The 72,089-nt window shown below is 37.9% G+C and overlaps 1 protein-coding gene and 1 pseudogene across 1 annotated transcript; one reads left to right on the top strand and one right to left on the bottom strand.

Annotated features, from left to right (window-relative positions):
* Window positions 1-45,786: 45,786 nt before the first annotated feature.
* On the bottom strand, window positions 45,787-48,082 carry LOC113358991 (annotated as a pseudogene).
* A 621-nt stretch (window positions 48,083-48,703) lies between these two features.
* Window positions 48,704-54,570, top strand: LOC113355280 (protein DETOXIFICATION 35-like). Its single transcript, XM_026598107.1, has 7 exons — window positions 48,704-49,319; window positions 52,350-52,975; window positions 53,124-53,180; window positions 53,277-53,515; window positions 53,665-53,783; window positions 53,896-53,982; window positions 54,157-54,570. Exons 1-7 carry the CDS (start codon window positions 48,996-48,998, stop codon window positions 54,205-54,207), a joined length of 1,503 nt encoding a protein of 500 aa, XP_026453892.1. The 5' UTR covers window positions 48,704-48,995; the 3' UTR covers window positions 54,208-54,570.
* The last annotated feature ends 17,519 nt before the right edge of the window (window positions 54,571-72,089 follow it).

The following is a 72,089-nucleotide window of genomic DNA, read 5'->3' as shown; positions in this document are numbered from 1 at the left end:
CAAAATCTGATCTAAATATGCCTGAATTCGTGATGTAGATCTATCGAAGTTTTGCTCACTGAGTCTGAAAGCTTTTGTGGTGGAGTCTAAATTCATGGGAGTACAAAATTCTTTATGTTCAAATTGTGGTGATTGGTACATGTGTGCATGGTCATTAGGGTTTATAAAAGATTGATCGCAACCCTCAAAGGATTGATTATGGTCCCAATGACTACCATTCTCACAATTTATGGGCATTTCATACCTTGGATTTTCTCTAGATTGCCTAAAATTATGCAAAATATGACAATTCTCAACAGGGTGGTCTAAACTACCACATGCAGGACATGCATAGATTTTAGGTTGCCTAAGAAAATTAGATGTGACAGATTCCTCATGTGATTGCATTTCTAAAGCTGCGATCCGAGCTTCTAATTGATCCACAAGAGATGATTGTGTGAGTGAGGCACTAGCAAAATGTTCATTTTCACGTTGTGGCAAACGATGCATGTGCGAATAGTCATTAGGGTTCATGTATTGAGGCTCGGGACTTTGAAAATGTCCATAATAATTCCTATGACTATTGACATCATGGTCTATGGGAGGTTCATAACGTGAAGTATGTCCACACGCAAGTTCTCTAAGGGATTTGTTGTATTCCCCAACTGTAGACCAAGATCTAGACATGATTGGGCTCAAAAGCTAAGTAACTATATTACAAAGCCCAAAATTTGGTTTTTAATGGGTTTGGATTTTTGGGAAAAATTTGGTTTTTATGGGAATGAAAAACATTTGGTTTTTGATGGGAAACATTTGGTTTTTATGGGGATAAGCCCACTGTTTTGGTTGTGCTTTGGTGAGGCAATGGGTTTGGGGAACTGTTGTGAAACAGAGCCCAACTTTCGGCCTAGAGTTTGGGTACACGGCCCACTAACGACTTCAGCAAGCCCAGAAACTAATGAAGCCCAGCTGAGTTGGTAGGTTCAGTTAACCTTGTTTAGGTTGTTTGTTGGGTTTTTGAAACCCAAAATTTTGATAGGGACAATCCCACAGTTAATGCTCAAATACAAACCCAAAAGTTAACTTAAATTACAAGCCCAACAAAAAAAATGGAAAAAATTATTACAAGCCCACAAATTAAAAATGGAAGCCCACAGGTTGGGTTCTCTTAATGGGTTTAGGCTTACCTTTGAAGCACAGCCCAACTGCTCAGTTTGGTTGCAAAAGCCCAGTTGGGCTTTAGATCATCCTAAGCTTTGGCTTTTCTGAGGCCCAGTTGGGTATTTCAGTTGCAAAGCCCAGTTGGGCTTTGTTCTTTTTCAGCTGCTTGGAATCAGCCCAGTTGGGCTTTGGATCATAGCAACAGCAGGACCAGCAGGGGGTAGCAGCAGCTTGCCTTTGCACAGCAGCAACAGCTGAGGCACAGCAGCAGGATCAGGAGCAGAGCAGAGGAGAAGCAGCTCAGCTATTTGGACTTCACAGCAGCACATCAGCACCAGAGGTTTGTTCTCAGCCTCACAGCAAGGTCACAGCAACAACAGCAGAAAACAAGCAGCAGCAAACAAGCACTTGCACACCAACAGCAGCAAACAAGCACTTGCAGCAGTGCAAGGTAGTGAAGCAAAAACAAGACAGAAAACAGGAAACAAGCAGAAAACAAGCAAACTAAGGTAGAACAAAGAAAAAACCAAAATTCAAAAAAGAAACAACAACAGCGCCGCTAACCGAGTCCTCGGCAGCGGCGCCAAAAACTTGGTGAGGTTTTGAAAGAAACCTACAAACTGACCTGCAAGTGCACAGGGTCAGTTGTAGCTAGTGATGGGAAGAAAGGGTTTGTCCACAGGGACTTGGAGGGTGCTATTGAAGTTTTCTAAGCTAAAATGGAGCTGAATGGAGGCAGTAAACAGTAGCATGCAAGGGCCTTTGAATCCACTACTTGATCCTAAGCTAAGGCAGTGCCTAATCAAATCATTGTTCTTGTTTCATTTCAGGGAAGATCATAATGGATGATTTTCTTGGCTAATCTTTACTCACTTGCCCCTAGCATCAGCTGTCTTCTTACAACACAGCTGATCACAGGCTTGTTGTTCAAGAAGCTATCTATCACCCTAAGACAGTTAAACACAGTCCTTCAAATGGACTGAATTCTTAGCTACCATCATTCTTTCACCCCTAGAATCAGTTGTCTTCTTACAGCACAACTGATCACAGATGCATTCACTCAAGTAGATATTATCAGTCCTATTAAATTTAAGCACTACAAGAACAGTTAACATGATCATGGATTATCCTAGCATACAATTCAAGAGCTTCATCTAAGCCTTAGCATATGAAGTTAGAACATATTGAAACTAATTAACAACTGGAATTGAAGTTGAACTAAAACATTGAACTGAAATTAAAATTGGAATTAAACTGAAATTAACAGGACATTAAAATTAAACATACACTAACCCAAATTTGGGGGAATCTTGGCTAGCCCAAGAACACCTTCTACACATAATACATATCCCCTATTTATACCCAGGACACCCAATTAGGGTTTACAAACCAAATCCCTAAATTTCCCCCAAAAACAGTAAAACTAGGGTTTTAAATTCATCTCACCAATCATGATGAAAGTTGTTTCTGACTTCGACCCACGTTGCTACATCTCCTTCTAGCCTTCCTGCACGCTTCGAATTCGTCTATAGACTCACTTATTTTACTGATTTCTCACCTAGGGTTTCAGAGAAAGGAATGGTGAGAAATCAGTGAAATAAGGGGCTAGAGAGAGGGGGAAAAAGGGAGGGGAGGTGATGGTGGTAGATATGGCGACGTTTGGTGGCTGTGGCAGGTATGGAAGTAGCAGGTGGAGGTGATGGTGGCGGTATGGGTGTTTCTGCAGAGGGTATGGAGGAGGAGAGGTCGATGGAAGAAGGGGAAGGGGATGTTTGGCGATGGGTATAGGGTTCGATGGCTAAGGTGTTGAGCGGGTGTATCAAGATGGGTGTACCGCGAGCTGAAACCGCTGGATATGGAGATGGTAGGTGGATCGGACGGCTAAGAAAGAAGCAGCTTTTATCGACCGTAGGATGTAAAATACAACGAAGTCTACGGTGCGAGATTAGGTTAGGTGTTGTAGTGTTGAGCGGAATCATCGGGATTTGATGCACAGGCATAGGAGCGACCGTAGGATGCTGAAATGCTTCGATCTGACGGCTGAAATCCGAGACGGGCTTGGATATAAAAAATGGGTTTGGGTGAGGATTTTGGGCCTTGGGTATGCCAAGCCCATATCTTCTTTAAGAACAATTCTTCCTTCTTGAGCCCATTCCTAGCTTTTTGGTCTTCCGCACATCACTCTTCGCGGCTTCCTTGCGTAATTCCTCCTGGCTTTTCACTACTTTTCTGCTCTTTTTGCTCCGCAACTCATCCAATCTTTATTTATTACCTAAAAATGCAAAATTAAGTAAGAAAAATATTTATTCTTGAAAACAATGAAAATACAAAATATGGGATAAAATGTAGAATTAATGCACAAAAGATGAGTTAAATGCCAAGAAAAATATATAGAAATATGCACTTTTTAGCACTCATCAAGCACATCATATGTCATTTCGGAGTACCGACGGCCATCGTCTCAGATAATGGAAAACAGCTCCAGGGAGAAAACATCGACCTACTATTTAACACCTACAACATCATAAAAAGCAAGGCTACCCCCATATACGCTCAAAGTAATAGGCAGGCCGAGATCACAAACAAAACTATCGCCGACAATATGAAGAAAAAATTAGATGGAGAATACGGTGATTGGTGCGAAGAACTCTACAATGTTTTATGGGCCTATCGAACCACTCGAAGGGAAGCAACGGGGGCTATCACCTTTCATGATGACCTATGGAACCGAAGCGATACTACCAACTGAAGCAATGATACCCACCACAAGAACTGAAGCCTGGAGGCGAAACATATATGCAGATCTAATATTGGCCAAGATCGATGACTTGGAGGAAACAAGGGAGATGGCGTTGCAAAAAATGAAGAATTACCAAAGGAGATTACAACGAGAATACAACAAACGAGTTCGACCAAGAGAGTTTCAACCGGGGCAGTTAGTGTTGAAATATCTAGCCGATTGGGAACGTGACAAAAATGGCGGTAAACTAGCGGCAAGGTGGGGAGGACCATACACAATCGTGTCTAAAGCTGGCGATGGAGCTTATCAATTACTCAAACCATATGGAAAACCCGAGTTAAAACCGTGAAACGCTCAACATCTGAAACTATATTACCCATGAGGGGTTCGAGGGAAACAGGTAAACATACTTGTCATTCATTTCTTTAAAACCGCGAGGGGTAGGAAATATGACATGAGCGACCAATGGTCATTCGTACTCGGGGCAAAGCCAGTGAGGAAGTGCCGAAGTGACTTACACTCGAATGGTCATTCGTACTCGGGGAAAAGCCAGTGAGGAAGTGCCTAGGTGACTTACACTCGAATGGTCATTCGTACTCGGGACAAAGCCAGTGTGGAAGTGCCGAGGTGACTTACAGTCGACTGGCTATTCGATACTCGGGGCAGTGGCAGTGTGCAAGTGCCGAGGTATCCTAAGGGTACTGGTGGTTGGAAGCCAGATACCAAAGGTTGTTAAGATGCGATTTCTTCTCATCTAGGTAACCTACTTACATCTGAAAGGTTACCCCCATCGCAGGTGGTCGTGACCACTTGCCCGAGTTGGTTGGTCGATAACCACTCGGGATTATCAGGCCTAGAACTAGGACGACTAAAACCCTTCCACTGAATCTAAAAGATAGTAATGAGATACCTCGGATGGGACATGGCATCGGTCCCGATGACCCTCCTTGTTGAGTGTGTTCGACAGAAAAGGCACTAATACTAAGGCATGTGATATCAAATGCATATACGGAGCACAAACAACAAGATAGCAACCCTAAAATTAAACAGCGTCAACACAACGATAAAGGCGAAAATTGTCAAGGAAAAGAAAAAAGAAAAACAAGCTTGGCGACGCAGCACCACGTTCAAAGAAGTTGTTCAAAGAATCATGGGTCAAGTGTTCAAACGAATTACAACCCGCGACAAAGGGAAAATTAGTGGCGCAGCACTACAAAAGACATGATCAACTCTGGGGTGGAACAACACCGGCTCCCCCTTTCTCTGAGCAACCTTGCAGCGCTTTTGCTCGATGTAGTCGTTCACACTGGCCTTGATCTCCTCAGCAAGCTCGCTCTGATGAGCATTTCTCTCGTCCACAATCTGCTGAGAAAGCTGCTCGGACCTCGCCTCGGTGACATGGAGCTTAACCTTCACCTCACCTTCGGCCTTCTTCCACTGCTCCACCTCTTGCCCGAGATTTTGCACATCTCGCTCCAGATCCTTGACACGACCCTGCTCGGCTGCAACAAAACATCATAAGTATATTAAACACGGAACATAGCAGAATACAGAGTAAAAACAACAAACTAACTAGGTCTTAAGGTCGCCCCAACATGCACTCCAGAGACCTGACAGAATTAGAATACAGATTCTAACGACTCCACGGACTTGGACAACTCGTCCTCGGCCTTAGAAAGCTTCAAGGTTAACTCATTATAGTATTGTTCATTGAAGTCATTCGAAGGGCAATATTTCTTGTGATCACTCCAATCGACCCTCTGACGGTTATAGGACACTTGTAGCATCGATAACTGGGCTTGGGTCCACTCTAGGTCACTGGACAACTTATCGAAACCCTTGGTCCTTTCAAGAAGATCTCGGTTGGACTGCTCGGCCACAACTTTTTCCCTCAACATTAGTCGCCGATCTTCATGAAGATCTCGATTTTGAAGCCTAAGGGAACCATTTTGACTCTCCAGATATTGGCTAGTAACGTTTTATCACCAGCAAGTCTTTGAAAGAGGCCCAAGCGGGCCCGTAAGTTATCTATCTCTTCGGAGACATACTCAAACAGGCGATATCTGTCCAATTCCTCTTGAAGTTGCTAGATCTCGGCCTCTTGTCGGCCTATCCTCCCATCCTTATTGAAAATTCGTTGTCGAATATTCTCCACAAGATCTTTCTCGATATCCCATTTTCTCTTCATAAGCCTATACTCCGAAGAAGCGTCTAGATCTATACTAGATATTTCGGCTAGAAGAATAATAATTGACTCAGGACATCAGTACGAAGAACTCAATCAACACAACTATTGCAAACAATATAGCTTGCGCATCGGCGAGTTTGATCTCCAGATCGTGAGATCGTTCCTTCTCCTGCTGAAAAGCAGCCTCCAACTTCCTAATCTCCTGTCAACGGAGAGCAGCCTCCAACCTCGACCGATTCAACGCCTACAAATTCCATCCCAAGACGAGATTAGTGGGGCCCGATAAGAGCCAAAGGAAAAGTGCACACAAATCACTTACCAAATTATCAAATACCGGCGCGATATCATGATACAGGGGCACGTCAGCAATCATCTGCTCATCAGTATAGGAGCCGAACTCCTCAGAGTGCAATGCGCCAAGTGAATCAAAAATAGGACCCGATATGGTAAAGGACGTCTGAACACCCGAGGGAGACCCAACATCCTTCTGTGGCAACTTTTGGAGTGATGTTTGGGTCGGCCCCTGATCACCAGACTGCACGACAGGAGTCACAACAGCAGTCTCCACATAAACCTCCGCTTCCTTCTGGCCACCAACATCCTCATCAAACAGCTGATCGTCCCCGAATATATCGTCCTCATCATCTTGATCAGGGATATCGATCACAACGTCCGAGATTTTCAACACCACGCCCTTTGCCACCACCTTCCACTGAGAAGGATTACGCCTTGGAACCAAACTTTCACTACCACGAGTATCGGACCCTCCAACATCTTCATCCTCGCGTCGAGGGAATTTCTGCACAAGGTTCAGCGTCATAACATGTGAAGGCAAAAAACAGGGGCAAGTACATGTACTTAGAATAAAAGCTATATGTTTGTTATCTTCCCATGATCCTCCTCGACCCTTGTGCCAGCACTCCTCTTCTTGGAAATAGAAGCCGATTTGGTAGACTCGCCCTGAGGCTTAACCTACGACAAGAAAGTAATCAGTACCCCAAGCCGATACAGCAGGAATCAAAGAAAGTGGAAAGAAAGCAACATACCTTATCATCGTTAATCACCTAGAATGGATAAGGCTCTACAGGAAATTGAGGAGGAGGAAAGCTACCATGCAAAATTTGGCCGCGAACAAGAAGTGGAACTCGGTCCCATTATGAGTCATTGGTGTGGCGAGCACGCTTGTTGGAACCTTTACCAAGGGTATCAACATCTAGCATCAATCTGTCAACACCCTCGGGCATAGATTTTTGACGGTGAGGGCTAGCAACAAAACCAGCAAGGTCGCCATTGGTAGCTGCCCCGCTCCGGAATTCACGATAAAATTGGCAGAAGTGTAATCGGGAGCGTCTACAGGCTTATAGGTCGACCAATCGGCCGTAGATCCATGACCCTCGCCTCGGTCTCTCCACTTATTCATCAGACGGAAAGTGTTGCCGTTCCACTGAGTCAAGGACCGATACAGACGAAGCTGCGACAATACCTCATAATAGAAAGGGATGGCAGGGTTGTATAGAGGAAAGCGAAGGCCAAGTTCCAACTGCCCACGAGTGACGATGACCGCCTCAGACTACTGCTCATGCTTATCGACATCGGTCTTCTTCAACACACCCGTTTGGACCGAGACTAGAGTCACTTCATAGTTTTGAAGACCGAATTCTTCCTTCAACTGTTCAATAAACTCATCATCAGACAAGTCTTTGGAGACTCTCTTATTAGCCCTACATGAAAAAGAGGGAGAATTATCAGGAAAAAGGCAATTTATAGCACGATAATCGTGATGGGAAGGACTCTCAAGCCAAAATAAGGAATCAAGAGAACAAACATCGCCCTCGGAGAAGGTATCACTCACGTACCTTTTTTTCAGTCATTGACGGAGAAGAAGTAGCCATGACAGAAAGTGAACGGAGAGATATGAACTTTGATGGAGAGAGAAGTAAAAAGAAGAACCAACCATGACTATCGCAAACCTCACCAACAGAAACAGCGAAGATGAAGACTGAGAAGATAAAAGGGCCACCGGAGTTAATGACGTCGGCAAGGAATGAAGGTGAAGAAGAAGAAAGAACAACGCTTGGTTTCTCTGAAAATGGTGAATAGAGGAAAGAGAACATAAAGGGAGATATTTATAGGATGAAGTGTCTTGACCGACAGCAGCGGTTACAAGTCATAAAGGGATGTTTAGTGGGGAACTGCATGGAGGAATTCTCGGCATGCTCAAGGACGTGGGAAGATGGAACGATTTTCTTTCCCTCCTGCCAAGCACACGAGCGAAAGAAGGGGCATAAATGTAGGTGTAGATAATCCACAGGGCTAGGTGGCAAGATCTTAAGATATGATACACCGAAGAGGAAAGAGCGGCGAAGCACAAGATAGAACCAAATAGCGCAAAGAGCGAGGTGTCACGCAGGTCGGACGTGATGGCCCTATAGTTTCCGGATGGGACGTGACCCTTATCCTCTGACAAGTCGGACGGACGATCAGAAAGCACTCGGTCATACAAAGGGAGCTGGTCAAACAATGGGACGATAAGAAAGAAGCGACATCGTGTTAACCAGACGATCAGGACTCGGCCTCGGGTGAAGAACTATCAAAGACCAAGACTCTATCGGCCATACCAGAAAGATGGGCAAGCACCAACACAGGCCCGATAGGGAACATCTAAACTGATATAATGTGACCAACATTGTAATTCTGTTGTATGTCGACCTTGGCCTATAAATACAAGGGCTGGTCGAGAGAGAGAGGGAGGTGGAAAGAGAGGAAAACAAGACACTACATTTGAGAGTTTGAGAGTTACACCATTTAAGAAGTAGAGAACACCTTGTAATCAAAGAAAAGAAATAATAACATTCATCGTTTCACCCCGTGGACGTAGGTAATCATACCGAACAACATATATCTTTGTGTCTATGTTTGTTGAACATCTTTACTTAGTTTTAATTCAGCTTCTATACTATTGGATGTAGTGTGTGGTTTTATGCCCCTACATTATTTAAGGTGGATAAAGAAGAGGTCGAACCAAAACTTATAAGGAAAAAAATGAAAAATAGATTTGGATGGCAATTCTGGAAATTATAATCACATGGTTGTGTATTTATAGGTTCAGGTCGAAACATATTGATGTGGTTTTGTGCAAGAGAGTTTAATATTGAGGGTGCTTAGACTGTGATAACTTGAAGTTTTCAATTTTTCAAGGAATTCAATTTTGTAGCGCTGTGTATGTGAATGCTCCTGCTATGTTTGAATTCTGGATGTAAGACTCTAGAACTTCAAAAAAAATGCAATACAACATAATTTAAACTATTTTTTATTAATTATGAAGTATATATTTGATTCACATAAGAACCAAATACATCAAGATACGCAAATGCATCACAGTGAAGCAACAAATTAATACCATTAAGTTGTGTCTTTTCTTAATAAGAAAACATCTTTTTAAATGGAAACCTGGATTTTTCTTCAGGATTACCGTTTCCGTAGTAGCCACCATCTTGACGAATGCTCCACCGACAATCATCGTAACAATGTTTCTTCCAATCTCTTAGTGCTTTGTAAGCAACAAACCCCATTATGTTGTCCTTTCTTCCACTAGGATCGTACCAAATTGAATCGCACAAAAATTTAGTTGAGAGGCGAAAATTGACATTAAATGTCCATTTGAAATTTTGTTTGTAATATAGCGTATGCTCACCCAAATCATCTTCACTTGATCTACAATGAATTTTTAATGAAATGTTTGGACCTAAATCATTTTCCACAGTGACAGTCTTTTTGTACCAAATAGTAGTAATACGATCGACACTGACCGTCTTTTTGTGCCGAATAGTAGTAACACCATCGACTGACTGTGCCCAAAATGATAAAGCAAGAAGAGTAAAGAAGATGCAAGAAGCAGATACTAAAGATGACGACGACATCATGGTTTGAACCGGAAGCACTACCCTTGAAAAAAGCCAAGTATAACGTTAATAGTTACTGCATTCTTTGATGGTGTTTCATAGTATATATATAGTATAAAAGAGGCGTTACATACTATAAAATATAAATTACATATGGCAACATATTTCTTAATTCGAATCTGAATCATGTCAAATTGACTGTAATAAATTTGTGTTGTAGTGATAATGTGTCTAACCACTTCCTAATGTGTCATAGTGCATGCATATATCTCCTTCATGCTTGATACCTGTTATCATTTCTCTTCCACTAACTACACATTTAATGGGAATAGATACCCTCTCTTACTTTCCTACATGTATTTAATGAGAAACTAAATGAACAAGAAGTATGTCCGATTCTCTTTCTCGCTTGTCTCCTTTATGCTTTATTCTTTTGTCTCCTCTATGCAAGAAACTTAAATACGTTATCCACAGTTTGTTCTTTGTTTCCATTTGAGCATTAATTCTTCGGAAACAAAAGTTGTTGGTTCTACCATTAATACCAAGTAGGATTTTCGAAAAGAAGGTATTCTTCAAGCTCGCTTTCTATATTTCCCTTAAAATAAAATACTCATAATAACAATTATTTTGATTTGCATGCATGTTTGTTCTTCTTCTTCTTCTTCTGATTTAAATGCATGTTTGCCCTTCTTCTTCATCATATGATAATTGTTGATAATAGTACTCTATCCTATTTCCTTAGACTGAGTCTTATGGAGATGCCCAAGGTCTTCCCAAAAGAAAAAACCGTCACCTAAATTTCCTCTTCCGCAAGCCTTCCCTAGTGTGCGGGAATCCCAGCGGGAAGACTCCGGTTACGGATAATGGTTAACCGTTCTAAAAAACTGAAAAACGGAATACCATTAACCCTTCTAAACCCAAAAACCGAGGAACGATTGTCCGTCCCATTGTAACGTCTAGTCGTTATCCGTTTTAGGGTTTCTTAGAACGGCTAACAGATACCCGTTCCTTGACCTTTTTTCGTTTACACTCCATCTACACTCATTTTCAGTTTTAGTGTTGTTTAACCAAATATTGTTACACTCTCTTTACACTAGATTGGTAGACACTCCCGAGGTTTCTTGTCGCACATTTTTTTTATTACTGTTGGATCTACTTGTCTTAGGTGCATTGTGCTCACCATAACTTAAATTGTCAATTTTTTAAAATGGGTTGTAGTATACACATTGAGTCGATAAGTCATATTTAGATGGAAATATGTAAATATAAGTTATAAAGATGTGTAAACAAATTCATTTTATTCGGATACTTAACCTAAGTAGTACATTAAATCAAAATTGCTGGAAATTTGAAAAAGCGGGGGTCTAACACCACCACCCAATATTTCGCTTAACAATCTGTATGGACAAACTCGAATATACTTTTAAGAGAATCAGCAAGACTCAATCAATTAAAAGTATATCAACAAGTTTATATCTCTCTTCTTGATTTGATTTACTCAACCAAGAACTGCGAGTTCTAATCAAATACAAGTAATAATTTGGATGGTACCAAAGACCAATATCCACCGTTAGATGAAAACCTGATTTAGATTCAAGCTAATATTTCTTAACCATTAGATCGAAAACTTATCTTGTTATACACAAATGAAATGCACGCTTCTAGGTTTGTTAACCGTACCCAAACATGTATATTGTTGGTTCAACAATAGTCAACCAAAAGGTTAGCCATATGAGCATTTCATATCAACCATGTTATTCTTCACCATAACTAGTTCAAATGACTCAATTGAACTAGTTAGAGAGTTGTTTAATTGCAAGGAAATCTTATGTAACTACACAAGACACAATTGAAGCAAAGATGATTTGATTCACTCGAATCGGTTCATGAACTTTTATAGCCACGGTTTGCAAATAGCATTCCTTAGTCTTTTTGAGTTTAAGTTCAGAAATCATCTTCAGATATATAACCTTCTCAAGTTCGCACACTAGGTTCGCGGACTTAAGCAACCAGGCAGAGTTTACAAACTCCAGCAGAAAATCTCGGCAAAATACCTTCCGCCGGTTCGTGGACTGGTACTCACGCAACTATTTTGTCAACTCCAGCAGAATTTCTCAGGATGAGAAGTTCGGCAGTTCGCGGACTTGGCACTTGCCATTCTTCCGGTTCTCTTGATCAACAAAGTTCGAAAACTTTGGTTCAAGGAATATGACTTATACATAAATGTGTTTCCACAATAATGTTTATGTCCACCATTGGTTATGTAATCCAAACTCTCATTCCAGTCATTGAAACATTCTTAGAGGACGTTATATAGTTGTTGCACCATTTCTCGTCAAAGAAATTTTCAAAGTGATTAAAACATATCATGACTTTCGTCACTAGGTAAAGATAAACTTGGTCGAAGCGAAAAGCTTACCAACACATATTTTGAGATATAGATAGGCGAGGTATACTCGGCTCGAAATACCAAATGTGTATAATCATAGTCTATATATATAGCATACGACTTTTTGTCTCAAAGAGTAGGATAAAGAATAGATATACTTTTGAGTGACAGATAAGTTCAAGTCTCCACATACCTTTTTGTCGAGAAGTTCCACCGGTTCCTTGAGTAGATCTTCGTCTTGTATGATGAATCGCCATGGAGTCCTTGAGCTCAACTACACTTACTATCCTAGTCCGAGACTTAGCTATAGTAGACTAGAAATCAAGACTTATAGTTTTGATCACTAACATTGACAAACATGCTTGAGATAGCAACGCATGCGAGTTCGACCGAGCAATGCTCTAACAATCTCCCCCTTTGTCAATTTTACTGATATTTGTGGTCTATCGTGGTCATCAGTACGGTCGAGTTTTCTTATCACCAGTTGTCGGTTTCTTCATATCACTCATTAATTTATTACACTATTGGGGATTCTGTAATTGGGTTGACGTGTCAATTGTTTTCTTTCGACATATCACCTCACATCATTTATTTAAATCCACATCTATTCCTGATTTTATTTGTCATTCATTTATATGCATCACCATCGAGTATTCTAGTCAAGTGCAACATGAACATTGTCATAATGTATTTGGTTTTTTTGAATACTCGATTTGTTTTGTCGTAATATATTTGGACGACTACCACTAGTACAGAAATGGCCTTTAGCCACGCCAGATATAAATTTCCCTTTCACGCCTTTTTGGTTTTAGCGAGTCTATAAGGTATACTTCTACCCTATAGACACGGCATGTTCAATGGGCGTGTTAATATAAGTGCTTTCAGCCACGCCAGGGCTAGTAGCGTGTCAAAATATCAACCGTTTAGTCACGTTAACTTTAAATTTTTGATTGAGAGTGTTTATAGACCAGTTTATGGCCACATTAGGTAGTTGTGGCGTGTCCAAAAGGTTAGTCACGCCATTTAAGGTGTAGTTTTAAAGTTGGTTCATTAGACACGCCAGTATATGCGTGTCCATAGTGTACGATAGATTGACACGCCAGTATATGCATGTCCATAGTGTACGATTTATAGACACGCCAGTATATGCGTGTCCATAGTGTACGATTTATAGACACGCCAAATTCAAAGTGTGGCCAAAAAGTTCCTTTTTTGGACACACTAGTATATGTGTGTCCATAGTGTGCGTTCTATAGACACGTCGGTTTTATAGCGTGGCTAAAAAGTTCGTTTTGAAAAAATTAATAAAAAGCTTTTGTCCATATTCGAACGCATGACCTCGAAGGAGTTAGGTAACGTATCAATCCACCAAGCTGCCCATCTTTAGATGTTTAAAATTAGTGTTTTGAAAAAACTAAACTGGTTCAACTACTCCACATTTTAATAAACACACCAAATTCAAAGTGTGGCCAAAAAGTTCCTTTTTTGGACACACTATTATATGTGTGTCCATAGTGTGCGTTCTATAGACACGCCGGTTTTATAGCGTGGCTAAAAAGTTCGTTTTGAAAAAATTAATAAAAAGCTTTTGCCCATATTCGAACGCATGACCTCGAAGGAGTTAGGTAACGTATCAATCCACCAAGCTGCCCATCTTTAGATGTTTAAAATTAGTGTTTTGGAAAACTAAATTGCAAAATCATTGCAATTTAGACACGAAATCTTAATTCTTCTCTTCTCTTTGGTTCGATGGCTCATTTAAATCACCAATATCATTGCAATTGCAACTGTATTCACCTCACTAATCATACACAGTTCACTCTCATCGCAAGAATCACAAGAAGCTCTGGCATCACTATCAACATCACTAGCATTACAAGAATCACAAGAGTCACAAGCATTACTAGCATCACTTACAACACAGGAAACGAAAATTACACCCAAATCACTAGTTACTCTAACTTGGAAGATGGTCACTCCCCTTCCATGGATATCTCTCACCACAATTTCAGTATCAAAGTTCAATTTACTGAAGTTGTCTTATTTGATCTTAGAAAAAAAATTTCTTTCAATTGCAAGGAACCAAAGAAGTTTTTCCCCCTGTAATTTAAGATCTTGAAAATCAAAACTCAATCTAATTATGATTATGCCTATTCTCTACGTACCAATGTTGATCTTCTGAAGATACCCCATCTAGACCGATGCTGTAACTTTGATCCTAAGGCTGTGGATTAAAGGCTGACTATAACTACTCTCTACATTAAATCCTTTCCTTCTCTCTGAGACTTTCCATGCATCTGATCAAATGGGGTAAATACGTGGAAAATTTCACTCTAATCTCTGGTATGAATCTCTCCATAACCATGTCTCAGCTCTTTGAAGGTAAGTCACTTCTCAACTCTAGTACTATATTGCATCCCCTAAATCATATTATAAGAATTCCCCCCTTCAGGAGAAGATATTATACTTATGTTACCTATCTCATTCATGCTAAGTTTAACATTTCTACCTACTGTTCTTATTTTAAATCCTTTCTAATCTACTATGGAAAGAAGTGCACAATTTTATCTATTAACCTTAACAACATGTTCAATTGCTTCAAGAAAAAAACCATAAAACCAACTTTAACTTCACATACCACAATATTGTCTCAAAATTTAGGTAATTACCATAATCAGTTTAAAACCTGCATTTCTATAATTGTTGATTTAAGTCTTTATTATAATCCTCACTTCACTCAGAGGCATGCCTTAAAACCTACCTGGCTAGATATCTTTAGCATCTCCAGATGCATTTTCAGATGCACTTGCAGCTTTCTTTGCAGGTCTGGTTGCAACAGCTCTAGGTACTCGGGAAAAAGCTCTAGAACTAACCCCAACGGGCAAAGGATCACTTACTGGTACTTCATGGGGCTGAGTAATCTCTCCAAGGCCTTCTCTGGCTATCCCTGCAACATCTTCAACCATTTTTCGAATCTCAAGATCAAGCATGAACAAATTAGAAAAGCTGACAACACCAACATGGAGAGGGAGGGAATCATTCTCATGTATCTGCGCTTTGGCATATTCAGGAATTGGTGTGGAGAAAAAACCCTGTCGTGCACCGCCGCGGAAAATGGTGGGCCCGGGAAAGCGTATAAAATTGAGCGAAATGAAACGGGCCTACAGTAATACCGCAAGTGCACGGTCGTCGGTTGTAGCTCGTGCAAGTACGGGTCGATCCACAGAGACTGGGTGTGTTTTGGAGTTTTCTAGCTATTTTGGGCTCTAGTTGGCTATTGGGCTTTAGGTTACCTTTGGGTTATAAGCTTGTTTGACAATGAAGTGAACTGAGCTTGGGATCAGTTGGTCTTGAAGTGCACTAGGCTTGACCTTTGAAGTGCAATGGAATGGACTCAATTGACTTGGTCTTGGGCTTTTGAGTTTAGGCTTTTGGATTAAGCCCGCAGTTGACTGAATTGGGCTTCTAGATTAATCCAAGACTGAACTGGGCTTTGAGCCTTTGGTTTCAATGACCTGAACTTGGGCTCAGTGTTGAAGTGAGATTTGGAGCAGCAGCAGACAAGGCTGGGCTGGAGAAGAAGCAGCAGCAGCAGTGGTGGCTTCAGCAGCAGCAGAAGCAGTGCACAGCAGCAGCACAACAACAGCAAGTAGTAGGAGCAAATAGCAAACAAAATGAAGGACAAGTGAAAGTAAAACAGTGGCAGTGAAGGAATGAGGAAAAGTGACAGTGCACTGAAACTAAACAAGAACAATGGAAGTAAACCAAGGCCTAATCCAAGGGCAGGGGAGATGGTGAAGGTGAAATGGTGAAGGTGAGCCTAGGCATACTACTAGAGTGGGAAGAGAACCAGCTTGCTCACAGTCACTAGTGAGCACTAGTTTCTCCCCACTGCTCAATCAACACAATGCTCTAAGGCTTCTAGCCTAACATTGACACACAACAGTTATAAAAACAGCTATAAAAACAGTGATAAGAAGCCACAAAAACAGATAGATAACAGAGAAGAGCAGGAAAAAATGCTAGGCAGTGGCTGTTTTTGGTTAAATCCTTGCCCCTAATGGAGCTAGGTGGAGGTTCTAGCCTGCCTATGTTCCAGGGCATACATAAATGGAATAGAAGGAGAAGAAGCTTGCTAATGAGCACTAAATTCCTCCATTTCTCAATCAGCTCAATTTACAAGAATTCTAACCTAAACTTCCACCACTAACAGTGAACATACTTAACATGAACAGTGGCACTAAAACATGAATCACAAAACAGGCACAATACTAACAAACATGAACTGAAACAGTGAACATTAAACAAAGCATTTGAACACAATTAATGAATTGAAACACTAAAAGTAAACTAACATAGATTAACAAATTAAATTAAACTAACACAGACTAAAATTTAATTTCGAATTGAAAATGCAAATTAAGCTAACTTAAACTAAAACTGAATTGAAACATGCAATGATATAAATTAAACAACACACATAAATTGAAAGTAAAATTGAAATTTAAAACTGAAATTAGAAACAAGAACCCTAAATTGATTTGGAATTTGAAATTAGAAATTAGAAGTGAACCTAACCCAAATTGGGTGGTTACTTGGCTAGTCCAAGAACACCTTTCATCCTCTACACCATGAGCTATTTATACTTCAAAAGCCCCAATAATTTACAAACCCTAAAATTAAAATTAGGTATTTTCAATTCCGAAATTGCTCACCAAATCCGCTGAATTGGTGGTGACCCATGCCTCTTCTCTTCTCTCTCGATCCTTCTCTGCCCTCAATTTCAATCTATAGCCTCATTTATTTCATCAACTCTTCACGCCTAGGGTTCCAGCGAGAAAGAGGGGTGATGGGCTGATGTAATAGATGGCTAGAGAGTAGGGGGATGTATAGGTGATTGAGACAGAGGAGTTGGTGGTAGAAATGGTGGTGACAGGAGCGATGGATGATGGAAGTAGCAGGTGGAGGTGATGGTGGTGGAATGGGTGTTTCTGCAGAGGAATGGGGGAGAAGAAGATGGAGTCGATGGAGAAGAGATTAGGTGCTGTTTGGTTTAGGGTATAGGGTTCGAGTATTAGTGTGTTAGGCGGGTGTATCAAGATGGGTGTACCGCGATCTGAAGCCGCTGGATATGGAGATGGTAGGTGGATCGGACGGATAAGGAAGAAGCAGCTTGTAGCGACCGTAGGATGTAAAATACAACGAAGTCTACGGTGCGAGATTAGGTTAGGTGTTGTAGTGTTGATCGGAATCATCGGGATTTGATGAACATGCCTAGAAGCGATCGTTGGATTCAACTACAATCTAATCTGAAGGCTTGGAATTTAGGCGCTGTGGTGTTTGGCAGAGACTTCAGATTTTGATGATCTATGAATGAGCGACCGTAGGATGATGAGTTGGATCCAATCTGACGGCTGAGAATGGAGGCGGGTATGGATATAGAAAATGGGTTTGGGTAAGGGTTTTGGGCCTTGGGTATGCCAAGCCCATATCTTCTTCAAGAACAATTCTTCCTTCTTGAGCCCATTCCTAGCTTTTTGGACGTGCGCTCCATTCTTTGCGGCTTCCTTGCGTAATTTCTTCCGGCTTTTCACCACTCTTCAGCTCTTTTCCGCTCCGCAAGTTATCCAGACTTTATTTATTACCTAAAAATGCAAAATTAAGTAAGAAAAATATTTATTCTTGAAAACAATGAAAATACAGAATATGGGATAAAATGTAGAATTACTGCACAAAAGATGAGTTAAATGCCAACAAAAAGGGATAAATATATACAATATTTGGCACTCATCAGAAAACCCGCTGATCCCTCACCAGAACAATTCCTTCATTTATAACAAACCTGCCTCGATCAGGATGCAGTGCAAACAAAACCCAGCCATCCTTCACACCAACGAGTTCCCCATTCTCCAGACGACCTCGCTCTCCATGGTGTTGCTGCACACCTTCCCCTTCCACTGCATGTCTTTTACCACCACTTACAAAACTCTCATTTGCAATATTTCCTCCAGAATAGCCATGCTTCCTACAATTACAAGTTCTGGGAGCAGATCCACTCACTTCTGCAGCCTCATTCTTGAATTTTTATGCAACATCACACAAGTTATATTCAAAATCAATACCCATATTCACAATCATCTATTTAAAAATACAATAAATACCAAATTCCTCTGGAATTGCAAAATCACTTACCTGTTGCTTGGGCTGAATCAATTTGGCTCTCTTTGGTTCTCCTTGAACTCCTTCATTGGATCATTTTTCTCCCTCCATATATTTCACTAGTAATCAAAGGTCGTTTTTTTCCTTGGGATGCTACTCGACATAAAAAACTAAAAAGGTTGCTTGGTTCTTCTATGGGAAAATTGACTGAGAAACTGAAAGAACTTCTTCTCTCTATAGTTTTGTTCGTTCTGGGAAGAGCAACAGTCTCCAAATCACAGCCGTCAATCATCCGAGATGGCGCTGCGATCTATACTCCTAGAGATTGGACTTGCACGATGACACAATTTGTAAAGCCTACTGGTTACTCTCCTTGTGCTAGAAAAAACAACTTCATCTCATTGGCTCATGCCCAGCGGAAACAAACACTTAGTGCTCATAAATTTACCACATATGTGGGCCGGACCCTGTATAAAAATCAATGAATATTACCCGTGAATCTCGACCCGCATGAAGTCTCTACTCAGCATGGGTGGAATTTTTTTCACCATCCTACTCAGAGGCCTCTTCACAGCATACCCACTCAAATGAAAGCTGATCCTAAAAGACTATTTTAGGCCCAATTCTAAAAGAAAATCTATGTGCAAGCCTAATACTATTACTACTAATCCTAATATGACAAAATATTAATTCAACAATCAGTATAGCCAAATCCAAACTCATCCAACATTGCTAAAACCCATCTGCATACAAACCCCACCATGATTTAAGAATTAATTTTTTTCAACAATCCATACATTCATTCTCTAGTTAACAGGAAATTCCAAACTGCTGACTTAAATTTGTACCAAATTCAGTACCATGATGATCATCATTACCAAAATAGTATAACCCAAAACCAAAAACAAAGGCTAAGAGTATATAATTTACACTAACCAGTTCCTTGAACAAAAACCAAAAAATGTTCCATCCTAATCATTCATCTATTATCAAACACAAACAACTACATTATATCACCTGGATCGCTTAGTCCTTGGAAATGGTTGCTCAGATGCAGTCATTTGAGAAGCAGGGACTGCTTTTGGTGCTGGTGCTTTCCTTGCATTTCTACCCTTAATGTCGTCCCGATAGTAATCATCCCTGGATGTCTTTTGCAGGTCAAGTTTATCTACCTTCGGCAATTTATACTCATTCCGACAAATAACTGCCGTACTGAATTCCTCGTCGACTTTATCACCAGCATATTTCCAGCTTTGGGTAGGTGCACCTAACACAATAGAATTTTTTTTATTTTCCTGTTCTGACACATAAAATACCTGCTTAGCTTGGGAGGATACAATGAAAGGATCATCTTGGAGTCCCAACTTATCAAGCTCAACCAAAATGTAGCCAAATTTGTCTTTTGAGACCCCTGCTTTGGTAACCCATTTACACCTGAAAAGTGGCATTTTCAGCGTATGATATGTCAGCACCCATATATCTTGTAAAACACCATAATAACCCGCCAGATTAAGGGTAATCCCCGCTTTTCTAATGTGCGTGTCAGTTGCCTGTACGTAAACCCCGTTATTCTGGTTAACGGAACCATCATGAGATTTTGTGCGAAACAGGTATCCATGGATGTGATATGATTCATATGTCTCTACTTGTGCATTCAGTGGGATTGATAGCCACCTTAAGTCCTGATTGAAGTTTTCCCTAGAGTCCGCGCACTCACTCTCAACCTGAAATACATTATAAGGATTAGCCTCCGTCTCAACGCAAAAGTTACATAGCAAGATTGACATTTTCTGTAAACTATTACCACTTTTTGTAACCATTTGGCGAACTCTTCACGATGTTTTTGATCTAGATGTTTATCATTCATACCAAGATATTTCTCCTTCAAAAAATTCTGGTGTCGGCTAGACAGTGCAATGATTAATGTTATTATCTTTACAGAAATTCGGACACAGAATCAAAAACTAAATAAAAAATGAGGTTATTTGGTTAGATCTAGTTATACTTACTCAATGTAAGGATCAACTTCAGGCGAATTCCGCAACACATAGAAATGCGCTTTATCAAACAAATCCTTATCAACACGAAGAAACTTAGGATTTGACATTGGTTTTCCCCTGAAAGAATAAGAATCTTCGCCAGTGTTAGACGTGTTGAGTTTGTCTGGTGGAATTCCGACTGTATCATTCATGCTTTGTTGGTGCTCATTGATAACCTCAATTGTCTCTTCCGCAAGGTTCCCTTCAGAAATGCTTCCTCCAGGTCTGTTTCTGTTTTGCACATGCCCTTTAATGACCTTCATGCACCTTTCAAAAGGATACATCCATCGAAAGAATACAGGACCACAAATTTGCACTTCCCTGGTAAGATGCACAGTTAAATGAACCATGATGTCAAAAAAGGATGGAGGAAAGTATTTCTCGAGCAAGCACAACGTCACAACGAGATCCGACTGCAATTTTTCTAGCTCTGCCACCTTGATTTCTTTGCTAGATGTTGCGCTGAAAAAGAAACAAAACCTGATAATAGCATATCTTGTTGGCTGCGGCATAATTGATTTAATCGCAATGGGCAAAAAATGCTGCATTAGCATGTGATAATTATGTGATTTTAGTCGGATAAGCTTTCGATCTTTTCGATTCACCAGGGTTGAAAAGTTTGAACAATACCCTTGTGGAACCTTTATCTCGGATAATGTTGCACAGAACTTATCCTTTTCCTCCGGGCTTAATGAGTGACATGATGCCTTTAGTATATATCCCCCTTTGCCATTTTCCCGAGGTTGCAACTTGTCTCTAAAACCCATGTCCTTCAGGTCCATTCGAGCAGCAAGGTGGTCTTTCGACTTAAATTCATTGTTCAACAATGTTCCAACGATACTCTCGCGTACATTCTTTTCGACGTGCATGAAATCTATGCAATGGTGGACAACATGATACCGCCAGTAGGGGAGGAGCCGGAACCATATATTAAACTTTTTCCAGTAGGGCCTGTCGGTCTCCTTCTCCTTCCCCTTCCCTTTTTTTTGGGTCGATGGTCTTTTCGATTCTCTTCATCTTTCCACCGCTTCCAGGGTTATCCTGCACGAATTCCACCACAATGTTTCCATCCCTTTCCCCATTTATTCTTTATAGACTTTACCTCATTGTATATTTCTGTCGGGGTCATAAGTTCCGGAGCCTTTTCATTTTCTTCTTTTCCGTTGAACCCCTTCTGACTTCTGAATGGATGATTGTATGGTAGGTCTCTTCTATGCCCGGTATAAACCTCTTTTTTACAATATTTTAGCCTGACATAGTAATTATTTCTCCCACACACCTTACATGCGTCTCGTCCCTGGTAGGGGCAACCACACAGTGTACCGAGAGCCGGGTAATCATTTATTGTCCATAAAACAACCGCACGTATAGTAAACATCTCCTGTTTTAGCGCATCAAAACATTCGACTCCCTCAAAAAATTCCTTGAGATCCTCGAAAAACGGTTCTAACATAACATCAATGTCCTTACAAGGCCCCCCATCGATAATTAATGACAGCATGGTGAACTTTCTCTTCATACACAACTCTGGCGGAAGGTTGTAAATCACTGTCAGAATTGGCTAACACACTGTGCTGTTTTTGCATGCCTTTGTTTACGTCAACCCCGTCAGCCGAAATTCCTAGCCGCAGATTTTGAGTTCATCACGAAATACGGTAGATCTTTCGTCTATATTTTTCCATGCTGGTGAGTCCGTCGGATGCTTTAAAACACCCTCTTCTTTGTTTCTGGATTCGTGCCACAATAAATATTCGACAATTCTCTTTGATTGAAACAGCCGTTTCAGTCTTGGGATAATTAGGAAATACCACAAGATTTTTGCCGGATTTTTTTCATGCACCTCTTTGGTGGTGTCGTCAACTTTCCATCTTGATTCCCCACAAGTGGGACACTTGATGTGATCCTTGTAATTCTTCCTATAGAGAATGCAGTCATTGATGCATACATGTATCTTTACGTAACCTGAACCCAAATCTCTCATCACCTTCTTAGCTTCATATGTACTTTTCATCATCTCATTTCCTGGAGGGAGTATGGATTGTAAAAGTGGTAGAAGTTCATTAAAGAAATTGTCGGAATCTCCGTGATTGCTATTCAAGTTAAAAAGTTCACACATTGCAGATATCTTTTTAAAATCCGCACATCCTTCGTATAGAGGTTTCCCAGCATCATTGAGTATCTGTTGCATCTTCTCAGATTCCCTTAAAATTTATCTCCTAATAAAGCACTATCCATTTCTATAGTCTCTGCAGCATCTGCTGGTTCATCGGAGGGCGGACCGTCGCTCCCATTACCATCCAGAAGTGTTCACCATAATGACTCATCTCCTTCTCCGTGCTTAGTCCATAAGGCATAATTTTGAATGAATCCAGAAGAATATAAGTGAAACTTAACTGTACTTTCCTTGTGCACGTAGAGGTTGATACATTTCACACATGGACATAGAAACTTAACTTTGCCCTTGTCGTATGGTTTTTGTTTCCCATTCACAATATCCTGTTGGTATGTATGCGTAGCAAACTTTATAAATGCATCGACTCCGTCTTGATAACGCCATTGGGTTCTATCCGTATACATCCAAGATTTATCCATTACTTTAGGATCCATTATGAATTCTCAGATACCTGGACGGAGAAAAAACTTGTCAACACCTTGTGAAAATGTTATTGTGGTCCGAATAAAACTACGAATAATAAAACTTGTCACAAAGAGTAATCACAAATCACAATGTGAGTTCAATTATCATATATGAATCATACAAATAATCAGAGGTTATCTACCTACATACAGTTGCATGTGAAGACAATATTTACCCTACTATGACCATTAGAGTTACAATCTCAGTTAACAAAGCAGTAATGAAAAGAATTACTTACATGGTCGATCCGATTAATCCGCAAAGCAAAACTGACAGGGGAATATATGGTTTATCCAGGAGATGAATCAGATAATCAAAGTAAACAACTTGTTTTGTTTTCAAGGGGGAGGTTAGAAGATTTAAGAGCAGAAACATGAAATGATTTAAAACGAGAGAGATAAACACGGAGGGTAAATGGAGATTTGGAAATATCTTTGCTAATAAATAATTTGGCAAAATATTTAAGTGTGTATCGTAAATAATTTGGTAAAATAGGAAGGTAAAGATCCTTCAATTTTCATGCTGCAAGTTCTATGTTTATAATTTTCTCAGTCAAATCTTGCTATCCTGCTGCATAATTTTCTGCTTTGACGGCTCTAAAAGACCGGAGTTAGATGCGATGCAATTAATATTCATTGCATACTGAAGATTTTTTTTGTTCGTACCCAAATTCAGAAAATAAATGAAAATGAATCAAAAAAATAAAAATGATAGGTAAAAAGCGGAGTACGTGTTGCTGCAGTTGTTATAACGGTACTAAAGTAAAACACTATCTTTGTATAAAGTGGAGTACGTGTTGGTGCAGTTGAAAAAAAATCGTAAGAACTGGAAGAAGCTATGACCCCAATTAGAATTAAGTGAACTAAAACACACTACTATATTTGTGTGTTCTGTCCAATTAGAATTAATATCTAAAACCAAAGGTTGATTCATCCAATTAACATAATAGGTTTGACCATCGATGGATTTTATTAAAGTTTGACAATCTGATTCAAAGACAACATGATTAAAGTTTGTGCTAGAGTAATAGCTGCCAGCATAGCCTTAAATTCTAGCTCATCAGCTTCAACTTCTATCTTCATTCCTCCATTGAAGCACTGTCCTTGCACCCGAATGCAGCTACCTGCACAATTCCTCACTATTAGCCCTATTCCACCTTGTAATGAATCTGACTTAAAAGAAGAATCAAAATTTGTAAACATTATCAGGAGGTTTCCATCTTAGCGGCTGCACAACCCCATTAGTAGAAGAAACAAGATTAGTTCCAGGAGGCACAAGTTTATTAATGCCATCTATTGACATTGTCCTATTTGGAGTTATGTTCTGAAAAATCTTTGAACATCAAATAGTCCAAAATGATGTTTCAAAAAAAAAAAAAGTCCAAACCGAAACCATTAGCAATTTATTAATCTCATGTCTAGTAATTCCTGCACCAAAGGTAATATTATTTCCTACAGAAAACCAAGAGAGAATCTAGCTCCTAAATGAACAATGTTGTACCATAATATTACTAACATTGATATTTAAGACCAAACAAATAGATCTAGCATAACCACATTCAAGGAATAGGTGATTACTGGATTCCACAGGATGATTATACAAACTACAATGCAATTCAATATCATTTCCATATCTAGCTAGTTTATCTCTTGTTGGGACTATATCTTTTAAACACTTCCAAACAAATAATTTAACTTCTACAAAGCTTTCCATACCTGTAGAGAAACAGAAATAGTACCTGCAAAAGTATTAGATGCACTAGACAACACATTATGAACACTCTTAACAGAGAATTGGCCTTTTCTATCTGGAAGCCAAATACGAGTATGTAGTCCAATTCACCCACCATTGAGTTCTGGTGGTACTCCGTAGCTGGTGATACTCCGAAAATATGAATACTATGAAGTAAACGATTTCATCAAATGTGAATGCTTCCCCCTTTTCCTCTAAGTAGCTCGCTTTAACGGTTTCGTGCTACAAAAACAACACACAAACTTATTTGGTTACATATAAATTGAAAAAACTATTGTGCCGAATAAACCATAAAGATATGTACAAGTTGTAGAGGGGACAAGCTCAGGTGGCTTGCGTGCCAGATCCGGTGTTTGATTTTAAAAAACCCAGCTACCGCGTCTATGATGATGTTGTTCCTATCCTTGATTTGTTGAACACTTCTTCTTTTCAGGTTCCCATAATCTTGGATAAATTTTTTATGTATCTTCGCCCAAAGGGTCTCGGTCGCGGAGCGATCTAGAACTCGACTTTCGGCTGCCCATGCTTTGGTGATTGCCAAATATTCCGCGGAGTCAAACGATGCCATTTGTTGTATGTGGAGGTAGGGAATGAGTAGGTTTTCTAATAGGCTACAAGTGGAGTGCACGTGTGTTGCTTGTCGAACGCCGAGTTTCAAATACGCCTTCTTCTTTGTTAAACCAATTGCTTAGCATGATAGAACACCGTTGCGAAGTGAACGCCGACCTAATCTACAATGTAACTTTTACTCCTTACATCAACAAAAGCTAATTCCTAAATCCATTAACATCCACTAGTAACAAAAATTAACTCAACCTAAACCAAATTCCATAATTTCCGTCACAAAAATCACACAAAACATCAATTGTTTCAACCAATTAATACTAAGATATGAAAGACCTAAATTGGTTTATGATCATAAAAATATGAAAGACCTGAACAAAACAAAAGAAACCATGACAATAAAAAAACTCTTAAAATTCTTACTAAGATATAAAATCACATCCAACATCATAAAAAACTCTTAAAATTGACAGAACCCTAGGTTTACATAATACAGTAGAAAACGATTTTAGTTTTGGGAAAGGTATATACCTGAAACCCTAGCAATAGTAATTTCAAATGAATAAAAACATCCCCAATTCATGAAATTAAACAAGTAAGTTTGAATTTAATCTGATAAGAGAAGGAAAGAATCCCTTACCTAGGGTTTCTCTATTTTTCCTTTTCCAGTCTTTTTCCCGCGCAAGTAAGAGAAGGAAATATTTTTTTTTCTTATTTCGTTAAAGCACTTTAATTAACCAAAATGCCATTTTACCTAGGTTTATCACGTCATTATGACATTGTGGGTTAGAATAGGTGCCAATTAGACTAGGGTACGTGTTCGATTAAATCTTTCTCTTGGGAATAGCCGTGACCCTACAAGAATATAGTTTATTCCTGAGAGAGAATAAACAGGGAAACCAAAGGGATTAATAGGGAAACCAAAGGATCAGAGAGCAAAAAAATTCAGAGAGAGAATTTGTAGAGGGAGATTACTGTTTTCTGAATTTTTCTCAATCAAATCAATCAAATCAAATCAATCAAAATGGCTGGTGATGATGATCAACGCAGACGAAAGGGTAAAGGCCCCAGAATGAAGAGCAACTATTGAAAGAGTTATAAGAGAAAGAAAGACGTGAAAGGCTACAACCACTATGCAGATGATTGGGCAGATGACCAAGGATGATCTGGAGAAGGTACACAAGAGAGTAAATGACTTGTTATATGATATTGAAGTCCCGCCACTCTGGGAAGAGATGCATGTTGCAGTGGATGTAATCAAAGCATAAGAGAAACCAGTTGAAAAACCGGTACATATTTTGCAAAACAAGCGTCGTTATGATCTTTTCAAAGATGAAGAAGAGGATGAGCAGTTCTGGGAAGTGCATGCTAAAAAGATGAGGTTGGATGAAAGGGCAGTAATGAAGAAAGAAAATGACAGTGATGCTTCCGAAGATGAAGAGCCTGCTGCTTTTTTTGGGTATCGAAGTGATACAGAATCTGCTCTAAGAGTGAAGGTTGAGGATTTTCGCGAATATGAGAGATTTGGGATTAATGATGCAGTGTCGGCCCAAAAGACTGATTCCGAAGCGGACGATGCAGATGAAGACGAGGAGGAAGAGTGGTTTGATGAGGAGAAAGAGGGGTATGGCGAGGAAGAAGAGGGGTCTGATTATGAGGAAGAGGGATCTAATGAGGAGGAAGATGAATCTGATGATTCTGATTCCGAGTGATGGGTATGACAATGAGTAAGACTTATCGACATTTGAATTCTTCTGTAGAGAGATGGTGGATTTTTGGGTAAGTGCTCGAATGGAAATGATGACATAATGTTAAGAAATAGCTATTATCAAAGTACAGAGAAGAATTCGAATGGAGAGGGGTCTAATGCAAATGGTAAGTCACTGAATCATGTTTTCTTATTTGGTTCTGGCAACGGAGACTGAAAATGCAGGGGAATGTTATGTTTATTTTGCTTTTTTTCTTTTTCTTTTTGATATTTAGATTTTTTGTGGGTAAGATGGTGAAATACTTGTAAATGGGTATGTTTAAGTTTATGAACATGTAAATGTTGCTCAACACTGAATGAACAGAACGGTTGTAACTTTTTTAAATGCAATATGATGAAGTCAGCTTATTTATATTGTCCAACGATTATGCATCGATAATGTTGGAGATGCAGGGTGTATTCTAGAAACTAAAACTACAATCAAAGAACTGGATCATGTACAAGACTAAGATGTATTGAAAACAAATGCATACTGACAACAAGTCACTTTTAGTGTTTTTCTATCCAGTCTAATTCACTTGATAAAGAGGCATATACAAACCTAGTATTAATCTACAACCTGGCAAAGGGACAAATTACGAACATCCATATATGTTTGATCTTTATATCTTCTGTCAAATACATGACTAAAAATAATTGGCTTGTGTTGGTTGCGTCGTATTCGACTTGCACATAATTGACATGAACACTACTTGGTGGAGCCTTATGCACACCTAATTTAATTCTATAATCTGACAGTGAATACAAATCACGGTGACTCCTGAGATGCTGCTTCTAAAAACAGAATACAAGCTTTATTCACCAATGCTGACATCATACAACCAAATACTATGTATGAGTTTAAGATCACCTGTCAACTGACATATAAAACTACTCGGTGGAGTATTAAATCATGCAATTGAGATGTTCATAATCACCAATACATTCTCAAAACATGATACAATTCACAACAACATAATAAACATAAAATCTAAAAGATAGAGATGTTCATAATCACCATCAGAAACTGTACCATTCAAAATCAGTAGTGTGTAACCTCCAATTTGTAAAATTATTAAACCCCCAAATGAATGAATGAGAAATACCTTAGATGAAGATGACCAAGATTTTCATTTCCAAAATTATGAATCACTATCAATACTTCTATGGGAGATCGATTAAACTTAAATCTAGGCCTGAGTCGATCTTTCACAGAAGAATCAATTCATTCATTATTGTTGATGAAGTTTTCTGCAGATGAATCTCCAAGAAACCCCCAAATGAATCTTACATGAAGATAACCCAGATTTGCATTTCCAAGATTATGAATCAATGTCTATACTTCTGTGAGAGATCGATTGAACTTAAATCTATCCTTAAATCGATGTTTCACAGAAGAGTTGATCGATTCTTTCCTGTGTATAAGCTAACTTCCTTATACAAAGCTATCCCACAACAACATGTATCTGAAAATCACTGAGAAAAAAAGAAAAAAAAAATTAACTAGGACTACAGGAGAATATAACAATGTAATCATGGGCCACCAAAAAAGCATTAAAAATCATCTAGTGTATCTTTACCTTGTAAGGTCCCCTTAATTGAAGTAGAAACCTATGATATCATGGAAGTTGGTTTCCTCCTTGTATGCCCATCATACTAAGCCTCACACTCACGCACCCTATATCCAAATTTATGGCAGCCTTGGTTAATACTTTCACCTGCAAGGAATCCAGAACATGAAATAGATATAATGAAGACACTTCCATATTTGAATGTTATTCCAATTCCATAAGATAAACAAAGGGTGATACCAATTTCTGTTGAAGCATATTGTAACGAAGCAGAAATAGATAATGTGCAGGGTAACTAGGGTAGACAATTATAACTAAGAAGATTGGTCCATTAAATATGATGATTCCAAGTTTGATATAACTAAGAAGATTGGTCCATTGAAATGAAGAAGTGACTCTAATATACATAGGACTACCCTTATTTAGTGCCCGTAAAGTGCTTCTATCCTAGAGAAAGGTTGTCACTGAAGTGCATGATCCTGATACATTAATCTATATTTCTCAATCCATCTCATTCTTGTACCTTGCTAAGAGTTCAGATCACCTTTCGGAGTTCTCTGTTTGAAAATGATTTTAAGAGAAAAAAAAATGCACTAAGTAAGAAATCGAGACCCGCCTTAATTTATAATCCTAAACAAATATCATCAATTCAACACGTTTAGACTAAACAAGTGCAACCATTCGTCTAAACCATCAACTTTCTTTGATGAAAAAAGAGAAAAGAAAAATTAATGAGAAATCAACAATAATGGACCACAGTTCATATCATTATAGCAAAGAAGGTTTACCGGAATGGTGATCACTATCCTTTGGTATTAACTCATGAATCAACACCAGCAGAACACACGAAGTGCCTTTGTAGATGAAGTGAACCCGCACATGTAAAAAGCATTCACCAAACAATTACTTATCGTTTTTAAAGGAAACCAATACAATTCAAAATTTTCAATAAAAATCACTTAGTGAGAAATGAGAGCCTAATAACTATGCGAGAAATTAGTTGATGCCCCAGTTTTGGGTCATCCTTCCACAAAAACCTGAACAACTTTGGGTTTACACATGAAAGTAGAAACCTGCAAAATGAAAATACAACCCCCGGAAAATGTAAAAGTTATACCAAATTATCATATGCGACCCATTGATCTTACCTCAAATTGTTCTTCAATCAGATTTTTTTTACCCAACTCTGAAGTTTGCAATCTTCGATTAAAAAAAATTAATTGGGATCTCCTAAAAAAATGGTTGATGATTCTATGCAAAGTAATCATCGTGGAATTAATTCAATGAATTTACCCATTCGATTAGATAACATAGGACGAACTTGGTGATGGTGGTGGTGGTTCGTTCAATTCACCCAACTTTGAATTTAGGGTTACAGGTTAGAGAAGATCGAATATTCAATCAACCAAATCCAAACTCTGTACTCTAAGTCGAAATTGAGTGACGGAGATTTTAGGGTGTGAAATTGATGAAGATGAAACTGGATTTTGACGAAAAAGAAAAGATTCGAGAGAGATTTCTGCTGCTGTTCGTTTGGGAGAAAGAATAGATTATGTCTCAGGCACTGTTGACATAGTGTTGGTAGTTTCCCATGCTAGCTGCAGTTCAAGATATGTCCCATATGTTAACTAATTAAAATTAAATAAATATACACAATTGTGCAGGACCTATTATGTTTGACCATTTTTTGATTTTAATTGTTGGTCAGAGACTTGAGATATGGCATGATACATGAGCCAAACTATGTTGCAGTTCAAGATATGGCCCATCTTTTCTGATTAATCAAATCAACATATTACAGTACACCAGCGTCACATAATGTCTGTCAACAGGTGCTGGCTCTTCCGGATATGCAAACGCGCAAACCCTGGTAAACCGTGCATGATCAACAAGTGCTGGTGTCTATGAATTTTACAAAAAATCAATTATGATTGTAATAATAATGTAGTAGGAAAAATTGCGTCTGAGATTCAATAAGGAAGGACTATTTTGTTAAATAAGGAAGGAAAACTTTTAATTTAACAAGTGTACTATCTCATTGACATGAATGCTTAACATGTCAGGATATTTAGACATTTTTTTAGGGTTTCAACAAGATTATAGGCGTCTAATTAGAACTGACAATCTGTAGTCTAATCCTAGAATCCTAATGCAATATTTTTCTGTTGGGTCTCGCAAAATCCGCAAAATCGCACTTTCCAGTTTCCATATATCACCTTGATTTTCGTTTGTTATGTTCATGGTAAACATAATCCACCCATACTAGATATTTATAGAAAAATAATATATTTAGCTAGATTTGGATCCTAGAAATAAGAAATTAGATACCTCGTTCATAAGTAAAAGAACGAAGGAATTGAGAGGATGAGTTCTAATGAGAAATGTGTTGTTCCTGCCAATGGTCTTATTGATAATGATCCTCCTCCTCCGAAGGGATTTGCTTCATGGGATGACTTTGTGGAAAGCGTTGGTGATATACTAGAAGAGTATGTCGATGAAGAACGGGAATTAGTTCATATTAAGAAAATGATCCATGTTGAATATGATCCTCCTCCTAAGGGTTTTGTTTCTTAGGATGCCTTTGAGAAAAGCTATGGTGAACATTTGGATAATGATTATAATGAATAAGAACACGGGAAGCCACCAAGACGAGCAAATTTATGGCTGAGCACTCGACATAGACTAAATTCAAGTTTTTACATTATTTTTAGAATGCTAATTTTGTTCGTGTAAGCAAAATTATGTAGCGGTCAAATGCCTACTATTCAATTGTGCTCTCAATTCTGATTTTTTTTTTTTGGTTAAGTTTGTCAGATTTGGCATTGTAATTTATGAAAAATTTGGCTATATTTTTCAACTATGATACAAGACTGAATACATATTCATGATCCTATCACTTTAACAGCAAAGCCACAACAAAATTATGGTTAACCCTAACTATTCAGATCCAAATCTCTAAGCCAAGCCCCCTTAAACACATTACTAGTTCGTTCTGTTTTATCAAAAGATTGATACTCCAACAGATGAACAATGGGCAAAAATTAAACAACATATGCACTTGGAATCTAAACAAAATATTGCATCCGTAAATATTAAACATTCACAAAAAATAAACTTACAAGCAACTTTACAAACATACTAATTAAACATCCAAAAAGAAAATAAAATAAAATAAGACACACTAATAATAAAAATAAATAATATATATATATATATAAGTAAACAAAATATGATGGATCAAGATGTGATTCAATACCATTCTTGCATAGAAGAACCATGAAAACAAAGGACTAGATCAGTTAGAATCCCCTTCTTCTTCACTACTGATGTCGACAATCGTAACCACATCTTTGTATGGACAATCATCATCATCATCATCAACATCATCGTCTTCATCTTCATCCTCAAGCGCTGGCCCAAACCAAAAGAAGTGTTCTGGATCATCTAAATCATCATCATCATCATCATCCTCAGAATCATACTCATTATCCTCTTCATCGTCCTCATCTTCTTCATCATCAACAACATCATAATCATCATCCTCTTCATGATCTTCAAAACAAGGAACAACCTTGCAACCAAAATAACCAACAATCTCGTTGTCTTCATCATCAAGAAGAAGAAATCGGAAGGAAGTTACTACTATAGCAGTCATTTTCTCTGGTTTGATACTAAAACTTTCAGTTTTTGATACTGAAACCCTAGGTTCAGTTTAAAGAGAGACTTGGAAAAGAAAAAGCCGAGTAGTAGTACTCTCCTAGTCTCCCTTGCTCATGTTTTATACCGTGACACACATTTTCACTTTACGATTCAACCTCTAGCTTAGCCACGTACAAGCATGATAACTTGGCTAGTGAACAAGTATAGTTTTGGAAAATAAATAAATACAATATAATATAAAATAAAAAAATTGGGTGGAAAATTAACATCAAGGAATTTAACTTGGAAAAAATATAAATTGGTTTACAAGCTCGTCCAAGAGTGACATCGGTAAAAAATGGAAAATTAACATTAAGCAATTTGTCTCGGTGGAAATATTCCCCGGAAACTTAGATTTGGACGAAAAATTCTTGCTAAGATCGTGACATCGAAATAAATAAAAATTGGTTTAGAAGCTCGTCCAAGAGTGACATCGGTAAAAATTGAAAATTACCATAGATCGTGACATCGAAATATAAATTGGTTTACAAGCTCGTCCATGAGTGACATCGGTAAAAATAGAAAATTAAATCAATTTATCTCGATGATCTCCGGAAACTTAGATTTGGATGAAATATACTTGCTAAGATATCTTGACATCGAAATAAAAATCTTGGGTTTAGAAGGTTGACCAAGAGTGACATAGGTAAAAATTGAAAATTACCATCAATCAATTTATCTTGGTGGAGATATTCCCCGTAAACTTAGATTTGGACGATAAATTATACTTGCTAAGATTGTGACATCGAAATATAAATTGGTTTATAAGATCGTCCATGAGTGACATCGGTAAAAATAGAAAATTAAATCAATTTATCTCGGTGATCTCCGGAAACGTAGATTTGGATGAAATATACTTGCTAAGATATCTTGACATCGAAATTAAAATCAGGGGTTTAGAAGCTCGTCCAAGAGTGACATCGGTAAAAATGGAAAATTACCATCAATCAATTTATCTTGGTGGATATATGCTAGAAACTTAGATTTGGATGATAATCACTTGCTAATATCGTGACATCGAAATAAAAAATGGTTTACAAGCTCGTTCAAGAGTGACATCGTAAAAAATGGAAAATTACCATCAATCAATTTATCTTGGTGGAAATACTCTAGGAAACTTAGATTTGGATGAACTATACTCTCTATGATTGTGACATAAAAATTGGTTTAGCTGAATAAGCCATGTCCAAGAGTGACATTGGTAAAAAACTTGGATATCGAGTCTTGTCGACGAAGCCAATCATAGTTGTTCGTGAATTCATAATGCCGACCAATCAAATAAACTAGTTACACCTGATAACCTAAGATCCCCAAACATCCTTGCCAATATTATCGGCTGATCGGTCCGACACGACCAATAATGCGATATTATCAGATATTCATATGTATGTATCACTGATATTTCATGTTTCGTCCAGACTAAAGGCACATACATGATAAAATCCTATATTATCGGCCAGTATTTTAAAAAATAAATACTGATCGATTCTTTTAATACAAATTTAATTGTAAGATCTAGCTAGAATTGCTTTTAAGAATATGAATTGGGATTTTAATCAAAAAAAATTGCACCAAAAAGCATTTATGATCTTCCAACGCACTAGCTAGTACTATATTATTGATTTATTAGTTTGCTTTTAAGAATATGTGAATTGGGAATAAAATAGTGCAATGTAGTTGACTAAGTAGTAAAGAAAAGATACTACTATATATCCAAGGCACTAGTAACAAAGGAATTAGCTAGTACAGTAATAAATACTCAAGTTTAGATGTTAAGCAGTAAACAAGATAGATGTTAAGCAGTAAACAACAACAACAACAACAACAACAACAACAACAACAACAACAACAACAAAAATCGAAAATATCTTGAAGGGAAGTCAAATTTCAAAAACGGTAGTGAGGCACATTGGTTCACTTTAGTTATAGTAAATTTGAGGTCGAAGGTTCGAAACTCTCTAGACCTTTTTATTTTTCTTTAAAATTTAGGGATTTTATTTTGCTTGACCTATTTTGTTTTTGGTCAGGACTCAGGGACCAGGGTATTGAGATATGGCATGATGCCTGAACCAAACCATGCTGCAGTTCAAGATATGGCCCATCTGTTAACTAATTAACAAATCAAATAATTATGCCAAATATACACAAGTTTGCTGATTTAATTTGGCTTATTGACCTTACGTTTGACCATTTTTTGTACACCTAACAAATCTCATCAATGCTAAGCCATTTCAGGTGTGAACACTGCCATTATAGATGCAGTACACCAGCGCCACATCATGTCTCTCAACAGGTGCTGGCGCTGCAGTATCTACCAAAAAATCAAATATGATAATTAGTGTTTGGTTGAACTGTCTATCAACCCCTTAATGACAGATTTATTAGATATTGATAATCGGAAGAGTCTGTAATTAGGCTAATGGGGGTGTGCCAAATTAGTGGGGGGGCGTACCAGCCCCAAGGCAAAAGCAGTTTTCTCTTATGATTTTGGAACCCACCATCCACTAATTTGGTATACTCCCATTAGCAATGTTGGTGTGCAGGAGTTATTATGATGGATTTAGGACTTGTTGCGCATGCCTATGAATAGGCGTGAATTGCTAAGGGACTAGACGTTCCACCGAATGCCTTAAATGACTATTAATGTCATCTTCTCTACAAAAGGAAATTAAACAGAGAATTTCCAAAACATACAAAAATCATCCTAAATTAGCCAAGGAAATTAAGAAAAGAAAACATAGGTTAGAGATAATGGGTGATCTAGGAGGAAATAATGCTAACAAAGATAATCAGCCTTCTGCACCTTTTAAGTTCGCCAAGAAAGTTGCCAAGACTCTGTCTACTAGAGAGTTGGAGAATTTGAGGGATCTTCTGCAGCAAGAGATTGACAAGAGAAATCGTCTGATTGAGTTCGAAAGAGTTCGTCAGGAAAATGCTCCACTGTATGAATAATGGAAGAGGAATAAAATTGCAAGATATGTGAGGAAAGATAGAGAAAGAGAGGAGAGAGATGAAGGGAGAAGGAGCAGATTTGTTTGGAGAAAGACCCGCAGTGCAACCTCAAGTGATTCTGAAGAGAAAGAGAATGATTTTGAGAGAAGTGATGATCATGAGAGAAATTCTGAGACAGAGAAAAAAAATGAGGAAGAGTGAAAAGAATATTGAGGATGCATGGTATGAAAGGTTCTTAGCAGAAAAAGCAATCCCTAGGCTTTTTGCAAGAACCATGAATGAGAGATTGAATGTTGATTCTGATGGAGAAACAATTGATGGTGTTGATGAGAATGGTGAACCAGTTGAGGTTCAAGATTTGGAGGAAGAGAATGAAGATGATGAAGGAAGTGAAGATGTAGGTGATGGAGGTTATGGAAGTGCAACTGAAACAGGCAGTCAGTATAGCAATGATTACAACGATCATGAGATGAGAATCGACGACGACGACGATAGCAGTCAGCAGAGCAATGAGAACAACGGTGATGATTCTGAAAAATCATCCCTGGAACATCAACAATATTTCGATGGGAAAGCTTCGATTTTTTGAAAATCGGACTAAGAGATTCTTCGTGAAAATTCAAAGAAATCTTGTAGGTGTTTGCTGATCATTTTGCTCATTGCTGATTTTCCTCATATTGCTGAATCTGCTGACAGATGTTTTCTTGTGGTTATGTTGCTATTCGGATGTTTTTCTTTTTTGGAACATATGGGCTTTTTTTGATACTGTTATGCAGATGGTAACTGCTAACAGTTTTAAGGTGTTAAGGTGTTAAAAGTTTTAAGGTTTAATGGTTTTAAGGTGTTTGCAGGGGGTAACAATTTTAGTTTGTTTGTAATTAAGGTGTGTGTTTGCAGGGGGGGGATAACAGTCTAGTTTTTCTTGGTATGAATAGTTAATCTATCAGATGTTTGAGGAAATTACATACTAGGTTTTTGGGTCATGTTTTGATGTGGATCTTGTGAATGGGTTTGATTGTAATGGAACTACTTAGGAATTAGGGTCTTTTTGTAAATCTGGTGGGTTTGACTAGGTATTTGTAAATCTGGTTAATGAAATTGCAATTTCGGTTTCTTTTTGTGTTGATTTGAATATACTGGGTTACATTTGGTATGCTGGAGATGTCTTTGCGATTTCTAATGAAAGGAATAATGGTATGTTAAACTGTGGTATGTTGAAATGTATTATATGATCTATGAATTTACTAAAGCATTATCTGAATTCTATCCAGAACTATAATCCTGGTACAAGGTAAGAGAACATATTACGAATCCTAATTCTATCCGCTTTTCATCTAAAGGGCATAAACTGTCTCTCAAAACATACTACAATCTTGATTCACTAATAGTAATCCTACACCCAAACACTATAACTGAGTCTAAGTTTATCAACAAAAGGTATAACAAGTTGTAGATCATCTGTCAAAGCCATAATAACTTGACTCAAGATTGAGTCTTGTGAAACCTACATGATTCCACTGACCCACAAAACTACTTGGTGCTGGTGGAGGCATATATACATCTAATTCTAATCTACAATGTATTCTGACCACTGAATTGTGTTGACTCAATGAGTTAATTGAAAATGATTCAAACAAATATCAAGCAAAGAATTTAAAGAACCAATATTTTTATAAAACTAAACGAAGCAAAATAATACCAACATCCTCAATATTTAAAAAAAATAATCAAAATAAACACTTTCTAAAAACAAAACCACATTTTTCGAAAGTTTCTTTGATAATCTGCTCAACTAAAACCATCGCATCTGGATCTGGTACTCGTGTTGCGGCGTTAGCAGGCTGTGCTGGAACTTCAAGTACATTTTTCTCTAGAGGTGTCTCCCTGGGTATTTCTGGTGTGCCAGACACAGTTTCACCAACAGGCTCATTCGAAGGAATGAGAGCATGGACACCATCCATTTCAACACAAGCAGAAGCAGGAAGAGTAAGATTGTCAACATGAGCTTGAACTTCATCTAACAGGGGCATGGCAAGAACCTTACACACGCCATCAATAGTTATGGTGATCCTTAGCTTTCTAGGTACAACCATTACTATCCTTGGAGTTGTTTTAATCCTCTTATTGGAACTCATTTTCTTCCTCTAATATATCAATTTATCTTTTATGCTGGTGTGGTATATATATATATATATATGTATTAAAAAAACCCTAATTTTTCTAGGTTAGGAGCATTATCTTCAATTACCTAATTTATTTGTATTCCGCATATCACTCAAATAAACAAAATATAACAGTTTCCATATCGATAAATATATGCTCATATACGCGTACAACACCACGTTGATTTTAGTATATATATGATTTATCTAAATACGGAAAAATAGCACGAAAAAATTGCGTAAACACAACCATGTTGATTGAGTATATGGAGTATATGCTTTATCTTACAGTAGATCATAATCATGTACTCTTCGCTAATGTGCATGCCTTGGCTACACTCTTGCCAAATCTGTAGGTATCTGAAGTATCTCTCTCCATAATTCTCCATGCCTAATCTTCTATGAACAAATTTCTATTTTTGGTGTAATTCCCTCGGTAATTCACACCTACTCAAAGCCATACACAACAATTCCGTCCATCCAAGCGCTATAACCATCCCCAAATTCTCTTTTGGCTTTCGTATATTGGTTAACACCATAAATTACAGCTATGATTGGCAATAGCAATATATATCGAAGTCATTTTTTTTTCAAAAGATTAATTTTTTCTTTTGAAGGAATTTTCAAAAGATTAATATATTATGGTCATAATCCTAATTTTTAAATTTGCAATGGACACATAAATAGAATGTTGATAAACTGGAATAAATCTTACACAAACACGTGAAAATATCCGTTTCTTGTTTGGATCATGAATTTTTAAAGAAAGCATGCCGATTACGGATGCGACCATTGACCAAACGGTGTAATGGTCCGCACCCCTTTAACCGAATAAATTTTGAAACCCCAAAAGACGTGATATATTTTTAAACCCCAAAAGATGTGAAAATTCCAACAGGTGTGTTGTGTGGGGACACATATTGCATCCATTGGTTGTGTATATAAGCTTACTCCTATCTGCTAATAGCATTCAACAAAAACAAAATCCTAAATATTTCTAGATTTAAAAAAAAAATATATCACCAGTAATAGTAATGGAAATATTACCGGATTTAACCCCGAGATACTATACCTCCTCCCAAGTACAGAAAGTATTTTGGCAAGCAAATGTGTACGCAAAGAGTGGAATTCTGTCATTGCAGACAAAAGAATTGGACTCCGTTTTGTTTTCACTAAAAAAGTGAGAGAAGAAAATGTTACGCAACTCTTCTACAGAGAACAAATTGAGGAGGAAGATTATTACACGATGATGAGAGATTTCAATCAGATGTTATTTGGAAACAATGGTACCTGGAATATTATCCAATCCTATGATGAAAACATGTCACAACCAATTGTTGGATTTTGTAATGGTCTGGTATGTTTTTATGTTTCACACCACGGCATACAAGATCCTATTTGTATTATGAATTCATCAACGGGTGAGCACCTCCATCTGCCACAAATATGCGATCCAACACCAACGCCACAAATTAGTTGGGATCCACGATACGTCGTAGGGGGTTTCGGCTACTGTGAACATACCGGTGAATACAAAGTAGTTCGAATTCAAGTGGGCGGTAAAGTGGACGTACACACACTAGGAGACAATAGAGTATGGAGGAACATCGGGGAATTTCCTTTTACTTTTCGGGATTCAGGTGTGTATGCACATGGTTGTATTTTTTGGATAAATCATTATATTTATAACAATGATCAGATAGTATCTTTCAATTTGGACAATGAGACATTCCAGTCACATTCGCCACCCCCACGTCGTATTTATGAGAATGGTGGTTTCAGTATTCTAAGACTTGGAATGGTCTTGTCTGGAGTTCGCCTTTTATTTTACAACATTCACGATATTTATGTTATCCGGATTGATTTTTGGGCACCCATTTCCGATAATCTTATTCATGCACGGGCACCCAGTGTAGAATGGAATTGGGTACTTAAGAGGAGAATTGTCTTGGAAGAGCCTTTGAATCCATGGGAAATAACAACAACATCCTATTGCAAAACAACCGTTGTTTAGCGCATTATAATGAACTCACCAGAACTTTGACAAAAATTGGGGATACAAGGTGGCCGGTAAAGGTTAGAGTTATTCCCCACATGAGGAGCGCCGTCTCGTTGAGAAATTTTGGAGGACAATCGGAAACATGTACTGACGAAGTCCATGCCACAAACATATTCCGTGTGTAGTGTTTTTGTTTTGATCGGAGTAATGTAGTTTGATGTTTCATATATATATATATATTTAATAGTACCATTTCTCATCTTTGATTTTTTTTTCTTATCTTGTCTGGACTAAAAGTTGTTTTTTGAAATTTGAAGAATCGAACTTGGTCTTATTTTGGATAATAATGGTTGGTGTTTTTATTTAACGGAGTTGATGCTTTTAAACATATTCCCGACGAGTTTAGAGGGGGACTTTCTTTTTATGGTGGTCAATTTGGTATACAGGGATGCATTTCTCTATTTTAGTTGTATTTATGGTTATAAATTTTGCGAATCTACAGGGAGACATAAAAGTAAATCCGAGAGAAGAAAAATGTAAAAAGAAGTGAGAATTTGAGATGCAAAAGGTATAACTGATTGATAGATAAATCAATGATGATATTCTTGAAAATGCAAACGAATGAAAAAGATTTTGTAACTGATGGGGATTTGATAAGTGGAAAAACAAATTTTGATTACGTGACGGGATTCTTTTGATAGACGAATTATAGATTTGAAACAAGTGTTTGACACCAAAATACAAAACCAGAACAGAAATGGGCAAAACAAATTAGAGACATGTAACACATCATTTTAATTTCCAGAATTGTGTTATTACGTCTTTTTTATTAATAAATAACTAAGAAATACTGATCAATAATAAACCTATTTTGGAAATCTAGTCTCTTTTTGAATCATGAACTTCAAAATGCCATGTCCTAGTAGTCGTTAATATCACGAAAAAATTGATCTTGAAGCCGATCAACTCGCTCTTGAAGTATATTCACCTGTTGTTGGAGACCAAAAAAATCACGATCAAAGGGACAACAACATCTACTATCCCCATGCACCAATTCCACACAATGCGCATCGACAACAAATGCATTAATCTCACGCAAACGCCAATAATCTGCATGCTTCCTCATGCAGATTATGAACACGCCGAGTCTAGGCTGAAGAACTCGTACATCGTAGTCTGAGATCTTAAAATCGTCTTCTAGGGTTCTTATTAATGAATTGTACTCAACAGTTTTAGGACCCATAACAATAAATTGGTAGCAATATTTTGTGCAGTTCATTCTGATCGAAAAGGAAGAGTGATTTGCAGGAGAAGAAAAATTTTCATTGTGTTGACAATTAGATATGGTGGCCAAATTTTTATTTATTATTAAGTTCTGTATGTTCAGAAACTACATCCGATTAAAAAGGAAATTAGATAAAGATCAAATATTCATTCCATATACATATCTCATTATCTATTTTCTGCCATATTTATAGTGATATGGAAACTGAAATATTTGATGTACTTGTAAGGAGGTAAGGAATACCAAACATCTAATTTTCTTAACATAAAAATGTAGGGTCTAAAAGAGAGATACATAAATTAAGGTACCATTAGCCCGTATTTGTAGTGGTAAATACACTTTTGTATTTTAGGGATAGTTCCTGTTTTATATTATCAATCAATGTCGTTGTATTAAGATGTTGTTGTGACGTCTATTCTAATTCCAGGAGGTAAGCATTACTGAATTGGTGCATAAGTAGCTGTAATGAGAATCACAGCTAATTTCTGCTATTATGCGTGATTTTTCAAAGTAGTCATTCGTATTCAAAACTTGTGCTTTCTATGTATTCAGTCCTTATATCTTCCAGCATAAATTGATGCTCTTCTAGCCCTAATCCTTCTCATTAAAAACACACCTTCTCTTCTTTCCCTTTTCTGCAACAACTGCAAAAATTCTTCTGGGTATTCTTCATCTTTTACTTTCTCTATGCTTCTCTTCTTTGTCTCTTCATTTTCTGCCTCACATAATGATTTTGCATGATCAAACTCATTCCACAGCAGATCCATATCATTGTCTTGGTTATTGTTCTGCAAACCTACTTATTCCTCTTCTATCATATTCCTCGCCTCTTCTTTCTTCTTCTTTTTATTCAATCTTATTGCTTTCGATATATGGTACTCTGCTTTCTCTAGTTGCTCCAAATTCATTTCACATACTGCTAATTTGAACCTCATCATCACTTCCTTTCTCTTCAAGCACTCCTCCTTATCAACTTCTTCCGCTGTCATTGGGGTCTTGCCTTTTGATGGTTTGGAACCACTCCCTTTTTCTGTGTTATTCGGAGCCATTGTTATCTCTGAAACTTTTTTTCTTCTTCTCCTCTCTTGGATTTTTTATCTCTCTTGATTAATCCTCGTCTTTAGGAGCATCTAGTCTTATTGAAGACAATAATTTCTCAATTAAGAAGAATATTGAAGAAATTTTCAAATGGTGGATTATAAATTTTCGGACCATCTCTCAATCGAATTCCTCAATGAGTACATGAATATAATGCTTTTGTATTTTAGTATTTTTTCATGTATTTTAATTTGTATGTTGTATCTTTTGGATGTGATTGAAATGTATTCATGGCTTCCATTTGGCCATTGTAACCCTTCTAACCTCAATCAAATGAGGCATTTGAAATAAAAGTTTGGGGCAGTAGCCCATGATTCCTTCAAAAAAAAATCCCTAATTCCTCTCACATTTATTATCTTTTTTTTTTTCTTTTTTCTTCTGAGACCTATTCCCAAGAGACGCATGCAGCGGTTGAATTCAAAGAAATTATAACACCCTACTAAAATGTCATGTCCTTTCAGGCCTACTTCATGATGCAATGGTTATCCTTTAGATTTTGTTCAATTTTAAATAAAAATCCAGTTATAGGTTTAAGCTATAACCTCTTATAATATAACGTGCAAATATGCGTTACTTTACTACTCATTAAGGACGCGACCATTCAAATAATGTCTGCTCATAAAGGATGCGACCATTCGCCAACAGGTGTGTTGGATGTCTATATAAGCTTTACTCGTACCTGCTTGAAGCATTCTACAATATTAAGAAAATCCTAAAAGCTTGTAATTTTATTTTTTTGATAATCTTTCATGAGTATAATAGTGATGGATATGTTGCCGGAATTAACTACCAAGATACTACAACACCTCCAAACTGCAGAAAGCATTTTACCAAGCAAATGTGTTTCCAAAGAGTGGAATACTATCCTCGGGGACAAAAGAATTGGACACCTTTTTGGTGTCACACCGAGAATAGGGAAAGAAGTTACTCAACTCTTTCATAAAGAGGAAGATTTCGGCCCGATCGCAACAACCAACAATCACGACTCCCAGAATGATGGAACCCATGAAGATTTGACTAAGTTGCACCCAATAGTTGGATCTTGCAATAGTCTGGTATGTTTTTATGTTTCACACCACCGCATACAAGATCCTATATATGTTATGAATCCAGAAACTGGTGAGCACCTACATCTGCCACAACTATGCACCCCAATTGCACGAGATCAAGTACTTTCGTGGTATCCACGATACAATGTAATTGGGGGTTTCGGCTACTGTCAAAGTACCAATGAGTACAAGGTTGTTCAAATTCACATGGATGGTAAAGTTCAAATACACACTCTAGGAGACAAGAAGGGATGAAGGAACATAGCAAAGGAGATTCCTTATACTTTTCGGAGTTCAGGTGTGTAAGCACATGGTTGTATTTTTTGGACGTATTGTTGTCAGTGGGATGGTGGCATAGTTTCTTTCAATTTAGAAATTGAGACATTTCATCAACATTCGCGACCCCTGCATCATATTCCTGGGAGTGAATTCCCATCACATGGGAAGTTTATGTTTGGAGTTCGCCTTTTATTTTTACTACATCCATGACGCCTATGACGAGGGGATTAATCATCCCCTGATAGATTTCTGGGCACCCATTTCCAAAAAAAATATTCATACATGGAAACCTGGCGGGGAATGGAATTGGAATCATAAGAAAAGCATTTTCTTGGAAGAGGATGAGGATGAAGGGTGGCCGACCTATTACCCGATAACTTTTGGAAAAAACAAGGACCTCCTATTGTGGCAGAATGGGCGTTTATTGCGTTACAATGCACTCACCGGAACTTGGACGGAAATTTGGGGGACACTATTGTGGGAAACAAGCAGGGTTGCAATTATTCCTCATATGAGGAGCGCTGTCTCGTTGAAGAATTTTGGTGGACAATCGGAAACATGTACTCATGATGTCCATGCCACTAACACATTCCTTGGGTTATCTATGTAGCTTTTTTTTTCTTGTAGTTGTGTTGTTTTTTTTATTTTTTGGTATTTGGATTTTTTTTCTATGTACAATTTATTCCTTGGGTTATCTATGTAGCTTTTTTTTATCTTTTGTAGTAGTTTTTTTTTCTTTTTGGTGTTTGGATTATTTTCTATGTTGAAATGTACAATTTAATTAGTTTGGGTCATTGTTTAACTAGCCCACCTTTGGGTTTTTTCCTTTTCTTTCCGTTACACCTATGGTCAGCCGTCCGGGCCACCCCAATCGACCTAGGTAATTAGTCGAAAAGTAGAAAAATTATTTGGGTATTTCCTAAGAGATCATGATTTATTTTAGTTTGTTATGTTCGGAATGTATATTAGAATAAAAAGGCAATTAGATAAACATGAAAATATTCATTCCATATCTCATTATATTGCTACAATATCTCATTTTTTTAGTAATATGGAAATTGAAATATTCGGTGTATAATACCAAAAAATAGTGATTTAAGATGGAAAACCTAAAAAAATTAGCCGTATATATATATATAAGCTTTACTCGTATCTGCTTGTAGCATTCTACAATAATAAAATCCTAAAAGCTTGTAAAAAAATTTTGATAATCTTTCATCAGTATAATAGTGATGGATATGTTGCCGGAATTAACTACCGAGACACTTCAGCGCATCCAAACTGCAGAAAGTGTTTTAGCAAGCAAATTTGTATGCAAAGAATGGAATACTATCCTTGGGGACAAAAGAATTGGATTACTTTTTGGTGTCACACCAATAGTGGGGAAAATTAATGTTACCCAACTCTTTTATAGAGAGGAAGATTTCAGCCGGATCGTAACAGCTAACAATCACGACGCCCGGAATGATGGAACCCATGTTGATTGGACTATGTTGCACCCAATTGCACCGGATCCAGTACTTTCGTGGTATCCACGATACAACATAATAGGGGGTTTCGGCTACTGTCAACGTACCAATGAGTACAAGGTAGTTCGAATTCACATGGATGGTAAAGTTCAAATACACACTCTAGGAGACAAGAGGGGTTGAAGGAACATAGCAAAGGAGATTCCTTATACTTTTCGGAGTTCAGGTGTGTACGCACATAGTTGTATTTTTTGGAAGGATTGATGTCAGCAGGATATTGGCGTAATATCTTTCAATTTGGACACTGAGACGTTCCATAAACATTCGCCACCCCCGCATCATATTTCTGGGAGTGAATTTTGGATAAATACTTACCCATCACTTGGGATGGTCATGTTCGGATTTCACATTTTATTTTACTACATCCATGAGGGGATTGATCGGCCCTAAATAGATTTCTGGGCTCGCATTTCCTAAGAAAATATTCATACATGGGCACCTGACGGGAAATGGAATTGGAATTATAAGATAAGCATTTACTTTGAAGTTGATGAATGGCCGACTTATAACCCGATAGCCTTTGTAAATAAAAAGGACCTCTTATTTTGGAAGAATAGGCGTTTATTGCGTTACAATACACTCACCGGAACTTGGACGGAAATTTGGGGGCACTACGGTGGGAAACAAGGGTTGCAATTATTCCTCATATGAGGAGCGCTGTCTCGTTGAAGAATTTTGGTGGACAATCGGAAACATGTAGCAATCCTTCCTCATATGATGTCCATGCCGCTAACACATTCCTTGGCCTATCTATGTAGCTTTTTTTTCTTGTAGTTGTGATTTTTATTTTTTTTTGGTATTAGGATTTTTTTCTATGCTGAAATGTACAATTTATTACTTGGGTTATCACTTTTTTTCTTGTATTAAATAAAAGGTCACACGGGAAAACTTCATTAGAAAAATAATCAATCGTCACACAGGAAAATGATTGGTATCCTAGCGACAAGCTGGGCACCAACACCTTTTTGAATCGCTACGCATACACTTGTCGGTAGGAAAACCGTTGTCAAGATATTCATCTCTTCCACTATCATCTGCAATCAAAAAGAAACAAATATTACAATTTTTTATATAAGCACTACTGCACATGCAAAGCTGATCAGAGCAAATAGAGCTGAAAGTCCATCCGAGTTCTGCTGAATCTTTTAGTGCTCTAAGTTCAACTCAAGGTTCATAAGCATCACCCTAAGTTATACTAGTCTCCGACTGATTCCAACTCAAAGTTAGGTAGGCAGGGTCCAATCTGCCAATCTGTTCATACTAACCGCTAAAGCTGAAGCTTCCTATTACAAATCATCGATTCAGTTTTAACTCCTATAATATAAAATGAGCCAATTCGGTACATCTACACAAAACAAAATATTATTTTGCATAGGCGTCGAGTTTACCTGAACACCGTCAATTTTACAGCGGTCACCTACATCAAATGGATGCATTACAAAAACAAAGACGATAGCTTCAAAGATGGTCTTGCACGTGTTCTGGAACATGAAACCCACAAGTAGTAGCTGAGATGTGATCAAGAGGATAACTTTGGATGTCTCCATCCCCATGACTAGAAATAATACCACGAGTATAACCACTGATACAATTGCACAAGCTAATTTGTGAAGCTGCTGCACTGCTGTTTTAGTGTCATTGAGAGAATGAGCTAGAGACCTTCGCTCAATATAAGCATGCACCTGAAGAAATAAAATCTACCACATCAGAAACCAGAGTCATAACTAATTCCTGAACATTTTCAGGCTTGAAAATGGTTAACAGACCAACCAATACGGCAATATCCCGTGTCGACAGTTCTGACAAGAAAAAACACATAGCGCTGAATCAGATTAGTTGGTGATTTCATCACTTGGAAGGTGGTGTTTGGTTTTCAAAGATTGCAGCAGAATGCTTCTGCGACGCAAAAAATAGCTCATTTCAGCTTAAAAGCAACACCCTTTCAATTGATACACTAAGTTTTTTATCTGTACTACGACTGTGCTAAGAGATGGAACTCTTGCACTTCTCTACATCTTTAGCTTTCCATCACTCTCATGGTGAATCCCTAATTATAGAAATCCATACTAAATGCCATCTTCATGTTGCCACTACAGACGCTAAAGTTATACACCAAAGGATAGAATATGGAGCGATTAATCTTACCACCCAGTTCCTGAAAGCAGATTTTTTGACTTGTCCAGTTTCAACAGCTCCCTCAAAGAAAGGAAATGTTGTCTGCATATCTTCTTTTCTTAAGAACCTAAGCAGATCCTCCTCAGAATGTATCTGAAACACGACAGAAAAGTTCAACACAGTAAAAAGAAAAAGACTAGGATATCCCAGCCTCTATAGGTCAATACAAACCAACTCTGTAAGCCAATGACATGAATTTAATGGAATTTCATGCAGAAATTAGTAAATACTTACTTGGCTCCAGGCTTAGCAACGTTCTTGAAAACCCTCTGCGCAGTCATTCTTGCTTCCCACTCGCTCGTAATTTCTGATTCTGCATTCCCAAAATCATCAATCGTCCTCGAGATTGTGGACAGACCAGAACTCGTCACACAGTTCATCAGTCTCCTGACACTCTCCCAAGCGGAAGCTGTACTTTCCATACTTAGCTTCCTTAGCTTCTCAATGTCTATCTTCCTTGAGCCACCCATCCTTCTGGAAATCCTCCTACTTTCTTTCAATCTCGCAGGCATCGACCTAATTACATATGCACAAATACATTCTCACTTTACTATTTTGAAAAGCATAATTTGTCTAGCCAAAGTATTTTTGGAATCCCATCGTCCTCGACCAATTATTAGATGACTTAATGGGCAGTACATAAAAATCCTTAAACCAAAATCTATTGGAAATTATCAAAGTCTTAGAAACAGAGGGAGTGCAACCTGTAGGCTGTGTTCCTGCATCTTAGATTTTTGGAAATGCAGTACCGGAAACGTTTCCATATCGGACCCATATGTGTACAACCAGGTGTGCATGCATGATAGTTACAATCTTAACATTTTATCTCTACAACTACAAGTTCATTTTACCGGAAACACTTTCTTTCATCCTATCAAAGAAAGTCGCCACATGAAACGATGAAGCTAACATCTTCACCAGAACAATCTTAATCAACCAAATTATGGCACCAACAAGAACCCCAGTCAAAGCTCTAAAAACCTTCTTAAAAATCGGGTTATGTTTCTGAACATCAGGACTAAACATCAATGTCCATGACAAAACTACTAATTTTAAACCATGTTTCTTCTGGGTCTTTCTCTGGTGCTTAACTTTTCCCTTATAAAGTTTAGTCAATTTTGCTTTGCATTTCTTTAATTCATTTGCCAAGTCTATTGAATACAGTGCGTTTACAAGGGGAATTAAAATATTGCTCTCGTGCTGCACGAGTGTTGTCGGACTACGGCAACAATATTCCGGGGATGGCATATAGTGAGGTTTACCCCACCCGCGGTAAAAAAAGAAAAAAAAAAAAAGATTTTTCAATACTCACCGGTCAGCGCAAAATCAACCGTCCATCCTACCAAACTACTACCATGTAATTTTCCATAAAAACATGCGCAATCTAACAAACAAAGTACAGGGATATTATTCAAACGCACGTAAATGTCGCCAAAACATAAAGACCCAATCAATTCAACACATTCCAAATTCTTACTTTCTGTTACGTGAGGTCATGCAAATCACAAAGATAGTATGAGAGAGAAAAGCTGGTTGCTGTTTCAGCTGCCACGTGACGCGAGATCCACAACAGTAGTTCCGGTAAAGACTCTGTAAATAATCAAACAATAAATACAATTGATTGATGTAGTAAAATTTGGAGATCAATTTTTTTTTTTATTTTTTTTGAAGCATAATTATATGAAAATGGAAACAAAAATAGAATGAAAGAGTAGTAGGTGATAATGAATGAGGCAAAAGTAAGTAACAAAAAAGACATGGGTATTAAAACAAAGTAAAAATAGGGGAAACCGAATTAGTTGAAGTAGTAAAAGATAGAGGAGGAGGAGGAGGAGGAGGAGATGAAAGAGAAGTAGGAGTAGTAGTAGGAAACACAAAGAGCGACTCGTCAAATAATAACGAGAGAGATACAGGAGGATTGACGTCAGTGTTGGGGTTGATGGAGGCACCGCTTATCAACGGTGGTGGTAACAACGTTGAAGAAGCGGTGGTAGTTGTAGACCTTCATCATGCTCCAACCTCAGCTATTGATACTTGCGAGGGTGATTATCCTCAGATTACGACTTTCTCTCAGGCTAAATCAATCTGTTGGCTTGAATCCATCAAGCTTTGGACTATAGCAGGTCCTATCGCTTTCCAGATACTGTGTATCTATGGTATCAATTCTGTTACCCAGATCTTTGTTGGTCATATCGGTAATGTTCAACTCTCAGCCGTTGCCATTGCTCTCTCTGTCATCTCCAACTTCTCTTTCGGATTTCTGGTACGTACTTCTCTGTTTCTTTTGTTTTATTAGTGATCATTGTCATTCAAAATAGAAAAACTGAATTATTAATATTGATTCACCTTCAACACCTCATTTTGATGCCGGAAACAAAAAATATAGAGTTTGAAATCATACCTCTTTTGTTTCAAAAAAAAAAAAAAAAATTTACAGAGATTTCGGTCGGGTTGGTCACGGGTGTAGAAGACAGAGTAACTGGTCCGGTTAAAACCATACCTGATCCATTAGCCCATCTCCAGTTACCGACTCGTGAGTCAATTCAGTCACATAATCACCGAGTGATCTTCCTCTTTTCTCTTTAATCCACTGATGACGTTTGCCTCGTTGATTTGATTCTCCGCTTGTTTGGTTCTCTATATGCACAAAACGACTCAATCAACAGTTAGTTTGGTTCTCTATATGCACAAATAAATTTGAACATAAAATTGATCAAAAATTAATATACATGGCAAATTTAACATTACAGCACAAAGAAAATTAAATGAAGAAGAAGAAGAATTCCGACCAATTTTTTACTGGTCCAACCCATGGACCCTATACAGTTGATAATAGTGTTCTCACTTCATGATTATTAGACGAGTTAAAAGGTTGGTGGTTAGAATTTAGAAAATATATGGTATATACTGCAGAGTTGCTGTGAGTTTTGGTAACGATGGAGTTGTAGTCTTTTACCACTAACCCTTTCATAAAAAAGTTAGTTTTTAATTAGTCATTTCACATTTTTTTAACTCTAAATTTGGATGATTTAATGGTCAAACAAAGTTAAGTGGTTGATTGGACACCAAACTCAAATTTGGACAAAGTTAGGCACCAAACGCAAAGGTATACCATTTTATAAGCACCAAAGTCAAAATATTCCAAGTTTTAAGCGGTGTCATCTCAAGTTCCAAAATAACTAAGCTACCTTTTAACTAAATAATTTTTTTTTCTTTCTAACTTTCTTTTTTAAACATTTTTATTCTTTTTTTTTAAAATTAATCAAATTACATTTTAACAACGTTTAATAGATTTTACATTTTGATTTTTTAACTTTTTTCGTATATTAAACCTAATTAAAGAAAAAAACATTTAAAAATTTAGGGAAAATATAAACAAATTTGTTACAAATGGTTTATCTAATATAATAATATTAGGAAATTTGCACATTAAAAAAAGGTTTAAATAAAATATAATTTTTTTAAATAAATAATAAAATTTCAATAACATGAAGGGCAAAACAATTAAAAAATTAAAGAAAATATACTGAAAATTAAAATGTAGGAAAATAGAAAAAAATAATAATCAAAATAATAATAAGGATAATTTAGGTATTAATATATATATTTAGATAAGGGGTGGCTTCAGTTTATTTTTAAATGTGTTATTAAAATTGAAATCATGATCCCCACATAAAAACCAAGGTCCCCAAAAAATTGTTCAAAGTTTTCGTCGGCCTCCCACTACCGGAGCAGCCATCTAGTAATAATATCAGATTAAAAGCATTAAAATGAATACTAGTAGTAGTATTTAAGAGTCCAAAGTATATTTAACCTAAGCCAAGTGTGTGTCCAAGAGTTGGTTCCACAAGAAATAGAAGGTCGGTCCATAATCCGAATAGCTTTGTTGGGATCTTTATCTACTATAGTTTCTAACTAATTGCATGATCTGCCAGCTTGAAGCTAATGGCCTATTCCTTGGTTCCGTCACTAAAGATGCTCCTTCAATTCGAAACAACATTCAAATTAAGTGGTTTTTAGTTTTAACAGAGTTCGGTTCTAACAAAATTTATTTGTTAGACCTCGAGTGCAAGAAATTTCTTCTCAGATTTAAGTAGGTCACTATTGTTGATACGAGTTTATTGGATTATAATTTTTGACAATTTATTTGGGAATTTTTAATTAAGTGTATGGTTTATGGTGAAAATAAACTGAGCTGTTTTTATCATTTTGCGAGTAAAGATGATGATAAGTTCTTGCTCGCTATGTTTTTTTTTCTTTCTTGTTTTTCCTCGAGAGACAGACGTATATCGTACTCCCTCCGTCCAAGTTTACTTGTTTAATTTGGAGTTTGCAAAAACTTGAAAGAATTTCAAATTACTTCCACATACACCATCGATCTTTCAAATTGATTGTTCAATATACTAGTTTTCATATCCTAATTTTTGTTTCTTTCTTGATAATTATAAAATTTTAATAGGAAATATACCAATTTTTTGGTACAAATTTGTTAAACAAACCACAATTTAGACAAATAAAATTGAACGGAGGGAGTAATAAAACTGAGTACCAAAACACCATTTGATGTCAGTACTATATATACACTACTACAGGACAACTTTCAAAGCATTCTTTTCCAAGTTTTAGCAATTACCATTCATGAGCAGAGTATATACCATACATGCAAAACATAATAGTTTTCTAAGATTTAAATTAAATTATAATGCACTTCTTTTGCGGAAAATAGAAATGGCCGTGCTAAAAATATAAAGATTTATATCAGTTTATAAGAAAAATATTTAAAAAAAAAACTCATTTTTCTGAATATTGTCTTTTTATTTTAATAACAATAATAAGTTCGGTTAAAATTGTTAGCGCGGTAGGTCAACCCGTTAAACGACGAGTTCTATAAATGACAATTAGTTATCTCTTGAGGAGTCCTCCAGTCATGTATAATGTGCTTTTAATACTTCACTTAAACACACGAATTACTCAGTGTGGCTAACGAGCTTTAATTTGACTTGTTCCAGTTTTTCGATTCCTTTTCTGAGATTTATCTCTGTTTCAAAAAGAATAGGTTGTTTCATGTATAATTTGTACATAAAACCAGTCTACTATTTTGGAACAGAAGAAGTATTCATTTTATATTGCCTACTTTTCCACTGATCCATTTTTAATATATCTTCGTAGAGGCGTAAATGTGACTTTATAAGAAATTTTGATGGAACTCTGTGATCATTATATTAACTACTTACACTAGGTGCAAGAATTTTAATACAATCATTCTTGTGTAATTAACATTTATTCTATACAGCTTGGAATGGGAAGTGCACTTGAGACACTATGTGGGCAAGCCTTTGGTGCTGGGCAAACATACATGCTTGGGATTTACATGCAACGCTCTTGGATAATCTTACTTGTGAGTTGCATTATCCTCACTCCCATTTACTTATTCGCGACTCCAGTCCTAAAGCTTCTTGGACAACGAGATGATATCTCAGAAATGGCCGGGCAATTTGCGGTCCAAATCATTCCTCAGATGTTTTCACTTGCTATCAATTTTCCAGCCCAAAAGTTCCTTCAATCCCAGAGCAAGGTCGGAGTTCTTGCTTGGATTGGATTCTGGGCTTTAATTTTTCACATTTTTCTACTCTGGCTCTTCATCTACGTATTTGGTTGGGGTACTGTTGGTGCTGCTGTGGCATATAACATCTCGGGTTGGATTGTGTCTTTGGCTCAAGTAATATACGTGGTAAAATGGTGTACAGATGGATGGAAAGGATTGTCCTGGTTGGCATTTAAAGAGATATGGGCTTTTGTTCGACTCTCATTAGCTTCTGCTGTGATGCTTTGCCTAGAGATTTGGTATATGATGGTTTTAGTTGTCCTCACTGGACATCTTGGAGATGCGGTGATCGCAGTTGGTTCAATTTCTATCTGGTGAGCCCTCAAGATATCATATGATTTTCTAAATTTAGTTTATTTGGCTAGAAATCAATATTCATTTTGTAACACTAATAAATGAAGAAGCATGTTGTTTCCAATTTCTAGACGGTTATTTATCTACTGACTCTTATTTTTGTTTCAGCATGAACATTAATGGATGGGAAGGTATGTTGTTCATTGGAATAAATGCTGCTGTAAGGTAAAACATATATGCTTAAACTATCTCAACCACTTTCTTTATGTTTTGTTGTTCTTATACATACTGATATGATTGTCTTTATCAACTTCTTTTCAGCGTTCGCGTCTCAAATGAACTAGGTTCTGGACACCCTAGAGCTGCCAAGTATTCGGTTATGGTTATAGTTCTCGAATCTCTCATTATTGGGTTGTTCTTCATGTTTGTTATCTTAATTAGCAGGGATCATTTCGCTATTATATTCACAAGCAGCAAAGAACTTCAACAAGCTGTTGCTCGCCTTGCTTACCTTCTTGGTGTAACCATGGTGCTTAATAGTATCCAACCAGTTATATCAGGTATGTATTGTAATTAATTAAGCTTTTATTTTCGGTACATGTACATAATTGAACTTCAATAGAAAACTAAATTTCTTTTAAGAAAAAAGTAAGACTTAATGTTTTTCACAGATTTTGAGCCTTTTGATTCCATCTAAATCTTGTTTCAGGTGTTGCGGTTGGAGGTGGATGGCAAGCTTTAGTGGCTTATATTAACCTAGCTTGTTATTACATATTTGGACTTCCGTTGGGTTTCCTTCTGGGTTACAAGGCAAATTTAGGAGTGCAGGTAATTTGATTTATCATTTTGTACTATTTTTCTACTGTTTTCAAATTGGTTGATGAAAAAGTACTCCGATTATTGAAATCCTTGTGAGAAAATTAAACAACTGACTTAACAGGGTATTTGGGCTGGAATGCTTTGTGGAACTGCTTTACAAACTTTGGTTCTCTTGATAATCATTTGCAAAACCAACTGGACCAAGGAGGTGAACATTCTTTTTTTTTTCTTAAGATGCTTATAAAATAGTTGACAGTAATACAAAAAAAATATAAAAAATCCTTAAAATAGGATGAAGTTCAAAGAATCTTGGTAGTAAAATGTCACCATGGTATGAATAGTATTATAATTTCATCTGATGCCGAAAAAACTTACATTGCAGGCTGAAGAAGCATCAGAACGTGTTAAAATGTGGGGTGGGTCAGGTGATTAAGATTGCTAAGATACAACTTTGGTTCATCAAACCTCCCCCACGGAGTTCATCAGTACATTAAAAAGCATTAAAATGAGTGTTAAAGCTTATGTAAGGATGTAATATCCCTCAATTCAATTATGAAAGTTGGGATACTTAAAATCCTGCTAGGTAGTAATTGAACAACTCTTCTTTAAGTTTATATTTTACAATGTTTTAGCTGTAATTGGGTTAGATTTAAGAATAAGTTTCTGCAAGGGTAAACTAAATTCTTTTGAATCTTGGTTTACTAGGAGGATTTTATCTTTATCTTCAACGAAGTTTATATATTGTATAAGTAAGTTGTTGGCTAATCATTTGGTTAATTGAACTTTTTTCTTTATTTATAACTAGTAAAGACGCACACGCGATGCAAGTGCAGTTATGTTTCAAAACCTATAAAAAAATCATCTATTGATTTCTATAATTGAAAATGTAGACGCAAAAAACACCAACATATTGTTAAACATGCTACATTGATACTGCGTCAAAGAGTTTTCAATCAATTAGTTTAAGCACAATATACCAACTTCAACTTGATGTGACTCTAAAGGAAGCAAATTATACTTTTCAAATACAATTATGTTCAAGCACACATTAAAATGTCAATAACTGTTGGCTATGACCGCAGAATACATCACTACTTCACTAATACTCCCTTCGACCTAGGAAAAGTGAAAAAAATCAAATATCTACTTTTTATGGGACGGAGGGGATACAACATATTGGCGCCTTCTCTATTTCGAACCTTCCTCAAATAGGCAGACTTCAATATATGAATGGTTAACGAATTTTTAATATTTTGACAATCGGCACACACATCATTGCAAGTTTGGAATTCAGTCATGTGTACTTCGTACTTCCATTTTCACAGTACACCTATGATAACCCGAAGAACCACTGTGTTAAAAGCTCATAGAAAATTAGAAGCTCTTACCCCACTGCAATGCATTGGATAATGAGTAAAATTGATCCTTCGAAGTGATAACATTGCATTTACTTCAAAGTAATATAAGTGACTCCTTGGGTCCTTGTATGTACATGTATGAAGGAAAACAACCCATAGATAATGATTCCCCTCCTAAGTTGAACCTATTTTTAATTCTATAAATGAATACTAATATTGGACTCAAATACACAATCGTCTTTTGATCCCTACCCATAAAATATAGCGAACATAAGAGATCTATGGATCAGTCGTGAATTATGTTGTTCCTTGGGGACCTTTAATGTATCATTACTTAGTTAGATACTTTCCTGAGTTACCTATATTTGCTAAATTTACTGTGGTAGCCAGTGTTTGATCGTTAGCTTTAGATTTATCTCTAGAGTTCCTACAGTTCCCTGAGAAAGGTCTCCCAAATTTTGTTTATTCTTCCATATTTATAGGTGTTGTGAGTTGATGTTCGACGAAGCATCATCTGTAAATCAAGGGAAATCAATATCTTTTGACGAAATTTAAAAGAAAGTTTGAATGAAACATAATGATAATACACTATATGAGGTGTATACACAATTTCAATCACCGTAAAATACACAATCATAACTATCCGTATTGATTATGTTGTTTTAAACCCATTAAGACACTATCAAAAGTAACTCTCAATTACTTATTTCCCAAGTGGCTAATCAGAAACTGTTTTTTTTTTGCGCTCCACATAAAATCCAAGTACTTCCTGTAAGTGTCACCTATTCATTTTAAGTTCTTCCCTAGACCATAACATTGATTTCTCGTAGAAAGAGTTTCACTACCTAAAATAAAAGCATGTAATTAATCTTCACTTAAGTACTAAGGTTTTCACTTCACATCGAATTTATTATCATGAAAATTCTACAAAACTTCAAAACCTAGAAATAACATTACAGCATACATAAAACATAGAGGTGTTTTTTCCCATTTTACAGAAAGAAAATCTCAAATTAAACCAGATCGAACTTAACTCATACAACTCAACAAAATCAAAAATTACATTGATAAAATACTCTTTTAACTAAATCAGATTAGGTCAAACGTAAAAGAAAAACTCGAGTAAGAAATATATAGTGTTTTGATTAGAACTTACAGTAATGAATTAACAAAAATTGAAACCAAGGAATTCGAAACTGAAACTAATAAACTTATGAAATCATCTTAAGGATGCTTATCACTTACCGGTGATCAACAAAATTGAACCATTGACGAAGCAACTTGAGAGTTAAAGGAGTAGGTTCTAAATCAATCAAATTCCCAATATTGAGTGGCTTTCCAGACAAACTTGATGTAAATCCGACAAATGTTGTGAAAATTGAAGCTTGGTATGAACCCAAATCTTAGAATTGGGTAAGTTAATTGCCTCGTTTCCTTCTGATAAGCATTCTAAGATTTATCCTTAACATGTTGACTCCAGTATATTTTTTCTATTTCATACCATGAGCTAAGATCAACCTGAAGTTGTTCTATTTTAAGTTTAGTCTCTAAACTGTAAGGTTTCTTATTTTGTTCTTCAATAGCAGATAGAATTGTAATTATATTTCTAAATATGTTTCCAAAATCCTTTTTATTCCATGATCTAAGGTCATATTCTACATGTTTAAGCATTCTCAACAAATTATTATGTTTTTCTTTACTCTTAGTAATGGATTTATTTATGATATCATTATAATTTTTATGTTCGGACCAGCATCTCATATACATGTATGGTCTAGATTGCTTATCTCTAGGGGGTATGGTTTCTAAAAAAATGGGAGCATTATCTGATTCCACTTTAGTAAGATGATTATTTTTAGAATTAGGGAAACATTCAATCCATTTATGGTTTACAAAGACTCTATCTATTCTTTCTTGAATATTTTGGTTTCCTAATCGCTTGATAGTCCAAGGAAGCCCAGTAAAGTTTAAATCAACTAAACCTAGTGTTTGGATGCAATGAAACACATAAGCAAAACTACTGGTGGAAGGATTATTTCCTCCCTACTTTTCATCTTTATGCATGATAAAGTTCATGTCACCTATAATGGCCCAAGGAACATCTACCTCAATAATAATATGTATAAAGTCCCATTCTTATTCCTATTATGATTGTCTAAGGCTCCATAAATAAAAAACATGTTCATACTAAAATTATCTTTTAGTAACTGAAAAGTGGAAAACATTATTATTGAAAGATATAAGCCTTGCAGAAACACCATGATTCCAAGCAATAACAAACCCTCTTGATCTTCCTATAGATGGCATGATCCAGTCTTTTAATTTCACATTTTTAAAGATTTTTTCAACTAACGACATTCCAACTTTTGTTTCAGAGAGAAAGATGGCGTCTAGATCATTGGACTTGTTCAAGTGATTCAGGTGATCCTGTTTTAGTTTAGATCTAATTCCTTGTTGTTTATGGGTGAAAACTGTTTCTGCCGATTTTGGTAATCTTGTGTGTGTGTGGGTGAGAAACAAATATAAACCCAAAATAATGTACTGCATGGGAGTACTTTTGATTTGAGAGATCAATTTGTACAATCCTGGCCTAAACCAAGAAATGGTCGTTCCATGATTGCTTAGGTCACAAACTGAAGGAGAAGGGTTGGTCTTAGGGAGGGAAGCGAAGAAAGTGTTGAGACCTGAATAGTTGATTCTGGAAGTGTGGGCGTTTTTGTGACTTGTATCAGAAAATTGAACTGGTGAGCTGAATGAAAAGCTACCAGGTGATTTCTGGATGTGGTGTTATTTTCCTGACCAAAACTTGTTGTTTGGTGGAAATAGGTGAGACCTATTTATACAAGTCGTAACAAAATGTACCCTAGTCTCGTAGGAAGTGGAAACGTTTGAGTGGTGTAAGAAAATAGTAACGTGTAACCGTAAGGCGTTACACTTCCATGATGAGGGAAGTGAATTCGTGTAACCATCAGTCATTATGCTTCCATGATGAAGGAAATGAATTGGTTACACTGTTACTTTTACCATCACTAATTGACCTCCTTCATGACACTTTCTTGTAACGGGCGCACTACACGCCGCACGTTGTAAACCACCAGACTAATACCCTGATGAGTATCCCCCAGTTTGTGACACGTGTTTGATGTCTCGAGTGTTTTTGCAGAAAACGTGTAGCAGGTTGCTATGTGTGGCATGGTGGCATGCCAGTGGCCATGGAATAGCGACGTGCTAGTAGCTGTGGCATGGTGGCATGCCAGTAGTCGTGGCACGGCGACGTGCTAGTAGTTGTGGCACGGTGGCATGCCAATATCTGTGGCATAACGACGTGCTAGTAGATGTGGCATGGTGGCGTGCCAGTAGCCGTGGCATAGCGACGTGCTAGTAGCTATGGAATGGTGGCATGCCATTAGCCGTGGCATAGCTACGTGCTAGTTTAGGGTTTGGCGTCATGGTCGCTCAAAAGTTGCCACAAGCCATGTTAGTTTGGTGGCGAACTTGGATGGATGAGATTGCATCTCAGGAGGAAAGGTAGCCGTCGATCATGGCTATCTTTAATTGGCAGTGGCGCGTTTGTCATGCGCGTCTGGCATACGTGTCTGGCATGCGTGTGCGGCATGTTGGCGCGTTTTGGGAAGTTGGCGCTTTTGGGAAGCCGAAATTAGTATGGCGACCTCTTTTGAGGCTGCGGCAGGTTTGGAGCAACCTAATTGGTCAATGAAAGTAGGGGGAGACAAGCTAGGGCGCAGGCACTCTTCTAGTATGCGTGGCGAGTTTAAAGCGACCTTATTGTTCGATGGAAAGAGGGCCGACATGCTAGGGCACGACCACACTTTTAGTGCGCTGTGGCGGATTTGGTTGCCTAGTTTGGCAAAGCATAGTTTCGACCAATTGCAGGAGGGTCGTGCTGTGAGACCTCGAATTGAAGTGAATTTCTCAGAGACGGAGGCAATTGCCCACGGTGGAGAAGGCAGGAGCAAGAATTGCAAGTTGTTTCCCAATACCATAAAGTCCCCAGTTGCCTTTTTGGTGAGTTGTTGATATTTTTGCGCTGTGACTTCTTCCATCCGCATTATCAGGATCTCAAAACCAATATTTGCTATTTGGTCACAATACTTTACTCCGTCTAGTATTGACGGTCTTCATTCTCTGATGCTGGGCAGACGACTTCTGATTTGAACGTTAAAGAAGAAGTCGCCGTGAGTAATTTCCTTTACCAACAGACATAAATGTTTGATGTGAAAATGCTAACTACTTGATAATATGTCCAGGAGGATGTCGTCATGGAGGTGGAAAGTGTTGATGTTCGATCTTCCTCTGAGAATATAGACGAAGGCACTTCCAAAGATTCAGAGCCAAATAAAAGTAATGAACCCTTGTCGTTAATACGGACAATCATAATTGCTTGAGTACTTCGGAGACCCCAAAGTGAGTATATACCATGCATCCTCTTCATAGAAGTATGAAAGTGCTGTTTTGTGAATGAATGAATGAGAATCCATGTGTATATACGAAAAACTTGGTCGAACTTCGTCGTCAGAAAATTCAGAACCCAGTTTTGTACCAAAAACGCCGTAAAATCTTCATATGGAGTTGGATTTTCATGATCTGCATATGCATATTCAAACCCGGAAAATTTCCAAGCTTTAGAAAAGTAGATTTTTAAGTTTTGAACACGTTTAGGGCCTGAAAAAGACGAAATAGTAAACTTCCAGGAGACTTTCAGAAATTTTTCAGATTGTATGCCCGATGTTTTGATCACACCTCCTAGATCGTTCTCCCAATTGCCATGAAATTTTGACATATTGTAGAGGACTTCCATACGAAGAGAATGATATATAACACAACTCTAGAATCCACACCAATTGCTCCCAGTTCGTCATTGAACACAGGGCATTGTAAAATTTCTTCAGTTGAGTTTCTTTGAAAACGTGTTTCATGACTTTGATGCTACTTGTACACATCTTAGATGTATGATAAGGAACTTAGATGATGTTAGTTCACTTACTCTCTTAATTTTATTATTGTATTGGATTTCTCCCTTCTAATCCCATGTAATCTTCGCATTTGGTGCCTAACAACGAAGTTGGGAATCATGAATCCAGTAATGATGGTTTGGGCAATCTAGGAGTTGTTGATGACAATAATTCCATATATGTGCCTCAATATGATGAAGTGCTGGTCGTTGATGCCATGGAGGTATAAGAAACTCCAATTGTGCCTCAGACGGTGGAACCCGAACCCGAAATAGCAGAAGATATTTCCTCTGAAATCGTCTCTACGATTATCGATGTTGTTCTAGTAGCGGAGAACCAGATGATAGTGCACGAGTATCCTACTGTAGGTATTTCATTTGATCCTAAATTTGGTGAGTTACTCCCATATCACCAGCTTGTTGGAGGATTTAGCGTTCCCATCGGATATGCTGCTATGTACAAGGAACTGTGGGAAATGTATGGACACATTGTTGTTACTCTGTATCCATGACGCAGTTATTTCTTGATGAGACAAGTAGAAGTCATCTTGCGTGTTATAAATGATATCCGGATTACATCCAGAAATGATGTTACCCAAGACGTACTCTTTGATTGGGAGTACAACTTGAAGAATGCTGAAGATCTTGGCTTCAATCTGAAGTGGCTCCGTCAAAGACTTGAAGTTGTCAGGAAAGCGGTAAAGGGTGATGTTCTCTTCCCTACCAGTGATGCCGTGTTGAAGAAGATGAATGAAGTTGCCGAACTAACCAGGAAGCTGGAGGCGGAAAAGGCAGTCTTGAAAGTCTTGCAGGAGGCAGAAGAACATAAATCTTTCTTTGATGGCTTTCTTTAGTTTCCTTTCCATAATATCAAGAACATTGAACTCTGTGAGAGATGTGAGATTTTATTTGGGTTTTGATTCTTTGATAGGTGTCGAGTTTGAGAATTTTATTTGATTTTGGATTTGATAGAGATTTTCTTTAAGTAAAGTGAATTGAATTTCTGATAAATTGCTGAATTAAAATACTGATTGCAAGTATTGGAAATGCTTTGGAGGGATTGAAATACAATGAAAGAAAATCCTAAATGCCAAATCCAGACGTCATGAGTGCTCAAACGCCCAGTACCTCAAATGCCTAATAATTTCAGATAGACGCCTTAAGATAATTCTCATGAATTACTGGCAGGGTTCTACCATCTGTGCTGATCAATTGTAGTATCCTCCAGTTATAGACTTAGCAACCATAAATGGTCCTTCCCAATTGGAGCTCCTTGCAGAGTGGAGATCTCGTTTAGCCGCCTTGAAAACCAAATCCCCTACCTTGAATTTGTTTGGTTTAGTAGTTCGCGCCTTGAATATCTTTTGCTGATTCCATGGTTGTGGCACGTATGGACATTCATGTAGAGGAAAGTACCCAGCATACTGTCTGTCGTGCTTAGCCAGGTCCTCAGCAATAAACCTCTTGATAAAATGACCGAATTGGAGAAGCTCTGAACCCAACCATTGGGTATAGTATTGGCGAGGTGAAGTTATCCATTCATAACTTTTGGTAATTGCTAAATCGTTTGTAGGGAGAAGTCCTTGAATCAAAGTATCATATTTGAACATTGGTAATATTGGATCATGAAGAGGAATAAGACTTTTCTGAGCTCGAAACCTCTTGACAAAGGTATGTGGATTTTCCCCAGGTTCTTGCGTAAGTCCCATCAAGGTTTTTACTTCCTACAGATGCTCAAACGGTGGGGCGTCCTCTACTTCTTCTTATGACTTGGAGTCTTTGTCGGCGACACAGTGTGTTGAAAGCTTTGAAGTTACCCTTCCAGCGTGAATCCAAGTTCTTCCAAGGATCATGTCATATCCAGGATCTTCTCGAATTATGTAAAACTTGGTCTCAGTGCAGACCAAATTCTCCGTAACTTTGAGAATGATGAAGCCGTATGCATCTCTGGAGATTCCTTCGTGGTCTGTGATTGCTATGGGAGCATGAGTATCCTCTTGTCGAGTAATGCCAGCAGCTCTGAGAGTTTTCAAAGATATGATGTTGACGGTGGTGCCGACATCAACAAATGCTCTTTTGAATTCATTTCCTTTAATATGCACGGTGGTGAGCAGTCCCCAGTCATACATTTCTTTGTCGGTGGCTGATGGTTCAGGAGGTACTTCTGGAATCAGTAGGCGTTTCCTAGACAATATGTGGTTCAAAGCTGTGAACATGTCTCCTCTTTGTGCTTTTGATGGATAGAGCAATTCGCAAACATGCTCTATCAATGACTGAACTGCTTCCTTGACTGGTGCTTCAGAAATAGAGAAATTCCTGACAGGAAGAGGATCTCTGTGTACTCCTTCGGCTCTAAGGTTAAGTTCTCCTGACTCAACCTTTTCTCTGAATATGCGTTTCAAAACTTTGCAGCTACTTGTGGGGTGATTGACGAACCTGTGGAATCGGCAGTAACGAGGATTTTCCATGTCTTCCTCAGTTGGGTCTCTCCTGGCGTATGGAAATTTGATTGCACCATCTTGGATCCAGGCGTCTAATAGTTCGAGCACTTCTCCAATGGGGAGAGGAAAATCAGGTGCATCATCAGGAGCATCTGTGCGTTGGCCAGAAGCATGTGTCTCTGGTTTGTCCTTCTTTTGCGTCTTTGGAGGAGCTGCGGCATGCTTGTTCGGGGATTCATCCTTGCGCTTGCTCCCTTCTGCAACAACGTTTGTAGAGGACTGCAGGTTGTACTGCTTGTTGATCAGGCGTCTGCTTCCTCAAGTGTCACGTGATTCCTCAGTCTTTGTGGACTTTGCTCTTTCTAACAGAGCAGGTGCAGTGTTTGCTGATCTCTTCGCGTCTTCGTGAAGTTCTGAGAAAGTATGGAATCGAAGATTCTCCAGTAGAGCTCTGTAGACCGGGAGCATGCCGTTGATAAACAAATCTACCAGCTGCTTCTCTGTGACATTTGGGTCATGACAGTCCATGGCCTGGACTATGAATCTTTTCACGTAATCATTGGCATTCTCACTGACCCTCTGGAACATTCTTCCATGATTAGAGAGAGTGACTTGCTCTGACACGAAAAAGTACTTCCTGTAGAAGGCATTGATCATTTCTTCCCAATTGTTAATAGTCCCCGGTGCGATGTTGTTGTACCAGGTGTATGCTCTGGCTTTCAAGGATTTTGAAAACTCTTTGAGACAAACAACATGGTTATGTTCATGCTCTCCCAAGGCTTCGAGAAAACGAGAGACATGTTCTCGAGCATTGCCAGTTCCGTCATACAGAGTGAAAGTTGGAGAATGTAACCTTTTGGAAGGGGAATCCTCTGCGTAGCGGCAGGATAAGGAGGTTGGTGACGATGGACATGTGATGTCTTGTCTTTTACACGGTTCTCCAGAAGGCGCTCCACGTCTTCCCGAGTAATGAAATTTGATGGTTCCTTTGCTAATGAATCTGCAACTTTGCCAGTTTCATCATCATCCACTGTATGGATTGGGATTACTTCAGGATCAGCAACATCTGAGGATTTCTCTTTTCCCTTTTCTTTAGTCTTCTCTGTCATCTTATCAGTAAGAGTTTTGAGATAATTACACAGCTCCTTCTGTGTAGCAGCCATGTCAGTCTGATTCTTTGCGAGAGTCTCCTGTACTTTGATAAGATCAGCAATAGTAGGTGGTGGATTTTCTCTGACTTCTTCAGGGTGTCGACCGAACAGGGGATGACCTTCAACGTGAGGAGGAGTAATGTCACCAGCGTCAGTGTTGGAGGCCGGAATCATTTCGGGGATATTCTGATTGTCATTGTTGTTGTTGCTAGTACTAGCGACGTTTGTGTTGGAACCTGTAACTAACCCATACCTAAGACCAGCCATCTTGTGAATTCGTAAGATTGCAACCGAGAGATTAATCTCCCACTGTGGTCGCCAATCTGTGAGTGGGGAAAAACGATTTGCTGGTTTTTACGGAATTGAAGAGTCGACCGTATGGAGACTCCTTGAACCGAACGAAATGTTGAACCTTACACAGATGCACTTCAAGAAGCGAGTGATTTAAGTTCGAGAGATCAATCTATAAGACCCCGGCCTAAACCAAGAACAATGGTCGTTCCAGGGTCAATTCGGTCACAAGAGAGGATCGGTTGATATGTAGGAGGGAAGCTGAGAAATATGTGAGATCAATGGTGATCTGAGATTGTAGGTGTGTTGTGAATTCAGCGTGAAAATGCTCTGAATGATTGAATTTTGCTCGATTGAGAGTAATTTCTGTGAGTTCGTGTAGACGAAAGATTGTCTGTATGAACTTTGATGAGAAATTGCTCGTCTTGGCGAATGTTGTTCGAGTGTTCAAAAACTTCTGTCCTTTCAATCAGGATTCAGAGACATTTTATAATACCGTAGTTGAAAACACCATGATCCCATGAAGTGTGACAGTTGCTGGAATCAGAGAGTGGGAAATGGGGAAATCGTGTTAAAACCAGTTACTCATCGTGCGGAGACTTGTTTAACTTTCCACCCACTACTTTGCTGACTCTTCCAACTGATTGCACGACTTGCTCACATTCTCATCCTGGGTGAACACACGTGTCGTAGACCGCCATACCAAAACCCTAGTTAGTATCCCCCCATGTGACACTATTGAAATCTCGTGATTGTGAAGTCAGTTGCTGACTTTATGGGACGATGAGTCCATGTATTGCTGAGTTGAACATGATTAGCAAATGTTTCGAAACTCATGAATTTAATGTGTCTGCTGAGACGAGGTATCATCATAACCTAAGACGAGCAAAACTGTGTTGCTAAATTGTTGAATATTGATAGTTGAACCAATATTCTTTGATTTGAGCAAATATTTCTAGTCTGAGCGAATATTGCTAATTGAGTAAATATTTCCGGTTCGAGCAAATATTGCTAGTTTGAACAAATATTGTTCTTTTGATGAATCGTTGGTAGATGGACCAAATAAAATATTAATTTAAGTTACTGACTGCTGAGTTGATCAAAATAAATACGAATGTTAATCATGGAATCAATATAAAATTATCATAGTGTTCGAATCTGCTCAGAATCACGTTTCTGCAGAGTTCTGGATTCAAAACCCTAATTTTACCGAGATGATGATTTACTGCAAATCACATAGGACCGGCTACATGGGATGACGGGTTCACCATATAACTCCCAAATGCTCGAATGAGCAAAAATACCAAAGTCTCTTGAGGAACAATTGGTGAAAGAATGATTAAATGTTGATTTAATCATTTACTGAAATAATGCTCGTGTGAGCGACAAATCATAAAACCTGATGTAGAAAATATGAGGGACCGACCAAGAGGTCATGAGACCGGCTCTTGGTGGTCGTGGGACTAGTAGATGGTCGTTTGAGTGAACTTCCAATTGTTTGGAAAGAGTTTGAACCTAATATGAGCAACTGACCAAATTAGGTTAAAATCATTAAAACATGCGGGACCAGCTGTTTGCAAGCCTCAGGGTCACCCTTGGTCGGTCAAGGGGGCGTGCCAGTGTCACCATGATATCAGTGCTTCAGTCCTGAGAATTTTGATATTTTCTGGTGCACGTTTGAGCAACATTTGGAGAAAATATGAAAAATCCATGGTTTTGCTAAAACGGGAAAAATACATGAGATGATGAAAATAATAAATAAACAAGGAATCACAAGGTGTGGGACCGGCCACTGCTAGGACATGGTCGGCCGGCTGACACGCGGTCCCCCATTCTTTTCCCAGTTTTATGTGATTTTATGTATTTTTCTCTGATTTAAGGGAAATTCCATGAAACTGGAGAGTTTGGCGAAATTAGGGAACTTCCATGAGATGAGAGACATAAATTAAAATATAAAATAGGGAATGGGAGTGTGGACCGGCAATGGCCTTGGCATGGCCGTCCATTGGGCAAGGGTCCCAAGGCACTCTTCCCAATTTTATGTAATTTTGATGATTTTAGATAATTTTCATAAAATCAAAGGGATTTGTTGAAAACCAAGATATTTTGTTGAAATCAGAGAGTTTACATGAAATCAGGAAACAAAACACCAAATAATAATAAAATAATGGGCGTGTTGGACCGGCTAGGGCATGGCCGGCCGACTAGAGCCCGGTCCCACAAGTTTTCCTAATTTTTTTAATATTTTCCATGATTTTAGAGAAAATACATGAAATTAGGTAATTGTAGGGAAAATTCATAAAATCAAGGAATTTTCATAATTTGAGAAGGAATAATAAAATAATGGGACGTGAGGTGTGGGATCGGCCACGGCCAAGACATGGCCGGCTGGTGCTCGGTCCCGCGACACCTTTCCCTAATTTTATTATTTTTGATAAAATCATGTGATTTAGATAAAAATACATGAAATTAGGTAATTTTCATGATTTTAGGGAAAATTCATAAGATCAAGGAATTTTCATAATTTGAGAAGAAATAATAAAATAATGGGATGTGAGGTGTGGGACCGGCCACGGCCAAGACATGGCCGACTGGTGCTCGGTCCCGCGACACCTTTCCCTAATTTTATTATTTTTGATAAAATCATGTGATTTAGATAATTTCTTTGAAATAAACGAAATTTGCTCGAACAAGAGGATTTTCATGAGATCGTGAAAATAGTAAAAATATGATAAAATATAAAATCGGGCGCGGGACTAGTCACGACATGACTGGCCGGATGGTGAGCCTAGTCCCCTGGCTCTTTTGCTTAATATTTTATTATTATTATTTTCCCTTCCTATTTTGCATAGGTTCCTCGTTCGTTCGTATTTTTGAAATGCTCGTTCGTGCATTCAAAATGCTGGTCTGTGCATTATCTGCTAATTACACTTGCACCATTTTTGTCAGGGCTTATTCGATGCTCAGATGCCTGTTTCGTTGAATATTTATTACTAACATGTGGAATTCTGCTGGGAAGAACCACAGATTGAAGTAACGAAATATAACGAGGAATCGTAGAATATTGCTGGATATTCAGGCGATTGATTGATGACTCATAGAATATTGCTGGATATTCAGGCGATGGCTCGTAGAATATTGCTGGATATTCAGACGATTTAAGATAATTAATTGTTGGCTCTATACTAGAAGGGCTTCCTGTCTAGGAGCATTAATTATCTGAGGGTTGAGCATATGAACTTGCTGGAGTGCCATATTCCTCTTGCATAGTCGGGGAAAACTTGGTTACATCCCGAAGACGTTGCCGCTCTATACTAGCAGACATGCTGTCTTAGGAGCCGCCCAATCTTTCGATTCTATACAGTATGAGATGTGTCGTGGCCTTAGCTGAGAGACTACACATCTACATCTTCTCTGAGAGACTTTCTCCATCATAGGTGGCATGAGCTTTCATGCATAGAGACATGAGTCTCGATACTCATCCGATTGCCGGATACAGAGTAATTACTGAAATTGCTCAGTATTCATGAGATGTGTCGTGGCCTCAGCTGAGAGACTACACATCTACATATACTCTGAGAGACATCCTTCTCAGTCAGAGATTTTATGGCATGAGCTTTCATGCTTTGATGAGAGACATGAGCCTCAATACTCATCCGGTTGCCGAATCTGGAGTATAGTTTTACAATTCTACCCTTTATCGAAAATCCACCATCTACAGTGCGAGTGAACATAAATCCGTCATGCCATACCGATTTAAGGGTTCTACTGGGGAACATAGCACAGGAAAGTACTCAGTGGGTCTTGTATTGGCGAGGTGCTGAAATTTATAGAGTGTTATGGATAAAAGTATATTGAGCGGCTCAATAAATAAGTCGGTGGAGAGGTTAGTACTCGCAACACCGCTTCCTTGCAGAGTGACGTCACATTAGATGCAAAGTTTTACGATTTTAACCCTAAGCTAAAAGCTACCATCAACACTTGTAAATTCCCGGAAAGAACTTAAACTGATATCCTTTAGTGTCCTCTCCAGCAATGACATATCTAACCAATAAATTGTATTGAAGTGGGAACATTACTATATGCAAGTTGCAGAGAAGTAAGACCAGATATCTATAACCACAATATAAACAAACTGATGGGTCAAAGTGCATCATTCTTTCATATAAGATATATAAACAAACATACGATTCAAAGTGCTGCATTCTCTCAAGTAAGCAAGCTATCATGTCGAGAATATGTGAAATCATATATAAATATGAACCCTGAGAATACCAGGATAAAAACATAGAATTAAGCTCCTTATATCCAAAAACCATCACATAAGATTCTTAGAGATGAAGTTACCCATAAAGATAGGTTTGTGGAAAACAATTTCTGAATAAGGACATATGGATGCTACAGTTTTTTCTAAGTTATTTCTAAATAAGAGTTTATTTACCTTTGGTGAACAAGTAAAAATTTTTGTTTTTAAAAGATACCATTTGAAAAGACTAAGAGATAAAAAAACACTAATCATGTGAGAGAAATAAATTATCATGCAATAGCACAAATAAAATTGTTTAGAAAGTACCTCAGTAGTTTCAGTTGGGAAAAGAGATTCAGAGCTATTCTCAGCTTTGGCCATATCAGTACCAGTTTCTTGCCTTTTACTCTCAGGTAGAAAAATAGACCAATTAATGTCATGTTCTTTCTCAGCACAAGTGAAAGCATCAATTTCCTTTTCATTCATTTCAGTAGCCTCATAAATATTAACTAAGATTTGACTCAAACTTGGAACATTCTCTCCTTCCTTTTCTTGTAGTACTTCCTCTGCCACTGCTTTTGGAGTATTATTTATTCCTCCTTCAACTTCAACCCATATATCATTAATAGATTCTTCTTTGTTATTGTCCTCATCATTTATGACAATACTATTTCTTCTTCCCATGATAGAGCAGTGACTTAATAACATGAACCAGTCAGATTGTTTTTTCTTTTGCCTGTTTTATTTGAAATTAATTTTTAAATCTCTTTTAACTACGTCCGAGTCCATAACTTCTTTCGCTTTTAATGATGTCTTCAAATCATCAGCTATCATTGCTTTCCTCCCGACTCCTATAACACCAAATGTACTAGCTTTGTCTTATGAAATATGTGAAAACAGACTAGACTCCAAAGACAAAGACAACTTCGAGTGCCACTACACAGTGATTGAATCTGATGCATTTGGCGACAAGGTTGATCATATCAGTAACGAGATCAAGTTTGAGATTGCTCCTGGTGGTGGTTTTATATGTAAATCGAAAATCTCTTATTACCCGAAGGCTGGTGCAGTATTAAATGAAGACGAGCTTAAAGTAAGAAGAGAAAGTTCAAAAGGGTTATACAAAATAGTGCAAGATTACCTCGTCGAAAACCCTGATGTCTATGCCTAAATAGTGCATATGTATTCTTGTTCGACTTTATTTCTAAAGCTATGCTTTAAGTGTGTATGTGCAATTGGAAATATACTTATTTTTTGTCGCATGTTCTTAAATGTGTAGTGTTCTGGTTTATGTTTTGTTTCTTGCACAATTAGGACTAATGTACTTGCAACAATATTGAAATTTCCAAGTAAAGAGAAATGATTTATAACCCACATTTCCTACTTTTGACATTGTTATTGGGACTCATTTCTAGTGTTAATATTCAACCTGGCATTAAAATAGAAGAATGGTTACCTAAATATATGAGAACTTGTAATTACATTTGTGTTGGCAACTCTATTGCAGTTGCGCTGTCGGATTCCCACTGGTTGTGGTATATTGGGTGACATGAATTTGCTGTGGAAGAAGCTGGTACTTGTTTCCGAGGGTTTCAAAGATCCTCTTCAGCTCAAAACTGACACAATTGCACTAGCTAACTTGTGGAGCTGCTGCAATGCTGTTTTAGTGTCATTAAGAGAATGAGCAAGAGATCTTCGATCGATATAAGCATGCACCTGAAGAAAAAACCTACCACATTAGAAACCAGGGTTATAACTAATTCCTGAACATTTTCAGGCTTTAAAATGGTTAACGGACCAACCAAATATCTCGTGTTGACAGTTCTGACAAGAAAAAATACATAGTGCTGAATCAGATTATTTGGAGATTGCATCACTAGGAAGGTGGTGGGTTTTCTAGATATATCCATGACCATATATATCCATGACCACTTCGCGAACTAGATCATGTATGAATTTGGGTCCGACTTCATTCATACAATGGATGGCATGATCACTGTTGATACATGAAAAATAACACCCCTTAATGCGTTTAGGGTATTCCTAAACAAGTAGCTAAACTAGGTAAAAGCATGGGGACTAAGCCCAAGTCCAACAAGAAAGTATCCACTAAAAGGGAAGGACAAGGAAGGGATTAGTAAATAAGAAGAAGGTTATCTTAAGAAATGGCATTAAGAGTAATTAAGGAGGTCTAGGACACATGGAATGATGTCATAAAAGAAGGGGCTTTTTGGAAAACCTATATAAGAAAGGACAAGGTACAATGGAAAGACAACTCTCTCTCTTACTATTCTTAGCAAAGTGAGATCATTTGGTTAGCTAGGACGGGTAGAAACTCAAACCTAAATTCACCCCTCAACATTTGGCGACCACACCCGGAGGCTCGTGCCTAGCTCACCATGACACACATAGAAGGTACTATCTCAGGCGCGTTAGGAAAGCAAGCGGCTGATCAACAAATCTGGACGAGGTGATGATGGAAGATGATAACGAGGAGGAAACACCGATCCAAGGCGTTATCAGGAAATCGGTAAGTCACAGATCCCAGGATGGAGAGGTAGCAACACCACGGGAAAAGAACATACAGATAACTCGACTAGCGAAACCCGTATCCTCAACCTTACAAAACATGAAAGAAGAATTGAATGAGCGCTCACGAAGGAGATAATAGATCGAAGATTGGATAGCACGGGCAGTAAAAGCAGGACAAAGTACACCCGAAGAGGCAACAAAAGGAGAAAAACTCAAAGGTACCAAGGCGACAGTGACATCGCAAGAAGAAATCGCCGAATACCTAGAACTATCATGTGGTAAAATAAGACAATCATTGCCGCGTGAATAACCTGTATCCAGCGCACATTCGAGAATACTTATACGCGAGAACATCTCAGCCGATTTTTATCAGCAATGAACGACAGGGCTACAAACGGAAAACTGTGTTTAAAAGAGTTCCCCAAGTCACTTACTGGCACCGCGTTCACTTGGTATGATAACCTAAAGGAATAAAGCGTGGAAACCTGGCAGACTTTATCCACACACTACCTTAGGAAGTTTTACTCTTCCTGAGCAAGAACGGGTAGCGAATAGGCAAAGAAGTAGGGAAGTACATCTTACGGTTTCGGCGCCTGGCATTGGACTGTCATGAAGATATCGACGAGGAAGCGCTTGTCGAGATCTGCGTACGCGGAATGGTCTCGGCTTTCAAAAGGGGTTTAATTAATTTCATGTTCCAAACTTTTGTTGAGTTAGAAGAAGTAGCCGAGAGGATCGTTGACTGCATAGAGGAAATGCCGACAGACGCTGTTTGACGCACCACAGTTAGCGCTGCAATGGGAACCTCACGCAATATGAGACCTAATGTTAATGAGGGTGGGATCCAATACCACGTGGATGGAAGAAACCAAGGGAGGAACGGAGGGAGAAAGCGCGAGTACAAAATACCACCACCTCTCCCCTGCAGTAGAGAACGCGCGATCAAGCTTCTAAATCAATGAGTCGCTGACATGGAAATTCAGCTAACCCCAACCACAGTAGATATCAACAAAATGGACAAAAAATCGGCCAAATACTGCTGCTACCACCGAAGAAAGGGACATCCAACAGAAGAGTGTTTCGCCATTCGAAGTATATTCGAGCGCAAGCGAGCGGCTGGGGAACTCAAGGCGACAAGACAAAAAATGGAGCATGATCCATTCCCTCGCCATTAACCCGAAAGAGAGAAGAAAGGAGAGTGCGGAGTACAAACCTAGAAATTGTAAAAATCATCTTTTGGTAAGAACGGCATTCCTTATGATTAATGGGCAGATATCTCAAAAGGTCTCAGGGCAGCCGAAGACGCCTGATTCACAAAAGGTCC

The sequence above is a fragment of the Papaver somniferum genome, chromosome 3 (assembly GCF_003573695.1).
Source record: "Papaver somniferum cultivar HN1 chromosome 3, ASM357369v1, whole genome shotgun sequence".
NCBI lineage: Eukaryota > Viridiplantae > Streptophyta > Magnoliopsida > Ranunculales > Papaveraceae > Papaver > Papaver somniferum.
This window is presented reverse-complemented; position numbering and strand designations above follow the sequence as displayed.

Coding starts and splice junctions, on each gene's coding strand:
- LOC113355280 (XM_026598107.1), top strand. CDS start 48,996: ATGGAGGCACCGCTTATCAACGGTGGTGGTAACAACGTTGAAGAAGCG. Junction 53,516..53,664: donor TATCCAACCAGTTATATCAG/GTATGTATTGTA, acceptor ATCTTGTTTCAG/GTGTTGCGGTTGGAGGTGGA. Junction 53,983..54,156: donor AAACCAACTGGACCAAGGAG/GTGAACATTCTT, acceptor CTTACATTGCAG/GCTGAAGAAGCATCAGAACG.